The sequence below is a fragment of the Mauremys reevesii genome, unplaced genomic scaffold (genome assembly GCF_016161935.1).
Source record: "Mauremys reevesii isolate NIE-2019 unplaced genomic scaffold, ASM1616193v1 Contig89, whole genome shotgun sequence".
Taxonomy (NCBI): Eukaryota; Metazoa; Chordata; order Testudines; family Geoemydidae; genus Mauremys; species Mauremys reevesii.
The window spans coordinates 52724-123155 of NW_024100905.1; the positions used below are offsets into that span (position 1 = coordinate 52724).

Here is a 70432-nt window from a genome sequence, read left to right on the forward strand (position 1 = left end):
TACCCCTTTAAGGGACAGGCAGGAGGCTACAGCTGGGACAGCCTGGGGTGTAATCAAGGAGACTCTGCCCTGGGCTATATAAAGAGGGAACTGGAGGGGAGTAGAAGCCATGCAGGTTGCAGCAGGTGGTGCTTTCTCTCAAGGTCTATGAGATCAGCCTGAGACTGAGTTTTATGAAGCTTTTGGGAGCTTGGCCCAGGGTCCTGAGGTGAGGCCCCTATGAACTGTTTGTTGTAATTGCGCCTGTCCTGAAGCTTTATTAAGAAGGGATGTGCTATTTTGTTAATTAGTGTTGGCTTCTCCTTGCCCTGGACTGTTAAAGCAAACCTATTAAATTAAGGAGGGGTGCACCCACAGTGCCACACCAGACCACAAGAAGGCGTGCAAGGACTGCCCACACTTTTACCAAAAAAAGCTCCCAACTACCGTCTGTCTCATTCACCTCTGATCTATGATAAGCAATCCCACCTCCTCTCCATGGCGAACAATCCCAGGCTTTTCAGTCTCTTGTTATGGTTTTTCCAAACCCTTGATCATTCTCCACCCTCCTCTGAATCCCTTTGCAAAGTTCTGTGTCCTTTCAGAGGATTAGTTGAGCTAATTAACCAAATATTGGAGATTTGGGGAGTGAGGGTCTCCTTCGGATTTTGAATGGAAGATTTGTTAATGTTTGTATCCAGAGCAGGCACAGAACCATTTGAGACATCAGAATAAATATTTGGTCTGTGTCAGATTAGAGCCTGACAGCAAATAATGCTCCTGGGGCCACTGAGAGCAGAATTAATGGGTTTTTATCTTCCAAGTCATGCTGCTAACTCCAACTTCAGGATACCTACAGTATGTAAAAGTCTAGTTGTGCTCATGGTCCTATTCATAATCATGATTTTGGTGGTGGTCATCATTGCTTTAGGATTAGGTGTGGGAAATAAGTTCCCAGCCCCTGATGATTCAGTCTCCAGGTGCATGGGTTTTTTCCCTTGTGTCTTACAGCTCTGTATCTTCTGGCCTCTTTGGCTTTAGCCGTCAGCTCAGACAGGATTCTTTGATTTCTTTTATGGTCCCTGTCACTGTAATACCTGAGGGGTAGCCGTGTTAGTCTGGATCTGTAAAAGCAGCAAAGAATCCTGTGGCACCTTATAGACTAACAGACATTAGTCTTGCATCCGACGAAGTGGGTATTCACCCACGAAAGCTCATGCTGCAAAACGTCTGTTAGTCTATAAGGTGCCACAGGATTCTTTGCTGTAATAACCTGAGAGTATCACTGACACGAACAGAATTTTCCTCACATCTCCTATGAGGAAGAGTTGTGTCTTTATCCTCATTTTGTAGAGGGAGAACCAAGGCCCAAATGCACAAAGGTATTTATGCACTTAAGCAGAGGCGCTGAGTTCCCAGAGGGTACTCGACCCCTGTTCCACCCCAGGTTCCGCCCCCACCCCACCCCACCTCTGCCCTGCCCTGTCTCTTCCTGCCCACACTCCTCCCCATCCCTCCCAGCGCCTCCTGCAGGATGCACAGCTGATCACGGTGGGTGGGAGTGGGAGGCACTGACTAGTGGGGCCGCAGGTGGGCTGAGGGGCAGGATCTGATTGGCGGGGCTGCCAGTGGGTGCTGAATACCCACTGTTTTTTCCTGAGGGTGCTCCAGCCCCAGAGCACCCACGGACTCGGCACCTATGCACTTACGTCCCAGTTTTAGGTGCCAGTGCGATCCGCAAAACTCCCAGTTGGCTGCCCCCAAGCCCTGTAGCTGCCTAAACTTACTTGGTGACTAGACCTCTGCTGTAAAAGTTCCCTTAGACCTAAGTTTCTGCCTCTGAGTGTGAGCTGCTGCCTCACTGTAGGTGCCGGTTGCCTGTTTTACCCATGGGGCCTGATGTGGTAGGTGTGCTTAGGCTGCCTGCCTTTACAAACAGCTGTGGGGTAACTGGGGGAGGACAATCCCCTCTCTTGATAACCTTAGGCCAGTGCTTGGAGCACTCGCCTGGGATGTGGGAGATCCTACTTCAAGTATCCCCTCTGCCTGAGGAGAGAATTTGAACAGGAATTTGCCACTTCGCAGGTGAGAGCTCTACCTGTCGGGCTGTGGGACAGTCTGATGTGGGGCTCCCGCTTGGGAGCTACCACCCGATGTGCCAAGACTACTTCTGCTCCCTGCTTCCCCTGCCAGCTTGGGGCTCCAGCACCCTGTCTTGCTGAGCCAGACACTCCCGTCTGCTCCAACACAGACCCAGGGTCTGAATTACTTGCCCCAAAGCTGCAGGTTTGCCTGAAAGCAGCTCACAGAAGTGTTCCTGTCTTTAACACTCAGATGCCCAACTTCCAGTGGGGTCTAAACCCAAATAAATTGGTTTTACCCTGTATAAAGCTTATGCAGGGTAAACTCATAAACTGTTCACCCTCTATGACACTGATATAGAGAGATGCACAGCTGTTTGCTCCACCAGGTATTAATACACACTCTGAGTTAATTAATAAGTAAAAAGTGATTTTATTAGATACAGAAAGTAGGATTTAAGTGGTTCCAACTTAGTAACAGACAGAACAAAGTAAGTCACCAAGCAAAATAAAATAAAATGCGCAAATCTATGACTAATCAAACTGAATACAAATAATCTCACCCTCAGAGATGCTTCAGTAAGTTTTTCCTCAGACTGGACCCCTTCCAGGCCTGGCACAATTCTTTCCCCTGGTTCAGCTCTTGTTCCAGCTCAGGTAGTAGCTAGGGATTTCTCATGATGGCCACCCCCTTTGTTCTTTTCCACCCCTTTATGTATCTTTTGCATAAGGCGGGAATCCTTTGTCCCTCTCTGGGTTCCCAGCCCCTCCTTCTCAATGGAAAGACACCAGGTTAAAGATAGATTCCAGTTCAGGTGACATGATCACATGACTTCATTGCCCACTTGCCAGCACACAGGTATACAGGAAGACTTACAGGTTAAACACACCCATCTGCAGACAATTGTCCTGGTTGATGGGAGTCATCAAGATTCCAAACCACCATTAATGGCCCACACTTTGCATAATTACAATAGGCCCTCAGAGTTATATTTCATATTTCTAGTTTCAGATACAAGCGTGATACATTTATACAAATGGGATGATCACACTCAGTAGATTACAAGCTTTGTAATGATACCTTACAAGAGACCTTTTGCATGAAGCATATTCCAGTTACATTATATTCACTCATTAGCATATTTTTATAAAACCATAGAGACTGCAACGTGTCACACCTGCCATCTCTCCTATGGACGTGGTTCCATTTCAGTTATTTAACTAAATAATAATAATTGGACCAGAGTGAGACTCACTCTATAGCCCAGTGATCAGGGCCCTCACCTGAGAGGTGGGAATCCCCTATTCTCAAATCCCTGCTCATCAGGGAGAGGGGGACTCGAAGCCGTAGTCTCCCACTCGCCAGGTGAGGGCCCTGACAACCACTGCGCTAAAGGTAACAAGGGAGCTCCTCTCCCTCCCCCAGCCGTGGACTTACGCACCTGCCTAACTCACTCTCACAAGAAATGACTCAGATGCCTGAATTCCATGAGAAGGACGGGGCTTAGCCAGTGATTTCCCTACACCCCCCCTGAATTTCCCCAACACCCCCCCCAGTTTTGTGAGCTAGTTACATACCAATTTAGTGACTGTTTGGAAATCTGAATTTAAACGGAAACATTAATACACACTTTAAAAGCTTATACAGTGTATGATAAAATACGTGTAGCTGAAAAAGTAGAATAGATTTGAAAAGTATGAACATAGACTAGCTTTCTTATACAGCTGTTGTTTTTTATGATGTCAGTGCATTCATTTCAGTGATGTTGGCCAACCTAATAATTTCAAATGGTGATTTGTAAGCACAGTCTCAATGAGCTCTTCCTGACAGCTAGTCATGAGCTGGGGATGCCGGGAAAGGCTTCAGGGCCAGATTGTATTTACATTCACACCTAATCTCCCTAGGGATCCAGCAAACAGAGCTGTGCTGCCCAAGTGATAGATTTTGGCTGGGGTTGGGTTACAAACCACTTGAATGTGGGGGCAATGGGGGATGAAATGTTGTTCTTATTGTATGAGTAAAGGGCAGTAGAACTGTACTTAGCCTGTGATGATTTGAAGGCATCAAGAGAGAGGGTGGGAACCTGCCCCTCTCCACTGTTTAAAGACAGAGCTGATTAGGCTCCATAGAGAGTCTTTTGTTCTAAGTGACCACTGCAGCTGAAATCACTGACAATCAGGTCTAAGTGCTTAGTCCTGTTGTGGGGACAGTGTTCCTGTGGGTACAGTGTTTTTGTGTAAGAGACAACCCAGACTGCACTAGCAGTGAGGTTCCCGCACTGAGAGCTCAGCGGAAATCACTGAGAGCTGGTGAAACCTCAAGAGACCAACTCGCAGAGGTCACAGTGGCAGGTGGCAGCAGAAGGTGACAGCGCAGGGCCATTGGCAACAGAGCGGTGGAGTGAACGGTGGCACAACGAACAGCCGTGGCCAGAGCGAACAGTGAGCAGCTGGAGGAACGAGCAAGGTGCCTTCTTGTCCCCCACCTGGAAGGTGAACTCATGTGAAAGCACCTCTGAACTCTGAGTCTCCACTGACCAAGGACAACACCGGTGAGTGGAGTGCGGTGGAGGGAAAAGTGACAGGACTGGCTACAAACGAAATAAAAGGTAAAAACGCAGGCTAATACCTAACAAGCTAAGTGAACTTAAAAGCAAAAGGTTTTGTCTCACCATATGCTACAACAGTCTGTTCCAGCTGACAAGCCTTCCAGCTACGACCACCCCTCCCCCAGTTCAATTATTATTATTATTTTTTTGTCTTTTGAGCATTGTTGCTGCTGTGAGCAGAGATGGGAGGAGAGACAGATGATGGGGAGGCCACTGTTTCTTGTTCTTATACCTCTCTCCTCTCTTTGAAGATTGCCCCCAACTGGGGTGCAGGCAACAAGCAGTTTCTCTTGTGGAAGTGAGGTCTGAACTGTCCCTGTGATGAAAGAGAAATTTCTTATTCACACCTTCCCCCGCTGCTGGAGAATAACAGCTTAAGCAGTGATAGCTGGAGCCAGTGTGTCTTTGTCTCTGAACAACTGGCTTGTGGGTGTTACCCAGAATTACAGCGTATTTCAGTAACAAACAGTAGTATCTCATCACTTCACATATAGTGTGGCTACATATATTTCAACAGGATAATGATGTTCAGCAGATTATGACTTTTCAAATGCTATCTCACAAGGTGAATACTTTGTACAAAATGTATCATAGTCTTGTAAAAGTGATGAACATAATAGTATAAACTGTCACAGTTTTCTGTGAATGCCAGCTGCCTCACTGCCACTTTAGGCACCTGTAAGTCCCGTTGTGACTCCTCCCACTCAAGATGCTGGTTATGCAGCCCCATTCCAGTGTGTCCATCTCTTCCCCCACCCCAAATATTCCACCTTTTTTTATGGAAGGGGCCCCTGAAATTGCTGTGCCCCAGGCCCCCTGAATCCTCTGGGCGGCCCTGGATTGGGGTACCCTCCACCACCCCTTTCTCTGTCCCTGAGAAGTCAGCTGTGTGACTGCTCCCCTCCAGAAGGTCAGATACACAGTCCCTTCTCAAAACTTGGGTCACAGGCTGAGTGCCTGGTTGTACAGATTGTGACTCAGCCATTCTGTCCTGGGCATCCTCTCCTAAGTGACCAGTGAGGAGACATTCCTGCACCCTCACTATTCCTTCCTCAGTTTCCCCCTTGGGCCCCCTCCTCAGACACATTCCTCTGTACTCCCTAGGAAGGATTCTGTCTCAACTTTTTCTTTTCTTTTCTTTTTTTGTCACTTAAAGCGAAGATTTTGTTAATGAAAACTATACTTAAGCAAAATGTTCAAAGTGACCTTATAACCTAGCTATTAAATGTGTCAGGATTTTGTATGCACAGTCTTGTCTGAGGTTTAAGTTGTGTAAACTGACTTTTGAAAAGTGGCCCTATATTTTTTAGTTTTGCTTGAAATAAGGACTGCAGGATTAGACACTCTAAAGTATAGCATCATTCATGGCAATTGTCTCTGGGCTGAAATGTTTAATATACAGCAACATTACACAACACTTTAGATAAAGACGTGAAGAACAATATGGTAACTGCAGGGCTGGAATTAGATTTTTTTTTCCTCAGCTGCCAATCATACCAATATCCATGCAGTAATACGACTACTTAAATGGACATTGTATACTGAGAACTTATCGTACAGAGATTTAGACTCTATAGGCATTTCTTAACTGACCACATAGTCTCAAGATAGGCTCGATGTGATTAAACATCTTGGTGTTAATCTATTCTCTCATCCAGTAACTTCCAGTTAAGTGGGCATTAAACCCATTTATTTAAATCTAGCTCTGCAAAACTTTCTGCGGTTTACTTCTTTTCAACAAAAGGAAATGCAGGGTGTCAACAATACAACTCTGCACTTCAATGTGCAGTACCACAAGCTCCTCAGCTCAGCTGCCTTTTTATAAAGACATCTTAACACTGGTCAGTTCAGTAGAATAGACTTGTTTATTTACTACTAGCAAAAGCCTGGGTGGCCATGCATACCTGTGTTACCACTTGTTAACCACTAACATTGCACATTTCTTTACTGCCTGCCTCTGCTAAGCAACCAGAGCACTTGCTGCTAGCTGTTCTGCAGTGTCTCAAAATGTTTCCAAAGAGCTAAAGGTTTTGTTTAAAAATGCACAGTTGCTTCCAGCTCTATGCTGTTGTGGTGCTGTTCATTTTAAAGCTTTGGTTTTCAAACTGTAAGGTGTGCTCTCCTGGGTTACAAGGCAAGTGTGAGGACCTGACTGGTTAACAGTGCTGAGCCTCCTACTTCTTGCTGCTGCTGCCAGGCTGGAAGAAGGAGGAGGAAGGAGGAACAAATACAGGACCTTTTTTAAGAGAGGGGGGAGAAGCAATCCAGGAAACTAAAGGCCCATTAGTTTGACCTCAATTATATGCAAGGTGTTAGAACAAATTTTGGGAGAGTAATTAAAGACAGAGGTAAATGGCAACTGGGATAAAATACAACATGGTTTTACAATAGATGTGCCAGACAGTCAAACCAACCTGATCTGTCTTTGAGAAGATAACCACTGTTCTAAACAAAGAAAAAGCAGGAGAGCTAATCTGCCTGGAGTTCAGTAAAGAATTTGATACAATTCCATATGGGAAATCATTAGTTAAATTGGAGAAGCTGGGGATTAATATGAAAATCAAAAGGAGGGTACAGAACTGGATAAAGGGGAGACTACCCTGGGTCAGACTGAAGGGTGAATTGTCAGGCTGGAGGGAGGTTACTAGTGGAGTTCCTCAAGGATCAGTCTTGGTACCAATTTTATTTAACATTTTCATTAATGACCTTGGCACACAGAGTGGGAGTGTGCTAATAAAATTTGCGAATGACACAAAGTTGGGCTGTATTGCCAATATGGAGGAGGAATGGAATATCATAATGAGTTGGGTGACCTTGAAAATGGGAGTAATAGAAATAGGATGAAATTTAATAGTGTAAGGACACTTACAGACTAGCAACAAGAATAAGCAGGGGATTTATCAGTTGGAAGTGACAGAGGAGGAGAAAAACCTGGGAGCATTGGCGGATCACAGGATGACTGAGCTGCCAATGTGATGCAGCTGTGAAAAAGGCCACTTCAATCCTAGGATGTCAGGCAAGGCATTTCCAGTAGAGATAGGGAACTTGAAGTGGTGGTATCATTGTACGAGCCACGGATGAGACTTTATCTGGAGTATTGGGTGCAGTTCTGGTCTCCCATGTTTCAAACTGGAAGAGGTGCCGAGAAGGGCTGCTAGGATGATCAGAGGAATGGAGAAACTCCTACAAGAAGAGACTTGAGGATATCGGCTTGGTTAGCCTAACAAAATGAAGGCTGAGGGGAGATATAGTTGCTGTCTATAAATATGCCAGAGGGATAAGCTCCAGGGAGAGAGTGGTGCTATTTAAGTGAAGGGCCAGTGGTAGTACAAGAACAAATGGATATCAACTGGCTGTCAACAAATCTAGGCTTGAAATCAGATGAAAGTTTCTAACCATCAGAGGAGTGAAGTTCTGGAACAGCCTTCTAAGGGAAGTAGTGGGGGCAAAAAACCTACCTCGTTTTAAGTCTGAGCTTGATAAGTTTATGGAGCGGGTGGTATGATGAGGTTGCTACGCTGGCAAATAGTCTATCCATTACTGCAGTTAGCAAATACCTCCAATAGCTGGTGATGGGACACTAGATAGGAAGAAACAACAAGAGTACTTGTGGCACCTTAGAGACTAGCAAATTTATTTGAGCATCAGCTTTCATGGGCTACAGCCCACTTCACCGGATGCCAGCAGTGGAAAATACAGTAGGAAGATATATATATATATATATATACACACACACACACACAGAGAACATGAAACAATGGGTGTTACCATACACACTATCAGGAGAGTGATCAGTTAAGGTGAGCTTTTATCAGCAGGAGAGAAAAAGAACTGGTAATGAAAATGGCCCATTTCCAGCAATTGACAAGAAGGTGTGAGGAACTGTAGGGGGGCAGGAAATAAGCCTGGGGAAATAGTTTTACTTTGTGTAATAACCCATCCACTCCCAGTCTTTATTCAAGCGTAATTTAATGGTGTCCAATTTGCGAATTAATTCCAACTCAGCAGTCTCTCATTGGAGTCTGTTTTTGAAGTTTTGTTGTTGTGATATTGTGACTTTTAGGTCTGTAATCAAGTGGCCAGGGAGGTTGAAGAGTTCTCTAACTGTTTTTTGAATGTTATAATTCTTGACATCTGATTTGTGTCCATTTATCCTTTTGCATAGATACTGTCCAGTTTGGCCAATGTACATGGCAGAGGGGCATTGCTGGCACATGATGGCATATGATATATCACATTGGTAGATGTGCAGGTGAACGAGCCCCTGATGGCGTGGCTGATGTGATTAGGTCCTATGATGGTATCTCCTGAATAGATATGTGGACAGAGTTGGCAACGGGCTTTGTTGCAAGGATAGGTTCCTGGGTTAGTGTTTTTGTTCTGTGGTGTGTGGTTGCTGGTGAGTATTTGCTTCAGGTTTGGGGGCTGTCTGTAAGCAAGGACTGGCCTGTCTCTCTGAAGATCTGTGAGAGGCAGGCTAGTCCTCGAATAATATTGGAACCCGTTCCACTAGGGCACAAGCAGCCTCTGCTGCTTCCTAAAGAAGCATTCCCATTCTAGACGTCTGCAGAGCAGAACCTTGGGTTGCCATGAATATCTTTTCCAAACACTACTTGGTGGAAGCATCCAGAGCAGATGCTTCCTTTGCAGACCTGTATTGCAAACTCTTTTTAGATAGACTCTGAGAATCCAGCTTCTTATTTTAGATCTGTGTTTGTAAGTCGACAAGAGTGGAATATACATATGGACAAGTACTTGAAGAGAGAAATTACTTACTTGGAGAGTAGTTGGAGTTTGTCAAGATGTATTGTCCATATGTGTATTCCATGACTTGTCCTCCTTCCCTCTCACTTTAGAGTCCTGTTACATACGTGGATGCTGTGCTGGAGAAGGAGCTGAGTGGCAGTTGGATCCATGCTTCCCTTTATAGCTTTAATACAGGAGCAGGAGGGCAACCAGAGCACACATGTGGCCCAAACAAACAACACCACTGGCCAAAACACCCCAGTCTCAAGCACATCGGGTGCATGCACACCAAGAGTGGAATATACAGATAGACAACAACTCTCAAACTATAAAAACAGGAGTACTTGTGGCACCTTAAAGACTAACAAATTTATTTTAGCATGAGCTTTCGTGAGCTACAGCTCACTTCTTCAGATGCACAGAATGGAACACACAGAATACATAGAATGTGTTCCATTCTGTGCATCCGAAGAAGTGAGCTGTAGCTCATGAAAGCTCATGCTTAAATAAATTTGTTAGTCTTTAAGGTGCCACAAGTACTCCTGGTTTTTTTGCGGATACAGACTAACACGGCTGCTACTCTGAAACCTCTCAAACTATAGTTACTGTACAAGTAAGTAACTTTTCTATAAAATGTTAATGATGGTTTTAAGGCTGGACTAGCTGGGGATTTGTGGTGGTGGTGGTTGAAGTATGCTGGCAGAACTGTGCAGAGTACACAGCACAAGTCTACAATATTTGGATGTGAACAGCACTCATGAGAATCTGTTTCACTGGGAAATTGTGAATATTTGCACATACGTCTCAGTCTATTTTTGTATATGTTCTCTAAGAAAATGTCAATTCCCCTGTGGTAGGATTTTGGTCCCCTTCAGTGATTATCAAGAAGATGCAGGGGAAGAGGCCCTTCACAAGTGTGAAATGCAGAGCACGGTCTGACACCTGCGATCACACAGGAAAGAAGCACAAGGTAAACCATTGCTTAGGCAGGATCCTGTCACTGTTGAAGCTTCTGTAGTAGATAATTTCCACTACGATAGTGGAGCAGACAGAAAAAAATAGCATTAAAGAAAAGAAAGTTCAAGCCAGAGTTTGAGGTAAAATTTGCTTACCAGGGAAGCGGGGCGAATTGCATGATATTGTTGCATTCCATTAAAGTATTTCAGTGTAAGGGTAGGTCATAAGAGTCCCAGTCTCCTAGTCCCTACAGAACATTAATAATCTCTAGCTGTATTACATTTTGAAAAAACTGTGTTAATAAAATATTATGGTTGGTAAGTCAAGCACTGCAATTAAGAAATGCTAGAATTAAGGTTGCCTATGCAACCTTAATTTTGTCCCTTTGTGCATACATTGTGTAACTGTCTTTAATTACGTGATCACCTACTATATTTCCACAGGTTCCCTGCCTCATTCAGTACACAGGATACATGGTGATCTGGGAATGAATCGGGGTTGTGCAGTTCAGGAGAGCCCCTGCCTCATTTGTTGAGGAAGTAGGAATGTGTGTAGTGACAGCGAATGAAACGGGATTGCAGGTAGGTCTCATTGTTTAATGCAGTTGGTTGCAGCCCTGAAAAATTGGATTCTAACCCGGCCTCTGCCACAGAATTCCTGTGTGATGCTAAGCAAGTAACTTAAACCAAACTTTTCATAGGTGGCCACCAATTGTGTGTTCCTCATTTTTTGGGTGCCCAGTGTAAGACTCCAGAGGGGCCTGTCTTGCAGAGGCGATGAGCACTCAGTGCTCATGACTGTTACTGAAGCTGATGGGGACTGTGCTTTGAACATATAAAATGGTAGAAAAATGCTAAGTATTCTGAAAAAAAGTCATAGACGTCTTTAGTTGGGCACCCAAAATTAGTGTCCATTTTTGACAATTTCGACCTTAATCTCCCTTTGCCTCATACCCCATCTATAAAATGGGAATAATAATACCACTTTGCCTCTCAAGGGTGTTGCAAAGATCAATTCATTAATATTTCTGACGCATTCTGATACTGTGGCAAGAGAACCATAACTTCCAGGAGAAAATTAATAGTATTATATTCATCATGATCATCATCGGTGATCCCTTGATTTGAGGATGAGCTCTACCATGAATTTCCATATAGGTCCTGAAATGACTCAGGAGTCCTACCCTGGAACCACAGATCCTCCCGCAGTAGGTACAGACATTTCCTGGCAGGCCAGTTGGCTGCTGGGAGAATGTTCTTTCTTTTTTCTTCCCTCTCTCTCTCTTTCCAGCTTTGAGGACAAGGCGCTTCTTCTCAAAGCAGGCCATTGCCTGATGGAGGATGTGGCACCATTGGGATCGGTTGGTGGCTTGCTCCTCCCAGCTTGTGTTGTCCACATCAGTTTTCTTGAGATACGTTTTCAGTGTGTCTTTGTAGTGTTTCCTCTGACCGCCACGGGATCTCTGACCATGGGTGATCTGAGAGTAGAGGACTTGCTTTGGGAGGTGAGAGTCAGGCATCCGCACACAATGTCCAGCCCAGCAGAGTTGGTGCATGAGGATCATTGCTTCCATGCTGATGATATTGGCTTCAGTGAGGATGCTGGCATTAGTGTAGCGATCTTCCCAATTGACGCGAAGGATCTTCCGGAGGCACTGTTGGTGGTACCTCTCCAGACTCTTGAGGTGCTGTTGATAGATCACCCAGGTTTCTCATCCATAGAGGAGGGTAGGAATAACAATCGTCTTATAGACCTGGGTCTTGGTGTCCTTGCCATAGATAACAGTCCGTGAAAACACATTGGAGCAATTTCCCAAAGGAAGCACTTGCGCACTGGATCCTGTGCTGGATCTCACTGTCAATTTTTGCTTTTTGAGAGAGTTGGCTACCAAGGTAGCAAAAGTGCTCGACTGTCTCAAAGTCTGTCCCTTGATAGTGACTTGTGGTGGGTCACGTGCAAGGTCTGAAGCAGGCTGATAGAGCACTTTAGTCTTCTCAATATTGAGTAAGAGGCCTAGGTTTTGGTAAACTTGTGTAAAAAAAAATCCAGTGTGGACTGAAGGTCATTCTCAGTGTGCAAAGCATGGCACAGTCATCAACATACTGAAGATCACTAATGGATGCCCTGAGGACTTTAGAGTTCGATCAGAGACATTGAAGATTAAAACATTACCCATCCATTCTGTATTGAATGTCAAATCCTTTGGGGAGGAGGTCTTTAAGGAGGACCAAAATGACTGCTAAATAGATGGAGAACGGGGTTGGGGCAATAACGCATCCATGCTTAACCCCAGTTTTGAAGATGAAAGGGTCCGTCTCAAGACCATTACAGAGAACTGTGGCAGTCATCTGATCATGAAGAAACCTTAGGACCTTAATAAATTTTGGAGGGCAGTCATTTTGGAGGCCAGCACCTTCAACAGAGCTTTGCGATTGACTGAGTCAAAGACCTTTGTCAAATCGATGAAGGCCATGTACAGATCCTGATTTTGCTCATGAGACTTTTTCTAGATTTGGCGGGCAACAAAGATCATGTCCGTCTCATGGGATGGTCTAAAACCGCACTGAAATTCTGCAATATTTCCTCAGCAAGGGGAAGTAATCAGTTTAAGAGGATATGGGCAAGAATTTTCCCTGCTGTAGATAACAAGGCAATGCCTCAATAATTTCCACACTCTGATTGATCTCCTTTCTTAAAGATTGTAACATTGTTGGCATTTCTCACATCTTCTGGAATCTTCTCGTTATATCAGATATGAAGAAAAAGTTTGTGGAGCTGCCTTACCAGTTGTTCATCTCCAAACTTGTAGGCTTCAGCTGGTATGTCAACTGGTCCTTCTGCCTTGTTGTTCTTGGTATGCATAATGGTTCATGTTACTTCTTCAAGGGCAGGGAGGTCAGCAAGAGATTCTCTTTCATGTTATTGAGGTATAGATTCTATAGTGGCATCAGAGACAGTTGATTCACGATTCAGGAGTAACTCAAAATGCTCCGTCCATCTGGCTTTGATGGCTTCGCTGTCCTTAAAAAAAAATATGTTGACCCATCTTGGGCTCGGAGTGGTGTGGGACCATGGGAGCATCGACCATAAATGGCCCTTATTGCCTGAAAAAAAGCTCCTGATGTCATGTTTATCAGCATAAAGCTCAATCTCCTTGGTCTTTTCTCGCCACCACTTATTTTTGATGTCACGGATTTTCCTTTGAGTTGCTTGTATGACTCTTTCTTCTGCTGGTGTAATATGTTGTTTGCCATGTGCGATGAGCTTTTTTTTTCTGGTCGAGCAGGCCCTGAATCTCAGCATCGTTCTCATCATTCTCACCAAACCAGTCCTGGTGATGGTGGGTGAAATAGCCAATGGACTCAGCACATGCTGAGAGAATGGCAGTCTTTAATCCCTTCCTGCTCGGTTGCTTTCTGGTATGGCGCATGTGAAGTCCTGTCACCTATATCCCTGTGATGGGATGGAGCATGCTCAGTGCTGTGGGGGTTTAGCAGTGGAGCTCTAACAAGTCTCTACTGAAACTGTGTGAAGTGCAATTTGTTAAAGGCTCATAACTTGACCAAATTTGGGTGGTTTTTCATTGGAACTGCTAAAGCCATTCCCTGATACCAGGGTGATTTCTCCCACCCTGCAATGTCAAATTGAAGTCCCTGCTCCAAAGCCTGGAGGTGTAGAGCAGTGGTTCTTAACCTGGGGTGCATGCACCCCTTGGGGGTGCGAGATGCCCTTTCTGGGGGTGCGAGACATGCCAGTTTTTTTTAGAAGGTAAATCGTCGAAAACACAAATTAAGCACAGGCACATAAGTACAACTACTTTGTTTCATCACACCTATGTATTTATTAACATTATACATTTTTTTAATGATTACTGTAATATACAAACAACAAATATATCTAGGTTTAAAGAACTGATGTTTTGCTGAAACTTTCAAAAAAAAATTCAGCCTGAGGCAGACACACGGCAGGAAATTTCAGCATGAACAGTTAAATCTGGCAAAGTTATAAGCAACTGAAAACAGAGTCTTATACTTAACGTCGCTTCACACTTTCCATTATAGATGTCACTAGCTGTGTCACCTATAATACAGCACTTTTTATCCATGCATCTCAAAGCATGTGGTCAGTTAGCCAGATTTTCAAAGACCCCAAAATATCTCTGAAAATCTGGTCCAGTATCATTATCCTCATTTTAGGGCTGGGGAAACTGAGGCATGGGGAGATTAATGTGACTTGCCAAGGTCACCCAGCAGGCTAGTAGTAGAACCAGGAACAGAACAGACCTCAGATCTCCTGAGTGCAAGTCTAGTAGCAGAGCCAGTGGACAACACTGCATCCCACTGAGGAAGAGATGTTTTTGGTCACTATAAGAATGGATCAGGAGTTTCTAAACTTTCTCTTCCTCTTAATCAGTTTACTGGCAGGAAACCCACCGGAATTTGTCTGTGTGTGTGAACACACACACATATATAATAGGTAAAGTAGAAAAATTCGGTGTGAATTTAAAGTGGTTCAATTTCCATCTCTTCCATGCGCCCCCTTCTTGGCTCCTGCCATTAAAAATCACCATGTAGCTGAACTCCTCACAAGAGGGGAGGTTCTGCTACTCCCCTCTTGGCAGTTCCTCAAAACCTGGCAGTTCCTCAAAAACTTGGCAGTTCCCCAAACCTGGACAGCTCAGCAAATCTGCATGAGAACAGTTGCAGCCACCCAGGGGTGACAATAACTTACAGGACTTACTGGTACTGCTGGAGTCCTGGGGGGCGTGGCCTCAACCGGAAGAGGTGGGGCCTCTCAAGATTTAAAGGCCCTGGGGCACCGGCTGTGGCTGGGAGACCCAGGGCCTTTAAATCAACCAGGGGCTCCCAGCTGCAGAGGTGGCTGGGAGCCCCTGGGGCTCCGGGGCAAATTAAAGGGCCTGGGGCTCCGGCCGCCACAGAGCCCCAGGCCCTTTAAATCCCCACTGCAGCTCTGTCAGCCAGAGCTGCGGGTGGGATTTAAAGGGCTCGGGGCTCCCCGCAGCCGCGGGAGCTCCGGGCCCTTTCAATCCCCACCCGGACCTGGCTGCCGGGTTGGGGCCAGGATTTAAAGGGCCTGGAGCTCCCGCCGCTGCAGGGAGTTCCGAGCCCTTTAAATCCTGACCCCTGCCCAGCCGCCGGAGCTGCGGGCGGGATTCAAAGGGCTCTGGGCTCCCCGCTGCGGCAGGGAGCTCCAAGCCCTTTAAATCCCCGCCGCAGAAGCTGGTGCAATCCAGCACGGTGTACTGGCTCTTGCTAGTACGCCGTACCGAACCGTACCGGCTTACTTTCACCTCTGCAGCCACCACTCACCAAGTACTGCTAAGAGGCATAAGTACTTCCTTTTTTAAATGCCTGAGAGCTCTTCTGCTGCTTCCCCTCAAGATTGTTGATGTAACCTTAGCTTGTGACTTCTTTCAACCTGAACATCTATGGATGTTTAATGTTTTGAATTGCACTCAGCAGCCTTACCTATAAATTAAGACAGATTTTGTGGGGCAGTTATTTCCTTGTTGTACATAAGATGCTGGGCTTGCTGTACAGTTGAGACTTGAAACTTTATAGTTGTATCGTCAGCCTGCTAGTTAACGAATTGAGAGTGGCAGTGGCAGTAACGAATTGTAAGAGATGCAGGCTACCAGCATATGACCAGTGCCCTCCAACTCTATTTCCCACTTGACATGACACTGTGCGAATGCAAACCGAACAGTTTTACTGTGGGCACAAATTCTATTGAGCCAGTCTCAGTGCTGCCAACTCCCATGATTTTGTCATGCATCTCATGATAATTGTTTTCCTTAAAGCCCCAGCTCCTGGAGTCCAGTGGAGATGTGATGATTTCAGCCTTCATGCCTAAAGAAAAAGTAAGTTTCTAGCTCTCATGGCTGTGGAGAAAGCTTCAAAATGTGACCCCAGTGCACCCTAAGAGCTCAAAAAGCCGAAGGCAAATAAAGAACATCAACTCTATTATTTTTACGTAATCTCGTGATTTTAAAGCCAATCTAATGATTTCTGGTGAGCCTGACTCATGAGTTTTGAACATTTGGGGCTGGCAGTACTGCAATCTATTGAACTGACTCTGGTATTATCAATCCTCAGACATGGAGCCCTATCCTGTGCGGTGCTGAGTGCCCTGGCCTCCCATTGACTACAGTGGGAGCTGAGGTTGCACCACAACTCCTGCATTCAGGTCCTGATCCAGCAGAGCCCCCTTTCCCTGGGGAAGGCAGTTCTGCCACCACATGCAAAAGTGTTTTTCGCTCACACAAGAGCTGAGTGCCCAACAACAGAGAGAGAACTAGAGTGAAGGGCGTACATGGAAGATGGCTGCCCCACTGACAGGCAAGGGGAAATGCCATTGACTATTTCCCTCTTTTATGCTTTAACAAGACTTTCTTGCCATGTGAATTTTCAGAGCTGCCATGCTAAATGCATCAGGGCTCAGCTTACTTGTACTGAAAAATAATTGTGCTTCTGAAATCCTAAATACCCTACTGCAGAACAGCTCTCCTGTCCTGAGTGTTTTCAAGCACAACTCAGCCTGGTTGCTAGCACATAGGCATTAATTGATTAGCCTGGGTGCATGGACTTCTCAAAGGAAGTACAAAAGCTTCAGAGAGATGACAGACACTTCCTGAGTTTGGATACATTAGCTCATATATAATGAGGCTGCTCTTAGACTCCGTCCTCTTCTGTCCGTGCTCTCCCTCCTCTGCGCTTGTCATGGCAGGTGAAATAGTTTATGCTGATTTAAACATTTTGGGAGCCTCTTCCAACCCATTGCATCCACCTCGGCACCTCAGTAAGTCTTTAATTTCTTAGTTTTGTACTAGTATGAGCTCTCTTTTTGATTACAAAAATGCAGTCCTAATGTACTACTTTATTATTTGAATTGTAGCACAGCTAGAGATCAGAAAGAAGATCTTTAGAACCAAGGAGCAGCTCAATATGCTATGTTCATAGAATGGGACTTCTGAGAATGTGAAATCCCCTACAGTTGTCAGAACTGGATATGGAATTTCTTTAAAGCATTATTATAGTGTGAATTATGTCAGTATTAAAACAGCCACCACACTACAAGAGTAGCCGCTGTCAGCCTATATATGTAGACACACAATTACAAGTGCAATACAATACATGATTGTATGCCAACTTTCATACATATTTGGAGGATTGAAGTAAACTAGTGAATCTACAATTTACTATAGTGGGATAAGTCAGAGGGGTAAGGAGCAGGGCATTGGTCAAGTCTTGGGAAGAGTGAACAGAGCAGAAGGAACCTGGGAGGCTCCAGGAACAGGAAGGATTTCATTGTCTCACTAGAGAGGATTAGAAGAAAAGAGGTGAGGAGATATTTAGGTAACTGTGTCATGGAGCCTGTATCACTAATAGGAGCAGAGTGAAGAAAAGGATTTACTAGCCTCTGGTTAAAGACCAAATGTTTATTTGAGGAGGTTAGGAATTGGGGCTGGAGAAAAAGGGAAATTTGGCTACCAGAGAAAATTACAGGCAACCAAGGGATTTTACACAGGATTCAGGAATGGGAACACGTTCCCACCTTCTCCTCTACTCTGAGTGCAGAAGACGAGTAGACATGTCTCCCACCAAATGAATTTTCAAAAGTTGTAACTTAAAGGAGACTCTCACGGAGGAACATAGTAGCAAGGATGGGAGGAGAGCGGGAAAATGAATATCAGAATAATGAAGAAATAAGGAACCGAGCTAAATATTAACTTAAGGCAGGGGGTTCTCAAGCTTTCCATACTGTAACTCCATGTTACTACAAGTTTTAGGGCACCCATCCATGTATCCAAAAAGAAAGGGAGTGTGGTCACGGCCCCCTGAAACCTGTTTATGCCCCAGTGAGGCTAAGAATCCTTGACTTCAAAGGATGTAAAATGTAAGCGTAAAAATTATGGAGCAATTTTTAAAGGATTTGCCAGACAATTAGTATTATTTGAAATTTTAAAATCTTGATGCTCTTTTAGAACTGATAAAATAGTGTAGATGTTAAATATCTCTTTTCACGGTAGTACAGTGGAGTGATAACCCAATAAGACTGTGCCAATTAGCCTTTTAACAGGAGTAGTTTTAATTTTAAGAAATGATTTCAAAGTGGCAGTGAACAAAATACAAATTAAAATTGATATTTGAGTTTTACCTGTTGGTTTGGCAAATGTAGATCCATTACCTAATAGGAAAAGGGAGCAAATAAAGGATGACACACAGAAAGTTGTGGTGTTTAATGCCTTCTTTTGCTTCTGTCTTCACTAAGAAGATTAATTTGGAGCACATGCTTAAGACAATATTAACAATAAGGGGGAAAGTGTCTTGGGCCAGAATATTGAAGGAACAGGTTAAAGAATGTTTAGATAAGATAGATGCGTTCAAGTCAGCAGGGCCTGATTAAATTCACAAGACAGTATTTAAGGAAATAGCCAAAGCAATATCAGAACCATTAACTGTCTTTGAGAACTCATGAAGGATGGGAAAGGTCCCAGAGGACTGGAGAAAGCAAAACCCAGTACTCTTCTTCAAAAAGAGGAAAAGGGAAGACCCAGGAAATTACAGACCAGTCAATCTAACTTCGATACCTGGAAAGATAGTGGAACAAATTATCAAACAATCAGTTTGTTCAGATCTAGAGAATAATAAGGTGGTAAGTAGTAGCCAACACAGATATGTCAAGCTCAAATGATACAAAACCAATCTAACTTCCTTCTTTGACAAGGTAACTGGCCTAGTGGATGGAGGGAGGCAGTAGACATGATGTATCTGGATTTTAGCAAGGCTTTTGACACAGTCCTCCATGACAGTCACATAAGCAAACAAGGAAAATGTGGCCTAGATGAATTTACTATAAGATGAGTGTACAACTGGTTCAAAGACCATACTCGGAGCATAGTTAACGATGCTTCACTGTCAAACTGAGAGATCGTATCAAGTGGAGTTCCACAGGTGGCTTTCCTGTGTCCAATACTATTCAATATTTTCATTAATGACTTAGATGACGGAGTGGAGACTACACTAGTAAAATTTGTGAATGACAGTTTCCAGCTAGGAGTGGTGCCAGCATTTTAAAGGCCAGGATTAGAATTCAAAACAACCTTGATAAATGGAGAATTGGTCTGAAATCAACAATATCAATTTCAATAAAGACACGTGCAAAGTACTACACGTAGGAAGGAAAAATCAAGTGCATACCACCAAAATGGCAAATAGCTGGCTAGGCACTAGTACTGCAGAAAAGGATTTGGCGGTTATAGTGGATCACACACTGAACATGAGTCAACAGTGTGATACTACAGCAAAAAAAGGCTAATGTCATTCTGGTTTGTAGTAACAGGAGTGGCGTATGTACAGGCTTGTCTACCTGGAAACTTTACAGGCCCCTGTGTGCATTAAACTAGGGTGTGACTCTACAGAGCACCAGCTTGCCACACACTAATGTCACGTCTGGATGCAGTTTGTCTGTTCTGAAAGTTCTGGCGTGTGGTGCTTCCAAACACCTGTCAGGGATGGGCTAGGACCTGATATACCTAATCCTGCCTCAGCACAGCTGATAGACTAGATGGTTTGTTGAGGTCCCTTCAATCCTTACACTTCTGTGATAAATACACATTAATACTACCTCCAACTGTCAAAAAAGTAAAATTAAGGGGGTGTATTACCTTCTTTCAGAGCTCTTTTGCAACAAATCTGACTTTCTGAACTTTTTGTTTTGTGTTTTTTGCCTTGCATATTACTTTCCATATGGCAATTGAATTAATACAATAACAATTATAAATATCTACTTCCGAGCTTAATGTTTTCTTCAGATAATTGGTGTTAAAGACAAAAAGAGAACCCTGGAGTCTGATACTGATAATGCAATGCTTTTTGGCACACAAGTTCAGAAGACACTCTGTTACCAGTATAGGAGTTGTTCCCACAGAGGATTTTAGAAGTTATGATGACGCAGTGTTTCAGACATAGCGTTACTATGACAGAGGGCTTTCAGCAAAGGATTCACAGGACATGCCTCTTACATGAAGAAACTGACACATTCAACAGTCACACAATCCTCACTTGTGTAATGTTTTTCTACCATAATATTGGAGAGGTACCTACACCTTAATTCAGGGCCACCCTTGCCTTACCTGTCCTGATAGCTTGACAGGCTCTCTATGTTGGGTCACAAGGGGAGCTGATGGGTTGGGATACAGATACAATCCAATTTGGGGAGGGGAGGTCTCCAAGGGAATGCCAACAATAGCACTGGGCTGTGGGATGGCATCCTGAAACAGCTGTATGGTGTGTGACGCAGTAGGAAATTGTGAGTATTGCTGAGGAAGAAGGGGGCTATTTGGCGATCAGGGTAGGAGGCATCTCTTCCCCTGTCATTGCTCCACATGTACGAAGCTCAGGCTGGCTGCTTTATTTTTAAACTGCATTTAAAAATTCAGCCACTTGACAAAGTACAATTAGAAGTTAATGTGGACATAAAGACAATGAGACATAGACACCGTTATATGGTTAAATGTGGAGGCTGTGACTTTATTTAAAACTATTACCTAACTAGGGTAACTACCCAAACTACCCAGAAAGGTTGTCCCAGTGCGGATCTCAGTTGGCACGAATGGCCGTGGTGTACCACAGACTAGAGGGTAAATGTGACAGTCATGCCCCCTCTCCACCCTCACCCTGACTGTAAGCCAGAGTCCCACCCCTTCCTCCATGCTAGAGACAGGAGAGATAAGATGAGGTGAGCCACAAGCTGCATGAGACACAGGGTATGTCTGCGGTTCGAGCTGGGGGTGAGATACCCAGCTTGAGGAGACAAACCCTGCGCTAGTTCTGACCGAGCTAGTGTGCTAAAACTAGAGGGTATTTTAAAAAATAGTGTGTCCAGCTCATGCAGTAGGACGGACTCACCACCCCGAGTACATCAGTACAAACCCAGCCGAGACCACAGGCACCTTCTCAGAGTGGCTAACACCTCCCCTGCCAGCCACGCTGCTGCAGCTACATTCTATTTTTAGGGCACTCGCTCAGTCAGAGTTAGCAGAGATAGATCTCCTCGAGCTGGGAATTGCTCCCCCAGCTCAAAGCGCAGGCAAAACCCCTCACCAGGCAATACTGTGCTCAGGACCATGGCCCAGGCAGCCATTGGGTTATGGGAACATCAGAACAATCCCTTTCTAATCTACAACCACATGGGAACCTGTCAAAGTTGGAACAATTACAATCTAATCCCAGACCAGCTCGATGCTGAATGGAAAGTGGGAAAAACCCACACAGCAGTTTGCCAATTCTGCCATATGGCAAATATCCTTTCCAGCCTCCAAACTGGTGATCAGCTGAACCCCCCGCATCACCAGCAATCCACCAGCTATATTAAAGGTGCAACAGGGATCACACAATAGTTACCCCACATCGGTAACTCGAAGCGCAGTCAGGTAGTTTAGACACTGGTTTTCTAGCAACAAAGGACAGGTCTGTGTTCTATGCAACATGCATCTGGCAGGACTTAGCTAACCTGAGTCCTTTACCACTCCTGGAGCTGGATGCTGAATTTCTTTAATGCCCTGTGGGGCACTTTACGTCAGTGTAAATACAAACTGTCTCCGACAATGTCATAGTCAGTGACAGGCTCTCCATACAAATACAAGGGCCAGGCTGTTATATTTTGATGACCCTCTTTTCTTTCAAATTCCTCAAGCCCTATCTCTGCTGTGATGCCTACAAAAACATCAGGCAACCGATGATGCCTAAGTTCAGTGATAGTTTGGGGTAAATGATTTAACTTTACCAAAGGAGGAAACAAATTTCGCATTACTTTATTTATTTGTTTGTTTATTTAGATTTAAAATAACAAAGATTCCTACCCAAGGCTCCAGGTATCCTAACATAATTATACAATTAAATTCACCATCAAATTGTGCACAGAGCTAATCTCTGTAATGTCTGATCTTATTACTGTTACCCTCAGGCTCTCTCCCATTGTGTCCTGTACTCAGTGAGAGCGTCCCTGGCATGAGAAGATTATGATTCAGTCTCTTAGGGCAGGTCTGTGCTTAAAACGCTGCAGTGGTGCAACTGCTACATAGCCACTGTAGCGCTTCAGTGCAGATGCTGCCTATGCTGACGGGAGGGCTCCTCCCATCAGTGTACGTGCTCCACCTCCCTGAGAGGCAGTAGCTATGTCAGTGGCAGAAAGCCCTGCCAGCAACACAGCACTGGCTATATCGGGGGTTAGGTTGGTGTAACTGCATCACTTGGGGTGTGGATTATTCACACCACTGAGCGACATAGTTATACCAACCCAATTTCCTAATGTAAGTCTGGCCTTAGTAAGAGTTCAGGTGACTGCTCCAGACTGGAACCTTTGGGTGCGACCACAATAAAATAGATCATATATTTCATAAACCTGTTCGGAGGATGCAAATGAGCTATTGCAGTTTCGATATATACTATAGTAGGGCAAGTCAAATGGTGAGGGCCAGTAAATGTGGTGAGTCTTGAGAGGAATGACAGGGCAGAAGGGATCTGGCAGGACTTCGTTGTTCTATTAGGAGAGGTGTGGGGGTCTAACAGTCCAAGAGGGAATGATGGGATTTGAAAATCATTGAGGAGACAATTCAGTGCAGAGGGTTGTGAAGTCAGTGCCACTCGATGGGCGAAGTGTAGAGAGGGACGGGCCTACTAGTGTCTGTGCAGACAAGAATAAAGTCCCGTATCTGAGGAATACAGGAAATGGGGCTGGAGAAAAGGAGGAAATGCGGGAAGCCTGGTCCAGGGGGAATGATGAAGGCACAAAGGGCTCTGAAATGGACAGGATGCCAGGGGCATTTCCAAGGCTAGGGATGAGGTGTTCACATTTCCTGAGGGCAGAGAGACGCTATAAGACTCGGTATTTGTGGATCAGTCAAAGTTTGGGAAGTTGTGACTTAGGACAGGAGGGAACCCATGGTAAGTATGAGAGGAGATTGGGGGTGAGCAGTGAATATGCATCAGTATTTCTAAAATAACGAGGAAACAAGAAATCATGAATTAAATTTTAACAAAGGATGGACACTTTTTTTGGTAAAGAAGTCCCTTGAAAATGACTGGTTGTATTTGAAATGTAACTATACAAGTTATTTTACAAAACTGATATCTTTAGATTGTAACTTCTATAGCAGTGGTCTCCAAACTTTTTTGATCGTGCACCCCTATCAGTAAAAATTTTTTGAGCACACCCCCCCCCCCCTGCTGTGCCGAAGCAAAAAAAAAAAAAAAAGCCGCTCGGACTCCCACCCAAACTGCCGAAGCAAAAAAAAAAAAGCGCTCCTCCTGCCACGCACCCCAAATGATCCTCTTGTGCACCCCATGGGGTGTGTGCACCGCACTTTGGAGACCACTGTTCTATAGGTATAATGACATTGCTGAGATAAGGGAAGAAATTTTGGATTATTATGTTGTCAGCCTCTATTTTTATTCTATTAACATTGTAGTTGCTAAATAAATATTAATATCCCAACTATGATGTCACATAGGGCATATGGAACATGTTAACGTTGTACTGTAATTGGCCAAGCTGGCAAGGCCTTACACTCAGCTGGGTGGCATTTCTCTGACTGTCTCTTTGTAACACAATAACTGTAGAGTGCCACTGTCACGCTGCCTGGTAAGGGACACAGCTCAGCCCAGCCTGCCAAACTACCCAGCCTGGTGGTACAGTCTATAGTTAGATTTAACCAATCCAGTGACAAGTGTGTGCTTCCAAATTACTATACTGGTGATCATGAAGCCACAGACAGTCCCTTTAGGCTCTCCAGCCCCTGTTTACCACCCAGGCAAACTAGACTTTATAATAAAAGATTATTAAAACAACAAAAACACATATATTGGGGTTTCCAATCCCAAAGGATCAGTCACTTACCCCAGGTAACAGGATGCTCAAGATGTTACCAAAATCCAATGCCGGTAGCCAATCCTTAGTAAACTAACTAATGATTTATTAATAAAAAAAGAAAAGAAGAGAGTTGGTAAAAGTTAAAGCAGATAAGATACATTACTGTTGCATCAGAATATGAGTCCAGTTGTTGACAGAGGTATAATGTCAGCTAACCCTGTGTCAGTCTCTTAGAGGCCTTTCATGAATCTTTCAGGGCGTCCCCCTGGGGATCTCAGTCCAATAGCTGAAGCTCCCCCTGTGCCAGAGCTCAGCAGATCAGAGATCGCAGGGCCATGCCCAAGGTCCAGTATTTATCGCTCTCGGGCAGGCTGACAGGCCTTTTCACAGAAACGGTCCCAGCAGGGGCTTTCCTCTGATGAAGAATAGGCAACGCAGACAGTTTGTGAATCACCACTGTTAAACCAACGCCCCTTGCTTTGAAGTTAACCCCGGTCATGAGGGGAGAATGGGGGACCTGGAATGGGGAGAAGGGAGGAATGAGGGGAACACAGAACTGCTGACATGGGGGGAAATGGGGGACCCTGGTGTGGAAGGGGGGCAGCATGGGGGAAAGAAAAGAGGACACTGTTATGGGAGATGGGGAATGGAGGGCACCGATCTCCTGGCAGGGGGAGATTGAGGGAGTTGCAGGGAATCCCTGCAGTACAGGGAGGTGAAGGGGGCACCCAGGGAGCTTTTGGGGGGAATGGAGGGATGGAAGGAGCCCTTGGCATGTGCAATGAGCTCGGCCAACAGATAGTACAAAGTGTGCGAGCCTCTGGTTATATTCAACTGTTCTAGATCACTAGGCAAATGTGTAACTAGTTGGTATTGATCCTGTGACTCTGACTTCCTTGATATTGTTGCTGTTTAGCCAAGCGTTAGGAGACTTTGGGTCTGGCAGGTCAGTTTCCCATTGGAGGTGAAATTAGTGATCCGGTCTCAAGCTATTTTCTTAGTGGAGCTTGTTTATATACAAATCACCTGGCTGTCCTTGAACAGAGGTGTAACAGACTGAACACGGGTAACTCCTTTTTGCAGAAAGGGGGGAAGGACTTAGAGGTCTGCAAGGCTGGGTGGGCTCAGCGAGGTGCTCTGGGCATTGTGACCTGCTGCACAGGAGCTCAGTGCCACTCAGGCTTGGCCCACCCACCTTGATCATGATGACGGGGGGTGACCAGGCAGTGGCACTACGAGCCTGTGCGCCGGGTCACAATGCCACTCACACAAGTTTGGCCCAGCTGCCCCCCGTCAGGGAAGCCAGGCCAAACCTGAGCAGCACTGTGACCCCCGGAAGTCACAACACCCAGAGTGGGGAGCCGAGCCCAGCCAGCCCCAGGACAGAAGCCGCGGACGCTGCTGCTCTGGTAGGTACGGTTTGCTGTTTAGTACTTGGTACACGAATGTGTATATTATGTGTTGTGGGTAAGCTAGGTAGTAACGCAGGTGTTTATTGAACTAATGCTATTTACTAGGTCATGACAGGCCATCGAGATTTACAAATGTGACCTGACCCCAGAAAGGTTAAGAACCACTGTCTTGAGGGGGCTGACACACAGACTCGCCCTATAACATGGTCAAATGCCCAGCACTGTAAGTGGGATAGAACGGTGTTGTTAAATAATTGACAGTCGGGATTTGTTAGTATTTTGCAGTATTTTGCTCTGTTTCGGCACAGGGCTGCCCTCAAAGTGATGTGGCCCTTAACTGACAGGTTTAAAACTATTCCTGGTATTATGTGAGGAGGAACACAAATGCCCATTGGCGGGTGCTGCACGGGCTCCACAGGGCAGCAGGTGGCCATTATTATTTCATGCACTACGTGCAGAGGATATGTCACTAAACCCCGACTCTTCCAGATCACACTCAGTGTCCCCGCTGGCATCGACTCGCTGCAGGGCTTGGAGCAGCTGGGATCCTCATCCTGCTGGGAGCTGTGATAGCCATGGGCGTTTGGGGTAAGCAGTTCAAAATTAATTTGTGCCAAATGCAGCACCCTGAAATTTCCTCTCCCCCCCATACTTCTGATTCCAAACTTCTTGTGAATAATGTCCTGGACACTTCATTATCACCACAAGGAGAACAATATCACAAGAACAAGGTTGAGTCCCCTGTGATCCAGCTCTCACAACTTCACTGTTCAGTGTGCAGAGAAAAGTGGAAGACACCTTATAATGTGTAATAAATGCAATTTTCTCTTTCTCTGTCGTGTTCTCTCTCTCTGGCCCAGTTCTGAATTTGATAGCGACAGTAGGTAATGATTTGTTGTTGCACACACCCTCATTCCCAGTTTGCTCAGCCCTACGTAGTAGTCACCACTCATGCTTATGCTGTTCTGAAGTTTTTCAGACCAAAGGATCTCTGAATTCACTGGAGAACAATAGTACCCGGGAGACACTCATCCATCAATCCAACTGCAGCACTGGCCTAAAAGATTTCCATTTCCACTTGAAACAATTTGTGTGTGAATCATCTCACCACTCAACAGGTAACCTGAGCTCCTTCTCTCTCAGCAGCTTCCTGTATTGCAGTGACATCTAGTGGTCACTTAGGGTAACTCTAAGTGGAGGGGACAAACCACTTCAATAAGTGCAATAAATATCCTATTGCTTTACAAACTACATATAGGGTAGCTGCTATCTGGTAGTGAGTCCTGTTTACTTTCCCCAATGCTTCTGTTGTAAAAAGGTCTTATGTTATCTTTGGAGAAGCTCTCAAACTTCCATTGTTTGCAACATGCCTTTGAACTATGGGGTGAGGGGAGCCCTCAGGCTGGAGAAACGTGTTTTCTTTGGCCCATGAAATTTCTTCCAGGTTTTGCTGAGATGTGAACTTTGGAAGAGTCGCCATTTCCCACCTTGCTTGTGATGCTCAGGAAAAGTGACAACTAACTGCATAAAAAGTCAGAAGTGCTGAGCTCACCCTGCCACAGCCGCACACCCGGCACTGGGAGCTACCACAGCAGATGGAGATGGATGTGAGGAGAGGGTGAGAGCTGGGCCAGGCTCCCCCTCCTCATCCAGCACATGGGCACAGGAACTTCCATCCATAGAAACACCAGATGGGGCAGAAGCTCCTCCTGGGGAGGGAGAGGGAGCTGGCTCTGCTCCCATTGGCCGCCCAGGCCCATTCCCTGTCTCCTCCCTGTTACCAGCTAGCACTGAGCGGTAGCAGTGTGGTGTGAAGATCCAGGGTGCAAACCCTGCTGCTGATTCAGGATGAGGCAGTTGTTCCAGTTGCATGTAATAGAATTGTTTTATATGTTTTTTAAAAACTAGGACACTAAACACAATTCTGCATTAAGAGAACAGACGGTTACAAAGCCAAGCTCTTGAAAATTAGGAAATGCCAGATTTACAATTACCCACATAATTCCGCCCCCATTTGTGTTTGCCGTATGATACGCTGTTTATTGCAGGATTACCTACTATTTTTCCTCAGGGCTGCTGCCTCATTCAGTGCACAGGCCTATTTGGTTCCCATGTCCATGATGGCTCCCCAAGCATCCAGTGCACAGGATGAACCCACACTCAGGCTGAATTACAGTTGCATGGGCAACCATGAATGTGACATTTCCAATTCTGACTTTGCAACTACAATAAAGTTCTTTTAACTCTTGTATATGTAGTATTATCTACCCCAACTGCATGCAGCCATCTCTAAGGGGAAACGTAATGGCTGTTATGGAGTACACAGGAACGCTACAGTAGCTGAGGGGAGGAAGTGAAGGAGGATTCCAGTTGAGCCTCACCTGCGTTACCCGGTGCTATTTCAGGACTGAGGACTCACAGCTTCACCAATACCCCTCCGTCCCAGCCTGCAGCACCTGCTGCTTAAATATTAGACCCATCCTCAAACAAAGCCAAGTCATAGCTCTACTGGAAATGTCGAGCCTGAAGGCCTGTGCATGAGTGTGATGCAATTCAGAACTTTCAGCTCCATTAAACGTTTCCATTTCCCCTGCAGAGGGATCAGGGTGCAAGCTCTGCCCCCCAAACTGGCTGCTGCGCAGGGACAAGTGCTACTGGGTGTCTAAGGAAAAAAATCCCTGGGACAAGAGCCGCGATGACTGTTCAAGGAGGAGCTCTCGGCTGCTGGTGATCCGGGACCAGGATGAGATGGTAAATAAAACTTGTCCTGGAGATATGGGCATCACTAGTAACAATTAATACACAGAACTCCTGTGTTGTGTCTGTCAATGTTGCTTTATATCGGGGTGGCCAAACTTACCGACCCTGTGAGCCATATACAAGAATCTTCGGAAGTTCAAGAGCTGGGTGCTCCTGCAGGGACTTAGGCTTCATCCCTGCCTGGGGGTGGGGGGATGTCCTCAGGGCTTCAGCCCTGCAGGAGACACCTGACAAGGCTCAGGAAATTCAGCCCTGCGAGGGGAAGAGACTCGTGGGTCTTTGGCCCCATGGGAGGCACCTACTGGGGATTGGGGCATCAGCCCTGCTCCTGCTGAAGGCCCAAGCCCCAGGAGGCATGCCCTGGAGGGCTACAGCCTCAAGGCCCCCCCATCCCCACTGGGCAGGAAGCCAGAGGTGACTCGTGAGGGGCACATGCCCTCCCAGATTTTTCCCAGGGCTTGCTGGTCTATAGCAGAAGCCCCTAGCTCCACCACCCTGCTGCAGGGCAGAAGCCCTGCGCTCCCCCCCAGTCTGGTAGGCAGAGAATGGGGGGTGCATGGGGGCTGCGCAAGCTGCACTTTCACTGTAATGAGATGCCTATGGCTCACAAGCCATGGTTTGGCCACCCCTGCTCTACACAGACCCACATACTAAAAAGCAAGGAAATGAAAAGTTCAGGCCAGCAACTGCACATAACCTGTGCCCAGCCCCCCAGCGGTGACACCTCACCGACAGTATGACCCCCCCACCCCACAGACTGTACCAAGGCCTTAATTCTGCCCCAGTCAGGACAGAAACTAAACAACTGGCCCCTGGTCACAGAGGGTGTCTGGGGAATTGAACCCAGTTCCCAGAGTCTCTAGCTAACACCTTAACCACTTTAACCCTCCTTCCCCATCACTTCATTCTTCCATGTCATTTACAGACTTTCATTCAAAATACTTCCAAAGACACAAACCAGCTCTGGCTTGGACTCACTGTTACATCCCCTGCGAGGAATTGGACTTGGGTGGACGGCTCCGTGTTCAATCCAACACTGTGAGTGTTTTTATCCTCTGATTCCATGTGAGATGTGCAGCAGGGGGCACAGGGCTGTTGCTTTCCAGCATTGGTGAGAGCAGAGGCTACGTACGGGCACAAGGAATGTTAAGTGCTAGGCAGAGTCCTCTGCACAGAGAGATGCATCCTGAGCCTCATTCAATGGTTTCCACGGCAGTTGGGCTAATCCTGAGGGCTGGGTTACATAAGAGCGGCCATACTGGGTCAGACCAAAGGTCCATCTAGCCCGGTATCTTGTCTACCAACAGTGGCCAATGCCAGGTGCCCCAGAGGAAGTGAACTTAAAAGGCAATGATCAAGTGATCTCTCTCCTGCCATCCATCTCCATCCTCTGACGAACAGAGGCTAGGGACACCATTCTTACCCAGCCTGGCTAATAGCCATTAATAGACTTAACTGGATAAATTAATGGAGGTTCTCTTTTAAACCCTGTTATAGTCCTAGCCGTCACAACCTCATCAGGCAAGGAGTTCCACAGGTTGACTGTGCGCTGTGTGAAGAAGAACTTCCTTTAATTTGTTTTAAATCTGCTGCCCAGGTTTTGTAATATGGACAAGTGTTTTCCAGAAATAGTCCTAGGCCAACCAGCTGTTACTAAAGGATCATGGGCTAGGAAGTGTTTTATCAACTAAGGCTCTGTAGGAACAATTCAGCGGTTAAGGAAGAAATTTGAGAGTTGTCAGAATGAGGAAAAGCTGCTAAAAATCCTGTTCAAAAATTCCAAACAATGATTCTTTATTTATTTTGTTACCCAGGTTCAATGTAAAGGATCCTGCTGAAGAAAAGAACAGCTGTGGGATGATAAAAGCAGATAGAATTCATTTTGAAACCTGCAGTGCTGCATCTAAATGGATTTGTGAAAAAGATGCTCTCCTGATATAGACAATGACATTAATAATCTGTATTTTCGATGTGTGAACGAGAAATCTTCTTTAGTTTCAGTCGGTCCCATAAATGATGAATATTGAAGGGGAGCTTCAAAGGGAAAAATTGGGCTTCTGCCCTTCCTCCTCCCCCCTGATTTTATAACGCGGATAAAGACAGAACAACAGGCTTTTCTTGTATTTGAAATTCAGGTCCTGTCTGGGCTGGAAGATTATGGTGAAGGGAGAACTAGTGAAATGACGTCACAAGTAGAGCTGGGGGAAATTTTTCACTGAATATTTTATTTGTCAAAAAATGCAGTTTTGGGTCAAACAAGACTATTCACAAACTGGTGTTGAATTCACTGAATTGTTTCAGGCAAAATAAAATAATAATTTTAAAAATCCAGGCTAGGGTCACAAGGGGACTGGAGGAGGAGACAGCAGCTAACTCCATCCAATAGCCAAGTGGTTTGTGCCCAGATTTGAATCCCTGCTAATAGATTAGCCATATGTATCTAGACGTGGCTAACCTATTTTAGGACAGTTTTGTGTCAGCAACAGAATCCATTCCCAGAAAAGAGCTCAACATATGTAATAAGCAGATATGAGTAAGACAAATATATTGCAGAGCAAAGTTACGCAGTTGAGTTCAGACACCTTCAAGAATCTAAAAAGCTGCAGAGAAGGCATCTAACTCAAGCAGCAACAATCTACCCTCTGGAATTTGCAATAATTAGCATTTGTTTAAAATTAGCAGCCTGGACATTCCAACACTGCAGTGCATTTATAAAAGACATGCAAGAAAATATTTTACATTAAAAAGTTCCTTAAAGAAATCTGTCCCTGAAGTGCAGCCTGCGGAGGTGAAAATCGGCAGTCAGTGACCAGGAGCAGCACACAAGTTTGGGCAGGGAGGGGAAAGAGGAGCCTCCTGAAAAAAATAAAATAAAGAGGTTGCAAAGTGTCTCTAGGGCCACATTGTCACAAAAGGAGGCTCCCAGGCACAAATTCAGAGGCTGGGTTTGCATGAAGACACCCACACTCTATCTCACAGGGCAGCACAGCTGCATTGCTGGCTGTAGATGGTAGAGGTGGACAGAGCTTGAAAGTGCCAACACTATGCAGAACCCAACACGGAGGGCCCAAGGCCCAAGCCGATCTCTGGCACCCAAGGGGTTGCAGGGAGGCTGTCTGCACAAAGGCAGGCGTTGCAGTTTGTGGCTACAGCAAGGAGCCATGACCCAGTGTGAAGTGTACAAACCCCAGAAGGGCAGGAAATCATTGAAGGCACCAGGGAGCAACAGGAGCCAATGGGATGAATTGAGCAAGGGGGGAAATTTCAAGGCTGGTGCTGAGGAGATGATCCCCAGCAGTGAGGGGGTCTGAGAATCTGGGACATTGCAACCCCCCGCAGTCTCTTTGGGGACCAGTGTGTTAAATGTATGAATGGCTTCTCTCTGCTTGTGTTCTGCTCCATGGGGGAAGGTGATCACAGCTGTATTCACACTATTGTAATAATAAAAATAAATAATATTCACACCCCTACACATTATTGTAATAATCGTTATACAAAATACATCTTTTAAAGGCATCATTTGAAAACTAATAACTTGCTGGCCAATAATATCATGGGGAAATGGATGTAGCAACATTATATGTAACATAAAAGCAGCAAAGAGTCTCCACAATGCTTTTGCCCTAGAATAAATGTATCCGCTAGCACACAGCCCTCTCTCAGCTTATAACAGGCTGGGCATTGTGTTCAGAAAGAAAGCGCAGGCGCTGGCTCTTAGTCAGACTGGCTTGCTGGGGACATTGCAGTGTATGAACGGGAGCTGTGCAACTTTAAGTGCCCCGGTCAGGGAGTGGGACAGGGTCTCTGCCCAGAGACTGGGGGGGGTGGGGGCTGGAGCCTAGAGCCCTCATCTGATGGAGGTGGGATAGAGATCCAGTTACCTGAAACTGTGACAGCCTCCCCGAGAGAAGGGTCACAAACGGCAGCATTAGGGTAATTGACAACTAGGACTGGATAAAATCCTGGAGGCAGACTAAGAAACAAGGAACCAGGCTGCAGCATGGAGGGGACCAGAACCAGGCTTTGTCACAGCTAGTCTGCGATTCTCTTGAGTTCAGGAATCCCCTCCCACCGCTCGCTCCTCTCCCTTCCCAGGGGTATCAGGTTTACTGCAGATCCATTTTCTTGGTGTGCTGCAGCTTGAGCTGATCACAGTGATATCTTCATCCAAGTACGCACAGTCTGCTCCGCTGTCTATTTCAAACCTGTAACCCAGAAGCAATTGGAGCTAGAGTCAGTGTGTGCCAGGCACAGACCAAGTCAGGGAGGGGAGCTGCTGCACTCTCAGCTCCTCAGGATCCCCCTCCCTGCACCAGGCCCTGCTCCCAGCAGAAGGGGATGTTAAAGCAGCCAGTGGGGCACTGCCAGTGCCTCTGACCAGCGCAGAGGGAGAAAACTCACCGATGGTCAAACTTGGTCCCGTTGGCCCATTTCCAGACCTGGCCCGTGTCCTTCCAGAGGCCGATCCAGTGGTCCAGTTTGCCTCTGTATGGCAGCAGGGAATCCTTACAAATGCAATAAATGCATCAGCTGTGTTGGACCCTGACTCTGCTGCTCCCCTCTTTGGGCTGCAGGGGATTTCTAGAGGCCTCTTCCATGGTTACTGGGTGCTGGGATCTGATATGTATTAACCCTTTACTTTCCCACATCCTCATTTTTGGGGCCGTGGCAGCTACTGGCTGAAGCAGGAATTGAGCTGCAAGGTCACTGTCTGCCCAGCAGCCCCTTCTCAGAGCACAGCAGGGCCAGGAGGGAGAGGGGGCTGCAGGGGGAGGGCAGACAGACCCCTGCCACCAGGGCAGGGAAGCTGAGGGGAAGAGGCCTAAAGCAGACCTCACCTGCAGCTGGATTCCCCCTGCCCCACCCATGAGGAAACCCTGGAGCTGGGCTGAGCTGGGGGGGCAGGTTCTCACCTGCTCCAGCCCCAGGCAGCCCATTGGTCTGGAGCTGACTGAGCCAGCCCAGCCCTGCACAGGACGAGTCTCCCACCTGGGCTCTGACAGACACAGGGTCAAGGGGCTGGAGCCCCAGGTCCAGCCAGGATTCAGCTGCCAGAACCGCACTGACTCTGGCTGCCCAGCCTGGGAGGCACCCGGGCTCCTCTCGGCCCTACAGGGGCTGAGCCCAGCCTGACTCCAGCCCTGTCAGTGGTGCCAGCGATCGCTGGGCTTGGCACAAAGCATCTAACCGGCTTCTCACCAGCTCCTGCGGACTCTCAATCCCGGCAAGGGAGGCAGCGTGTGACGAGCAGAAGCTCTGGCTGTAGGTCCAGTTCTCCTCAGCCTTAGAAAAATAGTAACATTTCCCTTGGATCCGGATCCAGCCGTCCGGGCACCAGGGGGCAGCAGGGGGGCATGGAGGAGGCTGCTTAGATGTTACCACTAGAAAACACAAAACACAAGGGGAGAGATCGTCCATCTCTCATCTCTGTGGAGAACGAGCAGGGGCAGAAACAAGAACTGCCCGATGGGATCAGACTGAGGGGAGAGATGGGCCAGTCTGAGAGTGGCCAGCAGCAGCTGCACCAGAGGCCACGGCCCAGCAACCCGACAAGCAGCGTGGCTGGAGTTTGTTATGACACACACACTGCGGCAGCGCCAGAGGCCAACCAGGCCAAGCCCCCATCGGGCTGGGGATGTGCAGAGTGTGCAGCCAAGGGAATGGGGAAGGTGAGAGCAAGGGAGGAGTGTGTCTGGCAGGGGCACTGGAATGGGGTGGTAAGGGGGGGCCATGCCCCCCCCCCATGTTTTAACATGGGGGGCCCAGGCCTGCCCACTTGTTAACCTGGGCGTAGAGCCTCAGGCAGGCACGGTGCTGGTGGCGGCAGCAGGGGCTGCGCTTCACGGCCGGGGAGCTATGGGGAGCTCCCCTGCTATGACGTGCAGCCCCTGCTACCAGCACCAGCCTCGTGGGGGGCTGAGCTGGGCCTTGCTCCCCTCTTCCCACCAATGCCGCCACCCCCGCTCCTCTTTCCTTCCGAGGCCCCGACACCTGGCCAGGCCAGAAGCCAGAGCCGGGGTGTGTTAAGAGCCACCCAGGGAACCTGGGCTGCTGTGGGGAGCCCCAGACACTCCACTGGCCCTGGGGGGAAGGAGTGGGGGAGGGGCCACAGTTCCTGCACCGGTGCTCTGCCTCCCCCCGCCCCCACAGCAGGTCCCACGCTCCTGCTGCCCAGCACATGGATTCTCGTACAGGGCTAAGGGCAGTGTCATGTGCTCACACCTTCCACAGCCACATCTACAGAGCTGGGCAGCTCAGCCCAGAAGGCAGCGCAGGGTGAACACCGAGCGGGTCACTTCTGTGACTGATCTCATGGGAGCAGGTACAATAGGCAGAGGCAGAATGTTAGGCCTGGTCTACACTAGGACTTTAATTCGAATTTAGCAGCGTTAATTCGAATTAACCGCGCACCCGTCCACACCAGGAAGCCATTTAATTCGACCTAGAGGGCTCTTTAGTTCGAATTCGGTACTCCACCCCGACAGGTGGAGTAACGCTAAATTCGACATGGCTAGCTCGAATTAGGCTAGGTGTGGATGCAAATCGAACTTAGTAGCTCCGGGAGCTATCCCACACTGCACCACTCTGTTGACGCTCTGGACAGCAGTCCGAGCTCAGATGTTCTGATCAGCCATACAGGAAAAGCCCCGGGAAAATTTGAATTCCTTTTCCTGTCTGGCCAGTTTGAATCTCATTGCCTGTGTGGATGTCGTGGCGAGCTCAGCAGCACTGGCAGCGATGCAGAGCTCTCCAGCAGAGGAGTCCATGCAATCTCAGAGTAGAAAGAGGGCCCCAGCATGGACTGACCGGGAACTCTTGGATCTGATCGCTGTGTGGGGCGATGAGTCTGTGCTTTCGGAGCTGCGCTCCAAAAAACGGATGCAAAGACCTACGAGAAGGTCTCCAAAGCCATGGCACTCAGAGGATACAGCCGGGATGCAACGCAGTGCCGTGTGAAAATCAAGGACCTGAGACAAGGCTACCAAAAAATCAAAGCGGCAAACGGACGCTCCGGAGCCCAGCCCCAGACATGCCGCTTCTACGAGGCACTGCATGCCATTCTCGGTGGGTCTGCCACACTGCCCCACCAGTGACCGTGGACTCTGAGGATGGGATAGCGTCGACGGGCAGTTCCTCGGCGATGTTCGATGATGGGGAAGATGAGGAAGGGTTTGTGGAGGACGAGGCAGGTGACAGCGCTTACAATACTGCTTTCCCTGATAGCCAGGATCTCTTCATCACCCTCACAGAGATCCCCTACCAACCCTCCCTGGCCGTTAACCCGGACTCTGAATCAGGGGAAGGATCAGTCGGTAAGTGCTATAAACATGTAAACATTTATTTTTTTAACAAAATAGGAATAAAAACTATATGAAAAGAAGGTCAATGCATATAGGGATCGAACAGAAATCCTCTTGGGACAGTTCCACGAAGCTCTCGGAGAGGTACTCGAAAAGCCTCCGCAGGAGGTTCCTGGGGAGAGGTGCCTTATTGGGTGCTCCGTGGAAGCACACTCTTCCGTGCCAGGCCATCCTGAGGTATAGTGGGAGCATTGCCTCGACCAGCATGGCAGCATAGGGCCTTGGTCTGTGCAGGGATTCACGCAGCATGCGCTCTGTTTCTCCTGCTGACCCGCCTCAGGGTGATCTCGCTCAGCGACTGCTGCATCTAATTAGGGGAATTACTGTAATGTTACTATTGTGAATGCTTGACTTTTCATTTGCATAACAATGACCGGCTGCAGAGGAAAAGCATACAGTGATCTTTCCCGGGGACAGCCGCGAGGGCTGGAACAGGGTCAGACTTTATGCTTTCCAGATTGCCTGCAGCAGGAGGGCACTGCTATCCATTAACTGTTAAGCAGCCTAAAGTTTACGGCTTACCAGGCCTGGCTGCTACACGGATTCTGCTGTCCTGCCCCGCTTGTCCGATCTCCAGTGCAAGACCCCAGGCAATGAAAGCGAATGCCAAAAATTCAAACTTGTCCTGAGAGCACATGAGATTAGGTGCCCTGTATGGTCTTGTTCACAGAAACTGAGTAGACCGTGTTCAGTGTTCGCAAACATGTATCTTTGCAAGGAAATCACTTCCTTTTTCCCCATCACACAGCTGCGGCTCTTTCCCGAACTGCCCCGGCATCTCCCTCACAGAGGCTGGCGCAGATTAGGCGGCGAAAGAGAAAGACTCGGGACGAGATGTTCGCTGAACTGATGGCCTGTTCCAGAGCCGAGGCGGCCCAGCAGAGCCAGTGGAGGGAGACCCTCTCTCAGCAGCAGCGCTCACACAGGGAACAGGAGGACAGGTGGCGACAGGAAGACCAGCAGGCGACTCAAACGCTGCTTGGACTAATGAGGGAGCAAACGGACACGCTCCGGCGCCTTGTGGATGTTCTGCAGGACCACAGGCAGGAGCAGAGAGCCCCCCTGAACTGTATCTGCAACCGCCCTCCCCCGCCACAAAGTCCTGTCCCCCCCCACCCAAAATCACAAGAAGGAGGGGCGGTAGGGGCCGTGAAAACTGTCACTCCACCCCAGCAGAGCGCTCATGTACCAAACAGCTCTCATTCCCTAAAGTATGAGAATTGCTTCCCTTCCTGGCTCACCCGATCCCAAATCCCAGTTTCATCCCCCAACTGTGTAGTTGAGTATTAAAAATAGTTTGCTGTTCATTACTGTTTCCGTCATGTTTCTTTGCAGAAGACTTTGTGTGAAGGGGGGGAGGGGTTTGTTAATTACATAGGACAGCCACCATTAACAGGTTACAGACATGGGGGCAGGATCAACAGCAGGTCACACACAGAGTGCAGTCACTAGGCACCCGGGTCACTGTGGGAGGTGTATGCTGCCCCGGGTCAGTCTGTGAGGTGTATGCTGCCCCAGGGTCCGAGCGCCTGGCATCCACAAATGGCAAGGCAGGCTGCCCTTACCATGCCCTTCCACCCTAGCCATGAACCTCTCCAATGCCCTGAGCCCCAGCCAAAGCCATCATCCCCCTACACCTACTCACCCTTCCCACACACCCCTCACCCCTTCCTGCAAACCCACCCCTTCCTGCACACCCTCCTGTAACCGTCCTCCCCCCAGAGACCGCTGTAGGAGCAGGAGCTGTCAGTCCTCGAGTGTAGAAGCGGTCTGTACATCACTGCACACCGTACCCACCACAGTCTGCGTCCCTGTTTGAACCCTTTAACGCGAATTCGTTAGTAAAGAAAACTTTGTGAATTAAAAATGTTCCAATAACTTTATTTTTAAACGTCTGTTGGAAGGGGGGAAACCTGGGGAACGGGGTATGTAACCGCTGAAAAAAGTGAATAGTAAGTGAAACAGGGGCAGGTTCAGCTTCTCTGTAAAGAGACTGGACAGTCATAGGTTACCCTGCTCTCCGAGGAACCTAGCTTTCAAAGCCTCCCGGATGCACAGCGCTTCCCGCTGGGATCTTCTATCGGCACGGCTGTCTGGCTGAGCGTAATCAGCAGCCAGGCGATTTGCCTCAACCTCCCATCCCGCCATAAAGGTCTCCCCCTTGCTCTCACAGAGATTGTGGAGCACACAGCAAGCTGCAATAACAATGGGGATATTGGTTTCGCTGAGATCCGAGCGAGTCAGTAAGCTCCTCCATCTCCCCTTGAGACGTCCGAAAGCTCCTCCATCTCCCCTTGAGACGTCCGAAAGCACGCTCCACCACCATTCTGCACTTGCTCAGCCGGTAGTTGAAGAGCTCCTTGTCACTGTCCAGGGCGCCTGTATAGGGCTTCATGAGCCAGGGCATTAGCGGGTAGGCTGGGTCCCCGAGGATCACTGTAGGCATCTCCACATCCCCAACAGTTATTTTGTGGTCCGGGAAGAAACTACCTTCCTGCAGGCGTCTAAACAGACCAGAGTTCCTGAAAACACGCACATCATGAACCTTGCCCGGCCACCCGACATAGATGTTGGTAAAACGTCCCCTATGGTCCACCAGTGCTTGCAGCACCATTGAAAAGTAGCCCTTTTGGTTAATGTACTCGCTGGCCTGGTGGGCCGGTCCCAGGATAGGGATGTGAGTGCCATCTATAGCCCCACCGCAGTTTGGGAATCCCATCGCGGCGAAGCCATCTATGACGACCTGGACGTTTCCCAGGGTCACTACCTTCGAGAGCAGGAGTTCAACGATTGCGTGGGCTACTTGCATCACAGCAACCCCCACGGTAGATTTGCCCACGCCAAAGTGGTTCGCTACTGACCGGTAGCTGTCTGGTGTGGCAAGTTTCCAGAGGGCTATGGCCACTCGCTTCTGCACAGTCAGGGCTGCTCGCATCCGGGTGTCCTGGCGCTTCAGGGCAGGGGCCAGCAAGTCACACAGTTCAAGGAAAGTGCCCTTACACATCCTGAAGTTTCGCAGCCACTGTGATTCATCCCAGACCTGCAGCACTATGCGGTCCCCACCAGTCCGTGCTTGTTTCCCGGGCCCAGAATCGCCGACCCATAGCATGAACGTGACCCATTGCCACCATGATCTCCGCGGCGCGGGATCCCGTGCTTTCTGAGAGGTCTGTGCTACTCTGACACTTCATGTCCTCACCGCGCTGCCGGAGCCTCCTCGCCCGATTTCTCAGCAGCTGACTGTGGAAGAGGTGGATGATAAGGTGCAAGGAGTTGACAACGGCCATAAGTGCAGTGATGATCGCAGCAGGCTCCATCTCGCAGTGCTGTGGCGTCCGCGCTGTTACTGACCAGAAAAGTGCGGTAACAGATTTCCTGCCAGCGCTTTCAGGGAGAGAGGGCGGGAGTGATGGTTGAATGACAACAGTTACCCAAAACCACCCTCGACACATTTTTCCCCCAGCAGGCATTGGGGCTCTACCCAGCATTCCAATGGGCAGCGGGGACTGCGGGAACTGTGGGATAGCTTCCCACAGTGCACCGCTTCCAAAGTCGATGCTTGCCCCATTAGTGTGGACTCACAAAGTCGAATTAGTGTCCTTAGTGTGGATACACAAATTCGAATTCATAAGGTCGAATCCACAAATTCGACCTAAGTTAAATCGAACTACTCCTGTAGTGTAGACATACCCTTAGAAGTTCAGAGCCTCCAAACCACCAGCAGGTGGCAGCAGAGAAGCTGCCAGACCTGCTGGGCCCCAGACAAGGACACCTTGCAGACGAGGGGCCCTCAGATCCAACAGCCTCTCTGAGCGGGTTTCCCTCCTCACCCAGCTCACGTATCAAAGCGTCAGATCCCCTGGAACGCAGCCTGCAACGTGTGACTACACTGAGGGGAATGTGGGAGCAGTGAGAGCATCTTCTAATAACCCCAGCGAGCAGCACCCAGACCCCTCGCCCAGCTGCTAAACCCTCCAGCGCCCCACTGATAACCCCACACCTTGCTGCATATTAGAGTGAGGTTCACACTGAATGGAAATAGCCTGTAATTGCACATCCCGTATGCACCAACTGGCTGAGTTTAACACCTCTGGGGAACCTTCTCTTTGGAGATTCCTGACCCCAGGATTCAATTCTCAGCAGCACCACTGCAGTGATGGGGGCTTCCCCTGACAGCTGAATAAAGCTCACACCAGCAATGCTGTAGCCGCTGCCAGCCCTGCTGTGGGGACAACCAGGGGAGGGGCGGCAGGAAGATGAGGCCAGGCCTGTAACCTCAGAGCCCTGAGCTGCAGACAAGTTACCCGTGTCAGTCCATCAATGCAAACAGCTGTGAATAGAAAGTCCCCGAGTGTAAAAGGGAGAAACAGAGGGGCTGGAATCGGGAAAAGAGCGACTGTCTTGTGTTCGCTGCCCTGGACGACTGGGGCTCAGGAGATCTGGATTCAGTTCCAAGCTCTGCTAGACTCCCTGCCTGACCCAGGGCAAATCCCTGAGGCCGGATCCACAAAGGGACGGAGGCGTTTGCCAACACTGAACTTTTACTAGTCTAGGAAACCCCTGGTACAACAATGGGACCCACAGGGCCTGAGCTGGGTGCCCGGGTGCCCCACGCAGTGAAGTGGGGGGCGGGAGCGGTGCCTAAGAACGGGCTCCACAACAGCCAGCTCGCTAGACAGGGGCTGCAGAGCCAGCCAATAGGAGACAGTGACAAGCCTGTGCCCTCCACCCCACCCCTCTCACAGCTCAGCCCCTCAGCCCTGGCTGCAGGGAGGGGCCCAGCCCTGATAACCTGCAGCGGGAACCCCCTGCCCTGGGGTCAGGTACCTAAGTCACTTCTTGGGACAGCGAGTGCAGCAGCAAGTGCCCAAATCCACTGAAAATGGCTGGGTGGGGGAGGAGGGGGAGGAAGAGAAGACGACCTCCCTGATCACCTTTAACCCACTGGCAGGGCTCTCACCCTGACGTGAGACCCGGCTTCAGTCCCCTCTCCCTGGTGAGCAGGGATTGGAGAACAGGGGTCCCACGGCTCAGGTAGGCGCCCTAAGCACTAGATCAGAGAGATTCTAACTCTCTGGCCCAATTAATATTTAATTATTCAATTAAATCAAAGTGGAACAACATCAGCAGGAAATACTGAGACCCCCCCACCCCTCCCCCCATCAGACTGTCCCACAGCTCAGTGGCTGGGCACTCCCGTGGGGTGGGCAACCCCTATTCAGATCCTGTCTCCCCTCAGACAGAGGGGACTGGAACTGGGAATTTCATATCCCAGGGAAGGGCCCTACCACTGGGGCAGGGTTAAGGGTGGGGGGGTCTCCTTGTCCCCCACCTGTTTCACAGAGGCCAGCAGCCTAAGCACACCTGCCAGATCCCGCCCCACGGGTATGACAGGCCTCTGGGTGCCGAGAGCCAAGCAACAGCACACGCCCAGAGGCAGAACATGAAGTGCTGAGGGAACTGTCACAGCAAAAGTGTCGTCCTCAGGTGAACTCAGGCGCTCCCCGGTTGGCAGATCACAGGGTGCCTGAAACAGGAACTTCGACCCTTCAGTGCCCTTTGTGGAACCAGCCCTGGTGCCTTGGCTCCCCCGCTGCAAAACAAGGACAAGGACACGTCCCTGCCTCACAGGGGTGTGTGGAGAAATCCGTTAGTGTCTGTGATACTCTCAGGTATGACAATGGAGGGGGGTGGGGGGCCATGAAAGAGCCTAGAGAGACTCCTGTCTGACCTGACTGCTAAAGCAGAGAGGCCGGGGAGAGATGAGGTGGAGCTGTGAGCCGTGAAGGAAGAAAGCTCCACATCCAGAGACTGAATCATCGGGGGTTGGGAACTTACCTATCAAAGCTGCTACTAGGGCGATGACGACGACCATTGTAACCACGATTATGGCTCTGAGGGCAGCTGGACAATCCCATACTGCAGGTTTCCTGGAGCTGGAATTAGCTGGATGACCTGGAAGATCAAAACCTGTTAATCATAGAATATCAGGGTTGGAAGGGATCTCAGGAGATCTAGTCCAACCCCCGCTTTTTTTTGAAACCCCAGTTCCCTAAATGCCCCCCTCAAGGATTGAACTCACAACCCTGGGTTTAGCAGGCCAATGCTCAAACCACTGACCAGGGCTGACTCAAATTAGACTTGTTTGCCATCAGGCTCTGATCTGACACACACCAGATATTTATTTTGACGTCTTAAATGGTTCTGTCCCAGCTCTGGATACAAACATTAACTCGAACTCCCATCCAGACTGCAAAGGAGAACATCACCCCCCAAACCACCAGTTCAATTAATCCCCAGAAAGGACCCTGCAGAATTCAGAGGGATTCAGAGGAGGGTGGAGGATGACCAGGAGCCTGGAAAATCCACGACAAGAGTTTGAAAAGCCTGGGATTGTTCACCATAGATGGAGGTGATTGAGAGGGGACAGGATAAACAGTCTAGGCAATAACAGATGGGGCAGAAGGCAGACTGGGAGCTTCTGGTGATAAAGCTGCGAACAGTCCCTGCACGCCCCCTTGTGGCCTGGTGTGGTACTGTGGGTGCACCCCTCCTTAATTTCCCTTGATTGGCAGCAGTATGCTTAATGGGACGGGCCTGCCTTGATCACATCTGAGGCAGATGTAGCCAGTGATGAGCAGCCAAAATCTTAACAACCGGTTCCCTATAAAAAGTTCTGATTTAAGGGGGTCGGGGCAGACATACTCATGGGGCCGGGGGCCCCTGCAGGGCCTGGTCTAATTGCCCCACTTGCCCCCTCCCCTCTGGCCAGCCCTGGAGCTTACAGCAGCCCCCACACACACACACCTTGCCGGGCCACTCAAAAAGCAGCAGCACAACTCCTGAGCTCAGCTGAGCTGCCCAGCTGGTGCCAGCAGCTGGCCATGCTGCAGCTGGGGGAAAGCGGGGGAGGGGCCCGGGGAGCCTCAACCTCCCCAGCTGGGAATCCTGGGAGCAACAGGATGATTCGGCCTGTGGAGCGGAGTTCTTTGCCTACCCCCTGGCCCTTTAACAACCAGTTCTCCACGGAAGTCTAGTTTTAGGAACCAGTTCTTGAGAACCTGTGGGAACCGGCTCCAGCTCACCACTGGATGTAGCCTCCTGCCTGTCCCTTAAAGGGCTAGTTATCACTTTCCCTTTGTTCTCCCTGTCTCGTAACACAAGAGCAAGGGGTGTAACAATGATGCCCTTTAGTGGGACCCAACTGAGAGTGTCAATTCAGGACAAATTGCTCAGAACAGGGCAGTTACAGCCCCAGGCTGAGGTTCCTTTGCACACCAAGGCAAACCAAACCAGCCAAACAGAGAGGACTTTGGTCTCACCCCACTGGCTAACCACAAGTCACACAGGCAATTCCCTTAGACACTCCAGTCTCCCAGTATCCCACCAGTGCCACTCGTTATGGGGACAAATGATCAGGGGCGGCTCCAGGCCCCAGCACGCCAAGCGCGTGCTTAGGCGGCACGCCACGGGGCGCTCTGCTGGTCGCCGAGAGGCGGCAGGCAGCACGCCTACGGAGGGTCCACCGGAGCCGCGGGACCGGCGACCGGCAGAGCGCCCCCCGCGGCGTGCCGCCCTGCTTGGGGTGGTGAAATGTCTAGAGCCGCCCCTGCAAATGATTATGGAAACCAATACCCCAGTAAAAGAAAAAAGGTTCTCCCGATCCCAAAAGGAACAAGCCCCAGACCCAGGTCAATATACAAAATCAGATCTTACCCACAAATCACTGTCACCAATCCTTTAGCATCTAAACTCTAAAGGTTTATTCATAAAAGAAATATAGATGAGAGCTAGAATTGGTTAAATGGAATCAATTACATACAGTAATGGCAACGTTCTTGGTTCAGGCTTGTAGCAGCAATGGAATAAACTGCAGGTTCAAATCAAGTCTCTGGAGTACATCCACAGCTGGGATCGGTCATTCAGTCCTTTGTTCAGAGCTTCAGTTTGTACCAAGTCCCTCCAGAGGTATGAAGCAGGAGGGAAGACAAGATGGAGGAGTTTCCAGGGCTTTTAATACTCTCTGCCTTGGAGGACATCTCTTTGTTCTTACTGTGGAAAAATTCCAGCAGCAAGATGGCGTCTGGAGTCACATGGGCAAGTCACATGTCCATGCACGACTCCTTTGCAGGCTGAAGCCATTGTTTACATCAGGGGCTGGCAACCTTTCGGAAGTGCTGTGCCAAGTCTTCATTTATTCACACTAATGTAAGGTTTCCCATGCCAGAAATACATTAATGTTTTTAGAAAGTCTCTTTCTATAAGTCTATAATATATAACTAAACTATTGTTGCATGTAAATTATATAAGGTTTTTAAAATGTTTAAGAAGCTTCATTTAAAATTAATTTAAAATGCAGAGCCCCCTGGACCGGTGGCCACTGGCCAGGACTCGGGCAGTGTGAGTGCCACTGAAAATCAGCTCGCATGCCGCCTTCGGCACACGTGCCATAGGTTGCCTACCCCCGGTTTACATGCTAGTTTGAACCTTTTCAGGAAAGCTCAGATGTGGATTGGCGTCGCCCAAGGTTCACTGTCTCTTAAGTGTTTCTTGATTGGGCATTTAATGAGATTAGTCCCTTCTCAAGAGTTAGCTGACCAAATGTTTTACTGAGGCTTCTTAGAATCAAAACACCTTGATATACAAGTATGTAGCCAATATTTATAACTTCAACTACAAAAATTCACACATACAGATTGGTTACGATTTGCTGGTTATGATCATGCTTTCTATAGACACCTTACGTGACACCCTTTGTACAATATTGGCTGCAAATATATAACAGTGGTTGCAACAATGATCTATATGGTCACAGGTTATGTCAGTAACGTCACAAGGGGATTGTGGCAGGGCAGGGGTAAATCCCTCAAATGCCCTGCTAAAATGCTGGCTAAAGCCCTAATGTCTGGTAGGGAGGCCAGGCAGTCAGCAGAGAGCCCAGCTGCAGGCCTAGATGAGGGCTGGCTCACTGCTATGAGTTAAGTAGCGACAGCTGGGCTGAGGAGGGCTCTAAAAGCCCTGAGGAAAGCTCAGGCAGGAGGCTGGCCTGGGAGGGTTACATCTCTGTCACCTCACCAAAAGAAAGGAGCCTTACGGGCCAGGAGACCCTGGGAGGGTCTGACTGGGGATAGCTGTTGGGGGGAAGGGGAGATAACACTTTTGCACTGTAAATAAAGACACAAGGGTGAAGCACCGAAGGTGATGTGGGGACTCTATTTTAACCAGCCAACACGGGGTCCAGGCATGAGAGAGTGGAAACCTGTGTAGACCCTGTGACACTGGGGGCTCGTCCAGGATCCTCCTAGCCATCATTAATAGTGGCTGCCAGCATGGAGGAGACCCTAAAGTGGCTGGTGACCACGGTGCAAGAAATGCAACAGTCCCAACAGTCAGAACGACAGGCCCTGATGATATGGCAGGCAGGCCAAAAGCAGACACTCCAGGAGGTTATCAGGGAACAAAAGATGGTGAATCTGGCACTGGGAGATGCCGGGGTAGGGCTCTGCAAGATGGGCCCCACAGATGACCCAGATGCATCCCTGGGGACTTTCGAATGGGTGGGTATGGTGGCTGGCTGGGAGTGGACGACCTGGGCCCTGCAGCTAGGTGAAGCACCGAAGAAAGCCAACACAGAGCCCAGGCATAGAGTGAAAACCTGTGCAGACCATGTGACAGGGATATTCAATTAGATTAAAGGGTTGGGAAAGGAACTATTTTTTCCAGCCAATGTATAGTTAGACTGCGGAACTCACTGTCACAGGAAAGTTAAAGGGTTGGAGCATTTATATGGTTAATATGAAATATCCAGAGTTGCCATAATTAACAACCAAAGGTTGGCAGGAACATTGGAAGAGCGCCTGCATCCCAGGGAGTGTAAATCCAGGGAACCCCTGCTGGAGTTCAATCTTAGCAAATCCTCTTCCCTAGTGCCCAGAGCCACATCTGAGGGCATGATACATTCAGTGGCAAAACACAAATGAATGTGCTGTGGCCACAGGCAGCCACACCTGTTCCTGACCATGCTCGGAGGCAGGGCTCTGCATGGGTTATGAGTGCAAACACCTCAGCTCACACACTGGAAGGACAAACAACCAGAAGGAAAGAGCAGTGACAGGAGCGACCCAGGGAGACGTGAGCCAAACGTTTTCAAGGGGATAGAACACGTACAGTCCTAAAAACCATACGTGCAACTGCCACACAAGAGAGCACGTGCTGCACAAGCCGAGTCCATTGGAGCAATATAGCCCCTGCTGCATGGGGCGGGGGTGGGGGAAGGAGGAGGAGGAAAGACAGCTACACCCACCCCTGAAAGGCATCTCCTCCCTCCAGCCTGTTCCTAGGCAGGGAAGCTCCAGTTACCTGGTTCTCCTCCACTCTTCAAGTCTGTGGTGTTGTTAAGAGGCTGTCCAGGGGGATCTGCTTCCGCCCAGTTCCCCATCTCTCTTCTCAGGGAGGCAGCGGTGGGTGCTGGACTCTGATCAGCTTGGAGCCAGTTGCAAGAAATGGCTCTACACAGCCATGGCAGAGTCAGTTCCAGCCAGTGCAGTGTCCCTGGCTTTGGCTCCTCTCCCAGCTGACCTAGAATCTGCAATGACACAGTCAGGACAGCATAAGGGTCAGTGGGTTTGTTTGTGGTGTCCCATCCCCCATTCATCAGAACAAAAGCCCAGAGCTAAGAATGGTGCAGTAACCAACCCGCTCCTCTGTCATCAGGCCCTCATTGAAGATTCCCCATTTCCTCTCACTCCTCAATTCGGAGCTGGTCAGGAGAGGGAGAACACTGGGTGTGGGGTGCAGGCAGGGATGTGCACACGCCGTGTGTCTGGTGTGCCCTGGTACACAGTGCAGAGCTGTGCCTAGTGCCTCCCCGTGCACTGGCAACTCTGGGAAGTTGGAGGGGGGTGAGTTTGAGATGCAGCTTTGGGAGGGGCACAGACACAGCACCTTGGAAGGACTAAGGGACACAGTCTTCCCCACCCCCTTGGCTGGATAAAAACCAGTGGTTTAAATTTTGATTTTTTTATTTAAATAAATACAGTTTTAAAAGAAACCAATTTAAAATTAAACTTGAAATAACAGTATGTTATGGCCTAAACTTATTATAATCCATTAAAATAACTTAAATTAGAAGGAATAATATTCCAGCAGAACATATTTGCTGATGAAGTCTTGAAGAAAGTCAGGCCACTGAAGTGGTGCCAGTCACTGGCTACCAGGGGCGGCTCTAGACCCCAGCGCGCCAAGCAGGCGCTTGGGGCGGCCGTTTCCCGGGGGGGCGGCATTTGGCTCTGGTTGAGCTCCCGCAGGCATGCCGGCGGCAGGTCCACCGGAGCCCGGAACAAGCGGACCTGCCGCAGGCATGACTGCGGCGGGTCCCGTCTTCCCGCGGCTCCGGTTGAGCTCCCGCAGGCATGACTGCGGCAGGTCCGCTGGTCCCGGGCTCCGGTGGACCTGCCGCAGGCATGCCGGCAGGAGCTCAACCGGAGCCGCGGGAAGAGGGGACCCGCCGCGGGACCGGGGAAGGGCGGCGCAGCGCTCCGCGGTGCTTGGGGCAGCCTACTTTCTAGAGCCGCCCCTGCTGGCTACGCACCGGTGACAGTTTGTTAAAGCAGCTTTGGACAGCAGTAGCCTTTTGTGCAGGTACAGAGAGACCATTCTCTTCATTTCAGTTTATTCAAAGATAAGAAACCGATTGGGAGCTGAAAAAGCAGCAAAGCTTGTTTTGCTCTTCCCATCTATGGATGAAAACTAGGTGTGAGAAGGGGAGCTGTGGTTCTCAACCTGCAGGCCAATCAGCACACGGCTGCGGCCCATGTGACATCCTCAGGGCCATACAGGTAGTATTGGATGCTGCCCACAATGGTACATGGGCTGAGAACCACTGCTCGAAAGTCTTAACGAACATGGAGTGGGAGCCACACAGGACTCAGGCATTGCCCCACAGCTCCTAGCTTGTAGGTGGATAGAAAATCCAAGAAACACCATTGAGATCCACAAAGCTGATTTAGGCACACAGGCTCCTATCAAATGAATGGGGAGCCACCACGTTAGCTGGGGAGCCACTTAAGCCAACCAATGGGAGATGCTGACCAGTGGGGTGTGTCCTAATCTCTGCCCCTCTGTCAGAGATAGGCACCTAAATCCAGACCACAGGGAGGCTATTGACTACAAAAGCCTGAGAAAGAGGAGATGCCACATTATAACGTCTAGTCCAGTGGTTAGGTCATCACATGAGACGTCCAGATGAGTCACACGAGGCACCAATGCATATCCTCAAAGGCTAAAACAGACACCTAGAGAACTTTTAGTCTCAAACTTAAGTGCCAAGTGAGCTTAGGGGCCTATCAGAAGTTTTGTGGATTGCAGCGGAGCCAAAACTGGGATTTAGGCATCTAAGTACTTTTGCTGATCCCACCCATGGTGACTAAAAACAATCAGTTCAATTCACTAACTACAGGTATTTATTACCTTATTTATTTATTTATAGTGTCATAGCAGCTATGATCCCTGCTCATGGCCAGGATACATGACTTTAAGTAATCAGTTTTAAATGCAAAACATGTTTTGATAACCCCTTTTCCCCCTAACGTATCCAGCATATTTAAGGTATTTTTATTTAAAAAAAATAAATGCTGAATTTTCCAGTTTCTAGGAAAAGGCAGGTGTTAGTAATGGGAGATTCGATTATTAGAAATCGAGATAGCTGGGTCTGTGATGACCGGGAGAACCGTATGGTGACTTGCCTGCCTGGTGCGAAGGTTGCGGATCTCTCGAGGCATCTAGATAGACTTATGTGTAGTGCTGGGGAGGAGCCGGTGGTCGTGGTACATGTAGGTACCAATGACATAGGGAAGGGTAGGAGAGATGTCCTGGAAGCCAAATTTAGGCTGCTAGGGAAGAGACTGAAATCCAGGACGTCTATGGTGGCATTTTCAGAAATGCTCCCGGTTCCACGCGCAGGGCCAGGTAGGTAGGCAGAGCTTCAGAGTCTCAATGCGTGGATGAGACGATGGTGTAGACAGGAGGGGTTCACGTTCATTAGGAACTGGGGAAACTTCTGGGATGAGAGGAGCCTATACAGGAGAGATGGGCTCCACCTAAACCAAAGTGGAACCAGACTGCTGGCACTAAACATTAAAAAGGTTGTAGAGCAGTTTTTAAACTAGGAGATGGGGGAAAGCCGACTGCTGCAGAGGAGCGTGTGGATCGGACACAGACTTCTCTTAGGAGAGAGTCTGATGATAGAGAATCTCCAGGTTATAGTCAGGAGCAGAGGAATGAGAAGTATAATGTAAGGGCCGGATCAGATGATAAACAGTCACATAAAAAAGAATCTGGCACATCAGAAAAAGGCAGGGTAATAAACAGGGACAAGTTTTTAAAGTGCTTGTACACAAATGCCAGAAGTCTAAACAATAAGATGGGTGAACTAGAGTGCCTTGTGATAAAGGAGGATATCGATATAATAGGCATCACAGAAACCTGGTGGACTGAGAGCAATCAATGGGACACAATCATTCCAGGGTACAAAATATATCGGAAGGACAGAACAGGCCGTGCAGGGGGAGGAGTGGCACTATATGTGAAAGAAAGTGTAGATTCAAATGAAGTAAAAATCTTAAGCGAATCCACAGGTTCCATAGAGTCTCTATGGATAGAAATTTCATGCTCTAGTAAAAATATAACAGTAGGGATCTATTATCGACCACCTGACCAGGACAGTAATAGTGATGATGAAATGCTAAGGGAAATTAGAGAGGCTATCAAAATTAAGAACCCAATAATAGTGGGGGATTTCCAATTATCCCCATATTGACTGGGAACATCACACTTCAGGACGGAATGCAGAGATAAAATTTCTCGATACTTTAAATGACTGCTTCATGGAGCAGCTGGTACGGGAACCCACAAGGGGAGAGACGACTCTAGATTTAATCCTGAGTGGAGTGCAGGAGCTGGTCCAAGAGGTAACTATAGCAGGACCGCTTGGAAATAGTGACCATAATACAATAGCATTCAACATCCCTGTGGTGGGAAGAACATCTCAACTGCCCAACACTGTGGCCTTTAATTTCAAAAGGGGGAACTATACAAAAATGAGGGGGTTAGTTAGACAAAAGTTAAAAGGTACAGTGACTAAAGTGAAATCCCTGCAAGTCGCGTGGGCCCTTTTTAAAGACACCATAATAGAGGCCCAACTTCAATGTATACCCCAAATTAAGAAAAACAGTAAAAGAACTAAAAAAGAGCCACCGTGGCTTAACAACCATGTAAAAGAAGCAGTGAGAGATAAAAAGACTTCCTTTAAAAAGTGGAAGTCAAATCCTAGTGAGGCAAATAGAAAGGAGCACAAACACTGCCAACTTAAGTGCAAGAGTGTAATAAGAAAAGCCAAAGAGGAGTTTGAAGAACGGCTAGCCAAAAACTCCAAAGGTAATAACAAAATGTTTTTTAAGTACATCAGAAGCAGGAAGCCTGCTAAACAACCAGTGGGGCCCCTTGATGATCAAAATTCAAAAGGAGCGCTTAAAGACGATAAAGTCATTGCGGAGAAACTAAATGGATTCTTTGCTTCAGTCTTCACGGCTGAGGATGTTAGGGAGATTCCCAAACCTGAGCTGGCTTTTGTAGGTGACAAATCTGAGGAACTGTCACAGATTGAAGTGTCACTAGAGGAGGTTTTGGAATTAATTGATAAACTCAACATTAACAAGTCACCGGGACCAGATGGCATTCACCCAAGAGTTCTGAAAGAACTCAAATGTGAAGTTGCGGAACTATTAACTAAGGTTTGTAACCTGTCCTTTAAATCGGCTTCGGTACCCGATGACTGGAAGTTAGCTAATGTAACGCCAATATTTAAAAAGGGCTCTAGGGGTGATCTCAGCAATTACAGACCGGTAAGTCTAACGTCGGTACCGGGCAAATTAGTTGAAACAATAGTAAAGAATAAAATTGTCAGACACATAGAAAAACAAACTCTTGAGCAATAGTCAACATGGTTTCTGTAAAGGGAAATCGTGTCTTACTAATCTATTAGAGTTCTTTGAAGGGATCAACAAACATGTGGACAAGGGGATCCGTGGACATAGTGTACTTAGATTTCCAGAAAGCCTTTGACAAGGTCCCTCACCAAAGGCTCTTACGTAAATTAAGCTGTCATGGGATAAAAGGAAAGGTCCTTTCATGGATTGAGAACTGGTTAAAGGACAGGGAACAAAGGGTAGGAATTAATGGTAAATTCTCAGAATGGAGAGGGGTAACTAGTGGTGTTCCCCAAGGGTCAGTCCTAGGACCAATCCTATTCAATTTATTCATAAATGATCTGGAGAAAGGGGTAAACAGTGAGGTGGCAAAGTTTGCAGATGATACTAAACTACTCAAGGTAGTTAAGACCAAAGCAGATTGTGAAGAACTTCAAAAAGATCTCACAAAACTAAGTGATTGGGCAACAAAATGGCAAATGAAATTTAATGTGGATAAATGTAAAGTAATGCACATTGGAAAAAATAACCCCAACTATACATACAACATGATGGGGACTAATTTAGCTACAACGAGTCAGGTAAAAGATCTTGGAGTCATCGTGGATAGTTCTCTGAAGATGTCACGCAGTGTGCAGAGGCGGTCAAAAAGCAAACAGGATGTTAGGAATCATTAAAAGGGATAGAGAATAAGACTGAGAATATATTATTGCCCTTATATAAATCCATGGTACGCCCACATCTCGAATACTGTGTACAGATGTGGTCTCCTCACCTCAAAAAGATATTCTAGCACTAGAAAAGGTTCAGAAAAGAGCAACTAAAATGATTAGGGGTTTAGAGAGGGTCCCATATGAGGAAAGATTAAAGAGGCTAGGACTCTTCAGTTTGGAAAAGAGAAGACTAAGGGGGGACATGATAGAGGTATATAAAATCATGAGTGATGTTGAGAAAGTGGATAAGGAAAAGTTATTTACTTATTCCCATAATACAAGAACTAGGGGTCACCAAATGAAATTAATAGGCAGCAGGTTTAAAACAAATAAAAGGAAGTTCATCTTCACGCAGCGCACAGTCAACTTGTGGAACTCCTTACCTGAGGAGGTTGTGAAGGCTAGGACTATAACAATGTTTAAAAGGGGACTGGATAAATTCATGGTGGCTAAGTCCATAAATGGCTATTAGCCAGGATGGATAAGAATGGTGTCCCTAGCCTCTGTTCGTCAGAGGATGGAGATGGATGGCAGGAGAGAGATCACTTGATCATTGCCTGTTAGATTCACTCCCTCAGGGGCACCTGGCATTGGCCACTGTCGGTAGACAGATACTGGGCTAGATGGACCTTTGGTCTGACCCGGTACGGCCTTTCTTATGTTCTTAAGTTTAATTGAACTCTGAGTTCCATCCAAATAAAGCTTGACCAAAACCAAAAAAATTCCCAAAAATTAAAAAGTTGAAAATCTGAATAGCTGTACATGTAGCTATATTATTTAAGCAATTAATGTGTCTAGATATAGTGTATCCTCCTGGTTAAGAAAAAATACCAAATTTACTGTAAAAGCTTTATTTAGCTATAGATCTACAGGTTTTAATGGTTATCAGTTTGAGAATCAGCCTCCCTTTAGGAAAAGTAACTAAAAAGTAAAAATGGCAAATTAGATGAAAACTGTCAGTTTAAGTGGAGGTACCTGCTTGCTGCTTTAAATCATGATTAACAGTGGAAATATAAAATCTGGTTAATTTAAGTCAATCTGCCTTCATCCCTCCCACCCAAACACTGACAGCTCTGAGGGGTGGGGGATCTGCATGGGGCTGGGGGGTTTCCCTTCCCCCCTGCACTGACAACTCTGGAAGTGGGGTGGGGGAGCTCTGCCTAGGGCAGGGGTGGTCTGTCATTTTTTTTCAAGGTCCACAGTTCTTGGTCAAGGTGTAGTAAAGATCCAGACGCCAGAGAAAATAATACCAAAAAAAAACGAAAAAACCCCACAAAACCCCAACTGTAATGATAAATAAATAAAAAGATTTCACAGTCCATTCAAAAGTGTCTGGTGGTCCGGATTGGTCTGTGGTTCACCTATTGATTATCCCAGTGTAGGGCTTGGAGGGACATCAGCCCACCCCCATGCACTGACAGCTCTGGGGGCGAGGTGTGGGGGGGCTCTGCGTGGGTTGGGGGGGCAGACCCCCCCTCCCCACACAGAGCTCTGGGACCAGGCGGGGTGGGGGGAGGGTTTGGGCTCCTGGTTACACACACCCAGGGCTACAGCTGCACGTCCTGCCCCGCGCTCACCTGCTCCTCCCCCCCCCCCCCAGTCCCGGGCTGAGCTCCCCGCGGCCGCCGCAGGGGTCACTGGGCCGGGCCCGTGTTCCTCCGCGGGGAGGTCGGGGCGCTTCCCCTCCCGCACCAAGAGCCGCCATCGCTGCGGAGGTCCCGGTGCCCCGCGCGGGGCCGGATTCCGCTTTTCTCTGCCTCGCCGCCCCTCCCACCGCCGCCAGGATGTGGGGGAGCAAAGCCACTGCCCCCCCTTCAGCCCCCGGCCGGGCCCTGCTCCCCCCAACCCCGGGGAAACCGGCTCCTGCGGCCCCGGCCCCGCTGCTCCCGGGGACAGGCGGCAGCCGGAGCCCAAGGCTCAGCGGGGAGTGGGGGTCCCTGGCGCTGACTCAGCGCGTCCCTGACCCGGCTCGGAGACACGCGCTGCCCGGTCCGGCCCTCACCTGAGACTCGACCGGGCAGACCCAGAGCCCTGCGCAGAACAAACCAAAGCGAGGCCAGAGCCTCCCACCCCCTTTCTGATCGGCTCCCAGTCAGAGCGGAGCCAATCGGCGCTCGTAGCGGGGACCGCACCCCTAGGAAGGACGGTGCCGCCGTCGCTCCCACCAGGGAGAACCTGACCCGGGGGACAAGCCAGGGCCCGCACTGCGGGATGCAGAACCCGCCTTCCCCGCCCCCCGCCCGCTGTCCGTGCAGGCTGGGGAAGACGAGGCAGGTTGGAAAACAATCCCAGCTACACACAGCTAATGATGGGGGGTAAATGAGCTGTTACCGCTCAGGAAAGATCTTGGAGTCACTAAACCAGGGGTCTCAAATACACGGCTGCACCTGCAGGGACAGGGTTCCAGCTGCTTCCTGGAACGAAGCAGCGGGGGGCCAGGGTAGACTGCGCTAGGTAAGCGGCGCTGGGCTGGAGCTTGCATCCTGCACCCCAACCCCTGCCCTGAGCCCCCTGCCACATCCCACACTCTGACCACCTGTCCTGAACCCCCTGTGACATCCCACACCCCTCCTGCACTCCCTGTCCTGAGCCAGCTGCCGCACCCCTCACCCTCTTGCATCCCACCCACCAATGCCCTGCCCTGAGCCCCTGCCGCACCCTGCACTCTTTCTGCACCCCCTGGGGGCAGCGTTGGGGTGGGAAGACGTGGGACAGGTACAGTGCCTAATGGAAGGGGTGGAGTGGGGATGGGGCCAGAGGCAGCAAGTGGGGGGATTAGTGATGCAGCCCTTGGTTCAATGCACTAGTCCTCATGTGGCCCTCGTGGTCATTTGAGTTTGAGACCCCTGCACTAAGCATATGTTTTCAAAGAACTAGCTACACTGTGCAGCGGCTGTCAAAAACAGCTAACAGACTTAAGAACGGGAGAGATATTTTCTGTCTTCTTATCATAATGCCACTATACAAATCCAGGGCTCCCCCACACCTTCCATACTGCATGCAATTCTGGCAGCTCCATCTCAAAAGTGATATTTTAGAATTGGAAATGGTACAGAGAAGGGTGACAAAAATGACTGGGGTGTGGAACAGCTTCCATACGAGGAGAGATTAAGAAGACTGGGATTGTTCAGCTTGGGGGGAGGGGGTGGGAAGAGACAACTCGGGTGGGGGGGGAATATGACAGAGGTCTATAAAATCCTGAATGTTAGAGAAAACATATTATTTACCCCTTTGCATAATACAAGAACCAGGCGTCACACAATGACGCTACAGGCAGCAGGTTAAAAGCAAACCTATGGAACTGCTTCACACAACACATAGTCAACCTGTGCAACTCATTGCCAGGGGATATTGTGAAGGCCAACACTATAACTGGGTTCAGAAAAGAGTTGGACCCATCCTCCATGATTGTATCTATCAATGGATATCAGCCAAGATGGTCGGGGCACAGCCCCATGCTGGGTGTCCCTAAGCCTCTGACTGCCAGATGCTGGGACTGGACAGGTCATTCAATAATTGCCCTGTTCTGTTCATTCCCTCTGAAGCATCTAGCAACAGCCACAGTCTGAAGACAGGATACAGGGCTGTGTGGAGCATTGGTCTGACCCAGTTTGGCCATTCTAACATTCATCAGCAAACTCAGCACAAGGAGCACGGAGTCTCCCTGCACCAGGCTGCTACATTTCAACTAAAGCCAAAGAAACTAAAGGTGTCAATTCACTAGCAGACACTGAGGAAGGTCCACGTGCATTAGTGCCCAGTCACAGATTCCCCAACAAACAGAGGGGAAGGCCTGTAACAATGACGACACCCAACACTGACACCCCCCCCCCCAATAACACAACAAAAAGCTCTGAAACAAGCCAACCAACCAGTTCAAAAAAAGTCAAAACGTACCCCACGCAGAGTTTTACCTCAAAAGGGAAGAGTGCAGGAGACTCCATGAAGACCACTAAGGGTCTAACTATTGATTTTACATGGAAGGTGCATAGACACCACAGTGAAGAGTGTCAATACAGAACAGTAAATGAGACAGGCAGTTCTAGTCACACCACTTAGCTAGCACACAGATCCCACGGGGATGGTGGGTACAATAACCTGAACAACCACATATGAAATCACAGTTTGATGCCACCACCTTGCAAAGCACCATAAAACTCTGCATCAAAATAATCCACACAACCACCAGTTCTCAGTGAGTGGGTTCTGGAAGAGGCCCTTACCTGGCCTGGCATCCGGTGAGCCTGTTCCTCAGTTGAACTCTGGCCATGCCTCAGTTTCCCCTCAGCAGCTGGGCAATAAATTCCGTGTAGCTCTCCACAGTCACCATGGCAACAAGTGTCCTCCCTCTTCTGGGAGGAGTGAGAATCCAAACAAAACAACACAAGCCCTTCGCCCTTCCTGGGCCACAGTCCTCTTCCCAGCGTCTCCCCTTGGTTGCAGGGTTCACAAAAGTCCATAATTCCCACTCCAGGGTCTGTGCACCACTTTCTTCCCATGATGCAGGGGAATGAAGAGGGCAAGGAGATGGTGCACTCGTCCCCTCCTGCCACATGCAGAGTCCTTTACTGGAGTGGTCTTGATGGGGGGGCCTCCCCAACAGCAGGTTTTGGGGTTAACACCCCTTTGAAATGAAAAAAAAAACAAAACAAAAAAAACCAAAACAGTCTGAGGTAATCACATGACTCCAGGAGCCAGGGGTCTAGTCTGAGTCAATAATGTAGCCCTGATCAATCCCACTCACAAGTAGACTCGCTCCTGCTCTCTCATTACTTGGACAGATGCAGGGTTATCACCATGACAGGTTTATAACCTTTTTCCATACCAGGGACCCCAGCCCTTGAGACCTGCTGTCTAGCTGGGACCCCGCTCTCAAGTAGGGAGGTACCAATGCAGCTGTTTGACAGCCGTTCACAACCCTCCTAGGCTGAGAACACCTGAACCCTACGACCAGCTGTAGCTTCACCTCGTGCTCACAGCTACTCATGGAGAGAGGAGCTCACAGCCAGAGAACCTCCTTCCAGCTGGGGGCCCCTCTCCATCTACTAGGCAGGCTCACTGCTGGGATCAAACTGAAACACCCCTCCAGATTTTGGGTTAAACAGCTAAATACCGTCAAAGATCTAGGCCTTGCTCCCTCCCAGCTCTGGGAAATCAACAAACTCAGGAGAACAGGGGAGCTACAGAGTGAACTGGTTTGTAACCTTCACCAGAGCAGCCAGGCCTGAATCCCTGGGGTCATTCCAAAGGGAAGCCACTCACCTGATTCCCGTCTGTTTCTGTGATTCCTGACCCCTTCCTAAGCTATCAGATGTCCCAGCAGATGATGGGCAGCCTAATCCTCCCCAGTAGTAAAATAAGATAACTGTCATTTACTGGGACAAATGATGAGCTGGTCTCTGAGCTGAACCTGAGGGGAGAGAGCAGAAAGATCCTCTAAAGAATCCATGGTACCTACAGAGAACCAAGACTGGGAACAGAGTTTGAGCAGAGGTGAGCGACTGGACAATACTTATCTGATCAGTCAGTGCTCAGTGAGAGTCTGTCCATAGGCCCCAGGAACGTTCCTGCAAAGGAAGTAACAGAAAGTTGTTAAGCAAAGCTCAGACTTTAAGGCCAGTAGGGACCATCATGATCATCTAGTCTGACCTCCTGCCCATTGCAGGCCACAGAACCTCACCCACCCACTCCTGTGATAGACCCATCTCCTGAGGATCAAATTAAATAATCCATTGGAAGGAGTTCCGTGGTGTTTTTGGATGCAATGAAAGGGCTGTTTTAAGGTGTTGATCATGAAGTAATTTTATCCCCCAAATTACTAGTAGTTTAGAGAAGCACAGATTGGTAGGCTGAACTTTTCCATTGCTCTTATTAATACTAACAGTGTCCAGTTATTCTTTTACATTAGAGACTGTCTGGTTTGGCCAATGTACACGGCAGAGGGGCAGTGATGGCATCAGGGGCGGCTCTAGGCACCAGCAAAGCAAGCTGTTGCCTAGGGCGGCCAAATCTAGGGGGCGGCAGGCTGGGCCGGTGGACCTGCCGCAGCTGGGAGGTCCACCGAGCCGCGGACGACCGGACCTGCCGCAGGCATGACTGCGGAGGGGGCGCTTGTCCCGCGGCTCGGCTGGACCTCCCGCAGGCATGACTGCGGCAGCTCAAGCGGAGCCGCCGGACCCGCGAACCGTCCGCAGCCGTGCCCGCGGGAGGTCCGCTGTTCCCGGGGCTCCGGTGGACCTGCCGCGGGAGCTCAACCAGAGCCGCGGGAAGAGGGGACCCGCCGCGGGACCGAGGAAGGGCGGCGCAGCACACCGCGCTGCCTGGGGCAGCCTATTTTCTAGAGCCGCCCCTGGATGGCATAAATCACATTGGTAGATGTGCAGGTGAACAAGCCTCTGATAGTGTGGCTGATGTGATTAGGTCCTAAGATGGTGTCCCCTGAATAGATATGTGGACAGAGTTGGCAACGGGGGTTGTTGCAGGGATTGGTTCCTGGGTTAGTGTTTTTGTTGTGTGGTTGCTGGTGAGTATTTGATTCAGGTTTGGGGGTTGTCTGTAAGCAAGGACTGGCCTGCACACAAATCAGACATCAAGAATTAGAAAATCAAAAAACCAGTAGAAGAACACTTCAATCTCCCTGGCCACTCCATTACAGACCTAAAAGTCGCAATATTACAACCAAAAAAACCCTTCAAAAAGCAGACTCCAACAAGAGATGGCTGAATTGGAATTAATTTGCAAATTGGACACCATCAAACTAGGCTTGAATAAAGACTGGGAGTGGATGGGCCATTACACAAAGTAAAACTATCTCCCCATGCTTATTTCCCACCCTCAAACCCCTTCCCCCAGTTCCTTACCCATTGCTGGCAGTGGGCCATTTTTATTTTTACAATAAACTGTTCTTTTTCTCTCCTGCTGATAATAGCTCCCCCTGGCTCAGATAAATTTGTTAGTCTCTAAGGTGCCACAAGTACTCCTATTCTCCTTAGAGTGTGTGTGGTAACACCCATTGTTTCATGTTCTCTGTATATATCTCTTCCTACTGTATTTTCCACTACATGCATCCGATGAAGTGGGCTGGAGCCCAGGAAAGCTTATGCTCAAATAAATTTGTTAGTCTCTAAGGTGCAACAAGTTCTCCTGTTCTTTAAACACAAGAGGGGATGAAAACTGTAGAGATCAGAACTGAGGAGCCCTGTCATTTCCCACCCAGCTCAGCAGGGCCTGGGGGAGGGGTCTCGCCTTCACTCCAGCCAGGCCACAGAGACAGGGCAGGGCTAGCAAAGAACCAAGGCACCACCTACTGCAGCGGCTCTTACACTTTTGTACTGGTGACTCCCTTTCACACAGCAAACCTCAGAGCATGAGCCCCCTTATCAATTCAAAACACTTTTATATATTTAACCCCATTCTAAATGCTGGAGGCAAAGCAGGCTTTGCGGTGGGGGCTGACAGCTCATGACCCCCCCCCCTGTAATAATCTCACGACCCCTTGAGGGGTCCCGACCCACAGTTTGAGAGCCCCTGACCTACTGGCTTGGCTGGGAAATCAACAGGAGCCACACTGTGCATGCTCCGTTTCTACATAGCTCGCTGTGCCCCCCCCATCACCCCCAAAAGATCGGACCTGCCCCCCCATTCGCCTCCCGAAAACAAACCCCCCAGCCTGGTTACAGCCCCCACAAGATATCCACCTGCCCCAGCCTGGTCCCCCCAAATACATTCCCGCCCAGCCCGGAGCGGGGAGAAGCTCGGATCCCTCGTCCCGTCCCCTCTCACCTGGCCTGGGGCTATGGCGCTTCTGTTCACAACCACAGCTGGAAACAATGTGTCAATCAGGAGCGGGTTATAGTCAAGACTGGAGCCCCTCCCCCCCCTTAAACCAAAACTGCCTCACTCACCCTGTTCCCCGCCTCAGCTCCTGCAGCCTGCTCGGTCCGCAGCTCCCTGGGGATTTCTCCCGCTGCCCCTGGCTTCCCTGCTGCAGTTTTCCCAAGAACTGGGTCTGGGTCCTTCCTCCTCCCTGGCCCGGGGACGGGGACGTGTAGCGGGGAGGGAGTTTCTTGCTTAGCAGGTTCCTCCCAATGCAAACCCTTGGGACAGGGAGTTTGGGGTCGCTGCTGCTGGGTGATTTCCAGGCTGGTTTCTCCACACTGCACCACAGCCTGGATTTTCAGACCGGCCCAGCACCCATTACAGGGGCCAGGGTGTGAAAAGAGCTCAGCTCCCCTTGCAAATAGAGTGGAGACGTGCCTCAGCCAAACACCAGTTACTGGGCTCAACAGGGTGCTGGGAGAAGGGAGAAATTCCACCCCCCACACACCCAGAGAGGCAGAGATGTAGCTGGGAGTGTGAGGGTTAAAAGTGAAGGACTCAGCCCTCGAGAGACCCCTGGGGCAGGGGATCTGGGGTGCAGATGAGAAAAGCTGAGGGAGGGTGGAGGGATTGAGAGGGGAGACTTGGCCCCATAGACAGCCAAGGAGTGGGAGCCACCCGTGAAGGGCTTGGAGCAGCAGGGCTGAAAGGGTCCCCTTTCTATGGGGTTGCTGGGGGCTGGTTGGCCCCATCCAAGCTCGGATGGAGCATTTCCAAAGCTCTTGTGTTCATCCCCAGAGACAGGGTGTTGCCATAATCCCCCCTCCTGACCCACAGCCTGGGGCAGCTCTAGGCATTTTGCCGCCCCAAGCAGGGCAGGCAGGCTGCCAACCTCACACAGATGTACCTGCAGGAGGTCCAGCGAAACCAAGGGACCAGCGGACCCTCCGCAGGCAAGCCAGCCTGCCTGCCGCCCTCGCAGCGACTGGCAGAGCCCCCCGTCTTGACACCCCAAGCGCTGGTACCTGGAGCCACCCCTGGCTGTTGGGACGCACCACAGGGGCATTAGGACACTTTTGCCCATCAGTTCAAAGGCAAAGAAACAGAGTCTGCCCTGGATAGTAAGGCAACAACAGGGACGCTTTTCTCAGTACAGAGAAATATCATTTTCCTCCCACCCCAAAACCATCCGCTCTGATTTGTTCCCCAGCAGCGGAGTTCTTGTCTCAGGATGAAACTTCAGCTCCTGCAGTTTAACCGCTTGTTTTGCCCCCACCCCAATAGACCCCCACCCGATCAGCCCTCCCCACTACCCCCGCCCGAACCCTCCCCACCCGATCAGCGCACAGCCCTCCCAATAGACCCCGGTTCCCCAGTGTGATCGATGCACCCACCCAGCTCCCTGCTCGCCCCCTCCCGGTCCGTGCACAACGCCAGCCCGCCTCACCTGCTGGCGCAGACCCCAGCCCCCGATCGCTCCGCGGGCAGCCGGAGCCCGGCTCGCAGCTCGCCCAGGCTCGTGTCCGCCGGAGCCCCCCGGGGAGCGGGCTGGGAGCGAACCCGGCTGGCGGGCAGAGGGAGCGGCGAGGGGACGGGCTGCCCCGCCGGGAGCTGCCCGGCTCGGGGAGAGGGAGCCGGTGCTGCAGCCCCCACAGCGAAATGCCCCGGGAGCAGCTAGGAGCAGAGGCTCCGGCAGGGCAGCGCCGCGTCCCTGCACCGGCCTTTTTATACCCTCCGCAACTGACTGAGGCGCTAACTTTTTTTTGCCACCCAAAGCAAAACAGAAGAGCCCCGCCAAATATGGTTGAGAACTTAACCAGACCTTAACATTACCCCGCCGGAGCCCCCGCCGAGCGTCTCACCGCCCAGAGCCCCGTCCCCGAGCCTCTCACCACCAGAAGCCCCGCCCGGCCACCGCCCCCACAGCGCCCTGCACCAAGCCCCCCACCTCCGAGCGCCCCATGAACCGCCCCGGCCGAAGCCCCCGCCCCAGAGCCCGGCCCCCTCCAGCGCTGCTCTGCAGGAACCCAAAAACCCCTCAAAACCCTGCGCAGCCCCGCCCCAAGGTGCCGCCCCAAGGACGTGCTTGGTCATCTGGTGCCTGCAGCCCCTGCCTGCAATGCAGCGCTGGCATAAGCTAGAGCTGTAACGTACGAGAGAAGAATGACAAGTTAAAATGCAAGTTCAAGGACGTTTCTCTTTTCTTTATTCATTCGTTTTTCAGTAATGGTGTAAAAGAAATTCAGGGCACTTTATTGGCACCCCAAATTTTGGCGCCGTAGGCGGCCACCTAGTTCACCTAGCACAGCCCTGCACAACATGCCGGCCGTGTGGGCTCACTGTGCGGCTCGTGGGGGGGTGAGTAGGCAAGCGGCAGGTGAGGGAGGGGGGCTGAAGAGATGGGTGGGCAGTGGCAGGGACTGAGGAGGCGAGCGGGGGGGCAGTGGCGGGGCGGAGGAGGCGAGCGAGCGGGTGGGCAGTGGCGGGGACTGAGGAGGCGAGTGGGTGGGCAGTGGCGGGGACTGAGGAGGTGAGCGGGTGGGCAGTGGAGGGGCTGAGGAGGCGAGGCGGGGGTGGGGGGTGAGGAGGTGAGCGAGCGGGTGGGCAGTGGCGGGGGCTGAGGAGCCGAGCCGGGGTGGGGGGTGAGGAGGCGAGCAAGCGGGTGGGCAGTGGCGGGGACTGAGGAGGCGAGCGGGTGGGCAGTGGAGGGGCTGAGGAGGCGAGGCGGGGGTGGGGGGTGAGGAGGTGAGCGAGCGGGTGGGCAGTGGCGGGGGCTGAGGATGCGAGCGGGTGGGCAGTGGAGGGGCTGAGGAGACGAGGCGGGAGGCTGAGGAGGCGAGGGAGGAGTCAGTGGCTGACCTGTTCTACTGATCTGGTCTGGCTCCCATCCCCTCTCCAAGCGTTGCAGCTGTCTGGAGGTGCTGCCTTCCACACCTTCCTCAGTCCCACCTCCTTCCTTCAACAGGACAATTGATTACGAAGTGGGGGGAAGAGCCTGTTCTACTTCTTGCAAAAAGACATTTTTCTTTTACCTTAATTATACTACCTTAGGGGCCCCCTATAACATATTACCAAGGTTCAATACCGTTGTTTTGGTGGGGCAGCGCGGGGGAAGGAGGGTTTATTTCTGCGGGGTGGGCGGGCTGTGCTGGGGGGGCGCAGTATTTCAGGGGGCTGGGCGGTGCTGGGGGGGTTCGGCGAGGCCAGGAGGCTTCGGCCCTCAGCTGTTTTCTTTGGAATAATATGGCCTCGCCACTTTACGAGTTGTGCAGGCCTGGCTTAGCGGTTACACCGGCCCTGCCCTCACTGCCTGGAGTCACTGGACTATGCCAATTACACCACTAAAGATCTGTCCCAGTGAAATTTGATATGGGGGCTGTCCCCCTACCGAGCTTTAAAGGGGTCAATGAGGCTCTGAGCTGCCTCTCTGGCCTTGTCATTGTTTACATTTTGTCTTTTCCAGATCAGGCTTTGTTGCTGCTGCTGGTTCCTTTGCTACAAGAGTTCTCAGAACAGTGGCGTAGCCAGGTTCTAAGAGCAGCACTCGGAGCCGGGCTCTGCCTCTCCCCACCCAGGGCAGGCAGCGCGGGGCTGAGGCGGGGGAGGTGCGCAGCGGGCTGGGTCCAGGGGCAGGAGGGGGCAGCTCGGGCTGCCCAGCCACTCGCCCTGTCAGCGCGAGCCGGGATCCGCGCCCCCTGCCCAGCCCGGCGGCTCCCTGCACAGCCCACTGCCGCGGGGAAACGCTGCCCGCCCTGGGGAGACTCGGTGCAGAGCAGCAGGAGCCCTCCCCCCGCCCGGCAGCCGGGGCCCCGCTTCCGGCAGCGCCGCGGCCCGCGGCCCGGGCCCAGCTCCAGGAGATGCTGCAGTCCAGCCTGGGCAACTCAGGCTGCCGTGACGCCATCTAGTGACTGCAGCCAGAACTGCGGTGTCAGTTCCAGCTCCGCCTGGAAGCCTCAGCTGACCGGGAACATCTTGGTTCAGGGCCGCTCTTTGCGCCCCAAGCAAAAAAAAAAAAAAAAAAAAAAGTGTGGGGGGAGGGCGGGAGCACCGCCCCTTGGAAAGTGCCGCCCCAAGCACATGCTTGGCGCGCTGGTGCCTAGAGCCGGCCCTGCCTGGAGCTCCTGCTGGTGCAGAGGACTCGCTCGTTGCTCAGGGAGAACTCACAGCGGATTTTGCTTTGTCTCCTGTTCCCCTTCATCTCAACTAAGTCGCCCAGCTGGGGGTGCAGAACGCAGGCTCGGCTGCTTCTGTACCAGAGAGAGGAGCAGAGGGAATTCATGGGTGTCTGATGTCAGAGGGTGCTGGGTCTGAGGGTGACTGCAGCAAAGTGAGCTGTGTACCCATGTATCTTAGGGTTTCATGCTCCACATAGGTGCTGGAACTAGGGGTGCTCTTCCTTAGTCATAGACTCCTGTTCCTGGCAATGTAGGGTTGGCAGGGACCTTAAGGGGTTGTTGTCCATAGGTTCTGGAATAAGAGGTGCTGGGGGTGCTACCGCACCCCCTGGCTTGCAGTAGTTTTCATCATATGCAGGGTTTGCAGTTTTGTTCAATGGCTCTCAGCACCGCCCCCGGACACATTGTTCCAGCAACCCTGGCAGCCCACAACGGTAGAATCTGGCCACATTTCCTGTATAATCAGCCGCAACTGCAAAGTCCTTGTGGACTTCACTCTGGCTCTTCTCCCTTATTGGAGTCAAAATTCTGCCTGGGAGATGGATTGACGGGGGAGGGGAGGAATGATTTTTAAAAATTGTGTTTTTCCTCTGTCATGTTTTGGTTGTTTAGGTGAGATGGGGTGTCACTGCTGGAGGAGCGGGAGCCTTCTCCACTGCTGGGTTTAGGGGAGGCTCCTGCATTGAGGGGAAGCAGCAACCTCACACACTCTGCAGAGGGAGCACCTGCCTGATCCCCAGCACCACCCCACTCTCTTCTCATCCAGTGTCCCAGCACAGAGCTCCCCCAGCTAATCCCTCGGCGCAGCGGGCTGGGCTGGTCCTGCAGGGTGTGAGGTACCCCAGGAGGGGGGGGGCAGCGCTCATGGGCAGAGGGAGGAGAGGAGGAGCAGGGAGGAGAGCTCTGCAGGTCTGTGTAGGGAATGCGGGGAAGGGCGAGACTCTGCGGCTCTGTGCAGAAAGGCAGCAGTGAAAGGCTCTTGGCCAAACTGAGAAGGAGGCTGAGGAGGGGAACGTGCGAGTGTTGAGCACTGAGACACTGGGCTGCTGGTGTGAGCTGTTCAGCAGGCTCTGAGCTTAACTTGCAAAGTCTCTGCCTAGAGCAGTTTGCTTCTTTGCTCACGCCCAGCTGATCCGTGCTATGGGGTTTCAGTCACTCCGCTGTCTGCCCAGTTGGGATTCAAGCAGGGACCAAGACTCTTCTCTTTGGGGTCCAGGAAGATCCAGGCAGTGGTGGGACAAGGGTGTGTGTGTATGGCAGGGCAGCTGAGATTCTTACAACACTCCATCTCTGGGAATATACACAAAAGCCTTGGAAAACTCCAGCCAGTCTGGGATGGGGTAACCCAGATCAAAGGGAGGCCATCAGCCTGGCTTCCCAAATCCCTGGCTCCACATTGAATCCAAAATCCCATTCAAGCTCCTGGCCCTGATCTGGGCTCTTCAGGAGCTGGGACTGGGCTGCCGGAGGGCTCCCACTCCCTGGGTGTCCATGAGCTGAGTTTCTGCCCTCTCCCAACACGCCCGATCTTCTCCAGCCTCAAATATCTCCCTCATGCCTCACTCCTCTGGGTGTCTCTGGGGCTGAATCTCCCCCAGTTCCCATGTGAAAGGTTTCCAGAGCTGCTCAGTTCAGTGGAGAAACGCAGGGATCCAACCCCTCCTTCAACAGCCCAGGGAACGCAGGCGGAGCTCAGTTCAGGGAGGGTGGAACCCACAGCTGGGCTGTCCCTAGCAGGGGCGGCTCTAGGAATTTCGCTGCCCCAAGCACGGCGGCACGCTGCGGGGACGCCTGGTGGTCCCGGTCCCACGGCTCCAGTGGACCTCCCGCAGACGTGCCTGCGGAGGGTCCGCTGGTCCTGCGGCTACCGTGGGCCACCCGCAGGCACGCCGGCAGATGATCTACCGCACTGCGGGACCAGCGGACCCACCACCGGCCCATCGGCGGGAGGTCCACCGGAGCCGCCTGCCGCCCTCCCACGGGACGCTGCCCCAATCGCGTGCTTGGCGTGCTGGGGTCTGGAGCTGGCCCTGGTCTGATCTGTCCTGTGGAGTTTTGAAAGAGCAGCATGTGGTTAAAAATCTATTTCAACTGACCTGAAAGCAGAGTGACACCAGAGCTACCACCAGCTCCCAGAACATTGGGCAGGCCAGGAACCTTTGAAACACAAACAGACTGGAGCTGGAGAGGGGAGAGCGGGGGAGGGTAGCTGTGTAACTTCAGGTCACTTGGTTCTGCACCAAGGCCTGGGCTTTCAGACGGGCTAGAACCCACAGTCAGGGTCAGGTCGTCAAAAGAGCTCAGCTCCCATTGAGGACAATGGAAACTCAATAGAAGCTATTGGGCTCAACACTGGGGCATCAGGAGGGAATTTTCTGGCCTGGGTTAGACAGGAAGTCAGACCAGGGCCAGCTCCAGGCACCAGTGGAGGAAGCACGTGCCTGGGGCGACGCATGCAAAGGGGCGGCATTCCAGCCATTCCTGGGGCGGCACAGTCCCGGCGGCTTTTTTTTTTTTTTTGCTTGGGGGTGGCAAAAATGGCAGAGCCGGCCCTGGGTCAGACTCGATGATCTAATGGTCCTTCTGGTCCCTTTATCTCTAGGAATCCTCCCTCCCCTCCAGCCCCTTGTTCTCGGTGGGAGCTGAGCTCCTTGGCAATCTGGCTGCAGTTTTGGGTACCACAATCTCTGGAATACGTGGCCGTAGCTGGGGCCCTGCCCTGCCTGTCAGCAGCCACTGGCATGGTTGTGAAACAGCCTCTGCTTTCACCCCCTGGGATTTGTTCTCTCTAGACAGGTGTAATACTGGGCTGCTGTAGCATGTAGTGGAGACGCTACCTGAGCCAATGGGAGCGCTTCTCCTGTCAGCGTAGGCTTCTTTCGCCCCTCCCACCTGGCGCTTCTGCTGGAGAGCGGTGTCTTGGGGTGGGGTGGGGTGGGACTTCCACCGTCTGTGGCTTCTGCTGGGGACGGGGTTGGGAGCCACTGGGGGGGATTCCCCTGCCCATCCTGCCTGGCACTGCTGCTGGGGAGTGGGGTAGGGGTGAGGGGGCTTCCTCCACCCTGCCCATCCGGCGACCAGGGCTCCAGGGGCCCCCAGTTGGCCGGAGCCCCTCACCATGGACCCCAGGGGCCCAGTGGCTAATCCGCCACTGATCTCATACATGCAAATGGTGCATGAAAGTCATGAAATGGGCTACAAATGCAATAAAACAATAGGATAATGAAATGTTTAACAAATGGGGGAGCGGGGGCGTCACAGATGCTCCTCGCTGGTGCATCATTTGGTCTAGGGCCAGTCCTGATTCTGCCTCTTTAAATGGTCGGACACTCTGTGCTCAGAGCCCAGCCTCACTTTCCTTGTTCCTGCTGGTGCCAGAAGAATCAAAGTCTCCACACAGCAGCTGGCTGTGCTTAAATCAGCTTCCTCACTCTGGGCTGCAAATATAATACACCGAGTAACTGGACTCAGGCACAACCTGCAGTTTCTATGTGTGAGCGGGACACCACACAGGAAGTAAAGACACGTGGCCCAGCAGGCAGCCTGCGAGCCAGACACACCTTGTGGTGACCCCCTCGCTAAGCCACTAACCAACTGCTTCCCATGAGCAACTCCATCTGCTCCAGAGAGGCTGCTTTGCACTGGGCATTTCCCACACAGGTTCTCTAGCCAGAGCAGATCCCTTGTGCGCACGTGCAAAGTTTGAGCTCGACGGCTGTGACTTGCCCACGGTCGCCCAGGGAGTCTGGGGCAGAGCTGGGAGCTGAGCCCACATCTGCTGAGACCCAGCCCGGTGCTGTAACCCCAAGGCCAGGTGCTCTCTCTCTCTCTCTCTCTCTCTCTCTGTCTCTCTCGCTCATTGAATTTATCTTTGTAAATCCATCAGTCTCTCCACCCATTGGGTAACTGATTGTACAAGGTTCAAGGCAGGAGCGGATCATGCTGCTCGTTCTCACTTGATGATGCTGCACAGCCCTGCCCCTGCCCACATCTCCATCCCTAGCCCTGCCCCCGTTCCAGTTCTTGGGCTGCACTCCCAAGATCAGAGGGGTTGCCAGACCGGGGATCCCTCTACCCACTCTCCTGTCTGTGACACTGGCCAGCACCAGAGGAAGGAGCAAGACACTCTGCAGTTCTAGGATAACCTGTCCCCAGGGGAAGGTCCCTCCTGACCCCACTCCACCACCTCCTTCCTCCTTGGGTCTTCATCTTCTCCCCCTTGAGCCTACAGGGTTTTGTTCATGCAGCCCCCAGTGTCTGGATTGGCTTCTCTCTCCCAGGGCTCAAAGGAGCCTCTCAATCCACCTTCAGATCCCTCTTCAAACCCCACTTCGCTGGGCCAGCTCCCATCACCGCCCTTTGCTCTGCTGCTACCGGCTCCTCCCCCTGGTCCCAACCTCAGTCTTGGGATTCATGACCTGCCCTTTCATGCTACACAACACTGGTCTGGCATCTTCCTGTCGTTACCCTTCGCCCCTCCCCACCCCCATCCCCTGCAGCCCTGCCCAGCTCAGCAGTGGGTGCGACTGGTCTTTGGGACACAGGCAGAGCCCGGGGAGTGGGAGGTGAGAGCAGCAAATGGCAGCACCCAGCACGGACAGGAAGCACCGATCTGAGCTAGCCCGCAGGATCAGAGGATGCTGATGGTGTGAACAACCCCCCTGATGCTTCTTGACCAAAGACAATTTCCTGTGAGAGCCCGTGGGTCAGGCTCATGCACACTTGTTTGCTGAAGTGGCTACAATCAATTTCCAGCGAGCTCTCTGGCTGGCTGCAATCCTCCCTAGTTTCGAACTACCTGTGCTAATTCCAAAACCTTTCCATTGACCTGCCGGATTGTAGGCCACTGATGTATAAACACTCAGAGGGAAAATCCACACCCCGCAAAACAACCTTAACTCTGCCCTCTTTGAGCCCTGCCTCAGGGTGCCACTAACACACATACCAGCACTCTGCCTCACACGTGCTACAGGACACGCTGAGCACAAAGCCCATGAGCGCTGTAGGACAGAGAACTTTGGGGGTCATAGTGGATGATCAGATGAACACGAGCTGCAGCCAAACAGAGCCAGTGAGATCCTGGGATGTAGAAACAGGGGAATCTGGAGAAGGAGCCAGGAGGTTATTTTGCCTCTGGATTTGGCCCTGGTATGATCGCTGCTGGGATCCTGTGTCCAGTTCTGGTGCCCACAATCCAGGAAGGATGCTGATAAATTGGAGAGGGGTCAAAGAGGACCCAGGAGGATGATTAAAGGATTGGAAACACGTGCGTGTGAGCACAAGCACCAGCAGGAACTGAACCAAGCAGCTTCAGAGCTAAAAGTGTGAGCCTTTCTACAGTGTGAACAAGAGAGCCAGGGGCTGTAACAGACCCACATCCTCTGCAGATCAGCACAGCCGGGGACACAAAACACGCCATGGCCAATGATTTATACAGGTCCATATACCCCCCCGCCACTGCTGCCCCTCAATGCCCTGGTGGGTTTGCTGAGTTTCCCAGAATGCACTGCTTCTGGGGGCTGGGCTGGGACGTGTGGGATCGGTACCCAAGGACATCTCTGTGGAAACCATTTAGGAGCCCGCAAGTGCGGACTCAGGGCGAACTTGCATCAGTTTGACACCCGGTTCAGCAAAGCCAGCCAGGGGCCCTGACCTGCTTGTATTCAAAGCTGTTCTGTCCAACCAGTGCAGGTCTCCAGCACAGTCCAGGGGAGGGTGGAGGAGAGATGTAGATCAGCCCACACATGCGCTTGGTACCTGCGTTTCCTGTGTGGTTTCCCTTGAAGAACGGTCAGTGCTGGTGGGAGCCCTGCGCTGCACAGACCGAGTCTGAGGGCCAGTTAATGGGAGGGGGGGCTCCTTCCCCTCTCTGAGCACCTGCTGGGAAATCAAACCAGGGCCATGCTTGGCCAATGGAGGATGAAGAGGGCTACACGGTATTAAACCTCCGTCCGAAGCAGAGACAACCAGGCCGCCCTCCGGGAGCTGGGCCCCAAGGTAAGTGACTGAGCATTCTCCCAGGCCGTCCACTTTCACAACGCAGCGATTACAGGGTGCGGCTGGGGCGTCACAGTGGGTAGGTCTACACTTACCTGCCGGTTCGACGCGGAGAGTTCGACTTTTCGGAGTTCGAACTATCGCGTCTAATCTGGACGCGATAGTTCGAACTCCGGAAGCGCTCCGTTCAACTCTGATACTCCACCACTGCAAATGGCGGTGGCGGAGTCGACCTTGGAGACGCGGAGTTCGGTCCCGTGGCGTCTGGACGGGCAAGTCAGTCGAACTAAGGTAGCTATTCGCGTAGCTGAAGTCGCGTACCTTAGTTCGACCCCCCCCTCCCGTAGTGTAGACTGTGGCAAAGTCCCGTCTCAGTCTCCCCAGCCTCTGCTGTTTTTAGCTCTGGTGAGACCAGCTAGGGTAATGCAGTCCCCCTTAGGACTCAGGGGAAGTCTGTCCCCTGTCTTCTCACCAGTCTTAATTAAAGTATTTTTACCCTGCCTTGTAGGAGAGCGTCCTGCCACTCTGCCTGGGAAGGCTTGCTGCTCCAATACTCCTGGTAGCCAGGCTCCTTCTCTCTCTGCTTTCGCCCCCCCTTCCTTCCTCCCAGGAAGGGGTTTAAAAAGGTCTCAGGCAGCTCCAAGTTGTAACCAGCTGATCCTAATTACCCTCAGGTAGCTCCCCTCAGCTGATTCTAATTTGCTACCTCAGCTGAACCTGCTTGACCTGTAGTTGCCTCTCAGTTGATAAGGAGGAGGGCCTTTTAACCCTCTGGGACTGACTCCTCCCCCCCCTCTGGCAACTGTCTGTCCTGAGTTTATCACACATCCCCCCCCCCTGCTCAACACTACAGGGTTGGGCTACTTGGGTCGGCAAAACAGTGTACCCTTGAAAGGCCATCCGCGGTGCCATGCTTGATTCCAGACCTATGTTGTACTCTGAAGTGG

The 70432-nt window shown here is 50.3% G+C and overlaps 3 protein-coding genes and 1 long non-coding RNA gene across 4 annotated transcripts in view; 3 read left to right on the forward strand and 1 right to left on the reverse strand.

The window, feature by feature from the left end:
* The first annotated feature begins 10270 nt into the window (after positions 1 to 10270).
* LOC120394993 lies at positions 10271 to 16730 on the forward strand. The gene is made up of 4 exons (XR_005592455.1): positions 10271 to 10385; positions 10816 to 10953; positions 16194 to 16253; positions 16489 to 16730. It is a non-coding gene; the product is annotated as an uncharacterized LOC120394993 (long non-coding RNA).
* Positions 16731 to 16932: 202 nt separating this feature from the next.
* Positions 16933 to 30378, forward strand: LOC120394995 (killer cell lectin-like receptor subfamily B member 1B allele C). Its single transcript, XM_039519170.1, has 5 exons — positions 16933 to 17191; positions 26167 to 26265; positions 28274 to 28428; positions 29363 to 29475; positions 30252 to 30378. The coding sequence occupies exons 1-5, from the start codon at positions 17053 to 17055 to the stop codon at positions 30376 to 30378; spliced, it is 633 nt and encodes a 210-aa protein (XP_039375104.1). The 5' UTR covers positions 16933 to 17052.
* Positions 30379 to 31496: 1118 nt separating this feature from the next.
* On the reverse strand, positions 31497 to 42507 carry LOC120394997 (C-type lectin domain family 2 member D-like). The gene is made up of 6 exons (XM_039519171.1): positions 42504 to 42507; positions 41637 to 41753; positions 33637 to 33818; positions 32839 to 32942; positions 32319 to 32642; positions 31497 to 31868 (listed from the first exon to the last, which is right to left on the reverse strand). The coding sequence occupies exons 1-5, from the start codon at positions 42505 to 42507 to the stop codon at positions 32492 to 32494; spliced, it is 558 nt and encodes a 185-aa protein (XP_039375105.1). The 3' UTR covers positions 31497 to 31868; positions 32319 to 32491.
* Positions 42508 to 69376: 26869 nt separating this feature from the next.
* Positions 69377 to 70432, forward strand: part of LOC120394998 (killer cell lectin-like receptor subfamily F member 1) — a 16045-nt gene continuing 14989 nt past the window's right edge. Inside the window, exon 1 of the mRNA XM_039519172.1 lies at positions 69377 to 69485. Within this exon, the coding sequence (XP_039375106.1) occupies positions 69401 to 69485 (85 nt within the window). The 5' untranslated portion in view covers positions 69377 to 69400. The remainder of the gene's footprint in view (positions 69486 to 70432) is intronic.

Coding starts and splice junctions, on each gene's coding strand:
- LOC120394997 (XM_039519171.1), bottom strand. Junction 33,819..41,636: donor CCTAGTAGCAGCTTTGATAG/GTAAGTTCCCAA, acceptor TGTGTTTTCTAG/TGGTAACATCTAAGCAGCCT. Junction 32,943..33,636: donor TTGAGAGTCCGCAGGAGCTG/GTGAGAAGCCGG, acceptor TGCATTTGTAAG/GATTCCCTGCTGCCATACAG.
- LOC120394995 (XM_039519170.1), top strand. CDS start 17,053: ATGAGGCTGCTCTTAGACTCCGTCCTCTTCTGTCCGTGCTCTCCCTCC. Junction 17,192..26,166: donor GCATCCACCTCGGCACCTCA/GTAAGTCTTTAA, acceptor CGACTCTTCCAG/ATCACACTCAGTGTCCCCGC. Junction 26,266..28,273: donor GATAGCCATGGGCGTTTGGG/GTAAGCAGTTCA, acceptor TTTCCCCTGCAG/AGGGATCAGGGTGCAAGCTC.